Raw genomic sequence first — 60,948 nt, 5'->3', positions numbered from 1 at the left:
ATTTACCTGTTTCACCACAAGATGAGTGGAGATTAATGTTTTTTTTTTTTGAATTGTTCAGCGTTTGCCTCGAATCCTTGACCTCTAGATGGAAGATTATACCTCTTACCACTCCAACCAAGGGTTGTTGGCGAGTAGAGATTAATGTTGAATATGAATATAAACAAGGATAGAAAATGAAGAAGATACAAACTACAAATGAGATTTATGCAAGAAGGGGAAAACTGACCTGACATGAATCAATTCTCCGCAAACCAAAATCACGGTCAATTGAAAATTTTGTATATAACATTTAACCACATAGTATAAAATGGACAAAAGTTTTAGAGGAAAACTTATTTGACTTCATTTTATGAGAGTAGTGAAGATAGCTTGCTGGGAGAGAAACGTTGAGCATGGAAATGAATCGAGAAATGGGCGAAAATGAAGGGGAATGAGGAATCGAGAAGTGGGAGAGAAGAAGATGAAGGAGAATGAGGAAGATGGACCGAAACTGGGAGGGGAAGGGTTTTGGGAACAATGGACAGATGATTCGATTGACGGGCTCAATTAAAAGAATTGGTGTCAAATTGAACATACCAGATTAGATGAGAAACAATCCTATTCAATAAGGTGTCCTACTCAAATGTCCACGTGGTTGTCCAAGTAAGCACAATGGTGCATTTATTTTGTCCTAATCATCAAAACCCACTCTGTTTTGTTATATAGATATAGATTTAATTAATAATTTTGTCTCCCTTATTAAGCTGTATGTCGACTTATAGTTATTTATTGTAACTTAGGCAGTTAACGTGCTTATCACATTTTAATGATGTATCAATGTCTTGTAACGACTGACGTAGATTGTAATCGATTTCTCACACAAAGAATAAGACTAGCAAGATGAAAATTATTCTTGCAGCGGTATATAGGTCCCCAATCAAACGATCCACCAAGTATAAGGGCGTCGAGAATGAAAAAACTTGTTTAGTATAAGGACGTTTGCATTAAAAACGAGGAATCTGTTATAACAGCGTCCGTACTGTTATCCCGACGACCCTCTTTTATGACAATAGACTATTTCCGACGGTGCATAAAACAAACACCGTCGGACCTAAATTCCGACAGTAATTACAGTATTCCCGATGGTATTCTTGATCGGCCGTGGTGAATAGTTTTTCTTTTTTAATATAAAAATTTCAAAAGCACATGTTCAACTTCATTAAATTTCTCTTCATAAAAAAAAAAAAAAACTTCATTAAATTCACTTATGGGAATGGATTTATTTCCAAAATGATAAGTACTGTAATTTGTAGACAAGGGGAAAAAAGAGCCCTCTCAGATCTCTCTGCCCTATAAAATACCAGACAATGCAATCTACACCTGTGAAGTCCGCTGTCCGCCACGCGGAAAACTTAATCTTCCTCAGTTTTAGGAGGGCCCTTCCACTTAAAGTTGTCTGCATATGCCTTAACCTGCACCAACATAACTCTTGAAGTTCAAAAACAACAAAAACAAATCATAACAGGAATCAATGTGTCCATGGGAGCTTATCAGATTATCTACCATGTTCAAAATTTTCTTAAAAATCCAAACTTACCCAATATCTAATGTGCCTTAAACATATTGGGACAGTTTGGTTCAAAATTTTTTGGTGGTAAAAAGCAGAACTTAGTAAGGACTAAGGACAGTTTGATTCAACACCGGAATCATAAACTAAAGGACAAGCCTCCCTAAACTGTTAGCTTAAACACTGACTGACCACACCAAGAGAAGTGATAAGCCTCCCTAAACTGTAATGATGAGCATAAGTTCTAAAAAAAACTGATTGAGGAGAAAGTGAACCTTCAAAAGAGGCGTATGCCGCTTCTTAACCTGCAAAAAGTTCAGTTAATGTTAAAATATTTAGCATGAAAGTAGAGATATCACATGTACATCATAAGAATTATAGGAAAAAATAAAATTGAAGTGGGGTTATTTTCATGGGAACCCTATGCTTTTATCGACCATAAAAAATGTGGACTTAATTTCAAATTACAAAGTATCAAGTAGGTAGGAGCTATGTAAAACGGTTAACTTTTAGTATATTTCCGTGTTCGATACTCGGTCCCATGTACTTGTGCAGTTGTGCGGGATACTCATAGTCACTTCAACGGGTGTAATTGTTTTCGCATGTCTTGTCTACTTGCACAAAATCGTGTCATGACCATATAATGCAACTCCAGGTTGAAGTGTTTTATGTATAATGCACGTGGGCGTCTGTGCAGCTGTATCCTTGTTTAGTAGCCCCACACTGACTATGTAGAGATCGCGAATAAAAACATATGTAATAATACTCTACGACATTCTATCTCCATAAAACTTAAAATCTTAATTAGTTATTATCGAGTGATATATCTTACTTTAGTAGAAGTTTATCTTGTTCAAGGAATGAAATTTCGGTTTCGGTGGAAATTTCGGTCAGTCCAAAAGTGGAAACGTTTCGTGGAAACGTTTCGGTCAGTGTGGAAATCTTACAAATCTATAGAAATGACAGAAATATGTGTAATTATATATAACAAGACTCTTCAACCCTTATTAAACATAAAAAAGATGTTACTGCAATCACATAGTTAGGATGGGGGTAAATTGAATATTTTATTGACAATAAGACCCTAAATATAATATCTTTACTGTTAGTAGACCGCATATGAAAAAAAATTTAGCTGATCTGTAGTGAAATATGTTAGTTTGGGGAGTATTTGCAATTACACAATTAGTTTAGGGGGTAATTTAAGTAATTTTAAATTTGAACTGTTACATTAGGGGGTAAGTTACTAAACTAATATATTATGTATACTACAAAGTAAAACCCATGAAAGATTATAGACGCCTCAAATTACTGCGCTAGGCACCATCTCAAAGACGAAAGTTCGGTAGGATTTTGTTTATGAGGGGCGCCTACCGCTATAATATGGGGCGTATTTAAAACTTCCCAACATAAACCCTAAATGAATTAGGGTTTTTTCAGCAGCAAAAAGAAATCAGTTTCTTCCTTCTTCTTCTTGCCGCACCTACTTTCTCTCTCTAGGGTTCATCCCAAAACCTCAAACCTTCTCAAGTTGGACGAAAACTTCTTACGATTTTGTTTGTCAAGATGATAAATAACCAATTAGAAAAGAAATCAAGAAGAAAACTTGTAGAAATCAACCAAAATAGGAACAAGTAATGAAGAAGGTATGTTTATTTTTTCAATTAGATGGTGTCTGATAGTGTTTATTCGAATATTTCGAAACTTCAAACGAAATTTCGCCAGATTTCGACCGAAAATCTGCACGAAATTTTTGTAAGTGCCTTTTCGTTTCTGTAAGTTGAAAACCCGACATATTTCGGCAATTTCGACCGAAATATGTCGATTTTTCATTCCTTGCGTTTAACTATTAAGCATCTCTTTCTGATCTTTCTGGAGAGTAAGACAGTGCAAATGTAGGTGGAACTCTCAACAGTGATTAATTTTATTTCTTTGATCAGAACAATAGAAAACATAGGTAGATCTATCCTACTTGCGTTGTTGATATTCTTATGTCATTGATTTAAACCTCTGACCTTAACATGCTCGAAAAGAACCACGATTAAGCTTTAATCTCTTCTGTTCTTGCAATAACTGGCTTTTAATCTTCCATGGTCCTGAAGTTTAGTGGCTGTCATGTAAACAAGATCAAGGAATGAAAAATCGACATATTTCGGTCGAAATTGCCGAAATATGTCGGGTTTTCAACTTACAGAAACGAAAAGGCACTTACAAAAATTTCGTGCAGATTTTCGGTCGAAATCTGGCGAAATTTCGTTTGAAGTTTCGAAATATTCGAATAAACACTATCAGACACCATCTAATTGAAAAAATAAACATACCTTCTTCATTACTTGTTCCTATTTTGGTTGATTTCTACAAGTTTTCTTCTTGATTTCTTTTCTAATTGGTTATTTATCATCTTGACAAACAAAATCGTAAGAAGTTTTCGTCCAACTTGAGAAGGTTTGAGGTTTTGGGATGAACCCTAGAGAGAGAAAGTAGGTGCGGCAAGAAGAAGAAGGAAGAAACTGATTTCTTTTTGCTGCTGAAAAAACCCTAATTCATTTAGGGTTTATGTTGGGAAGTTTTAAATACGCCCCATATTATAGCGGTAGGCGCCCCTCATAAACAAAATCCTACCGAACTTTCGTCTTTGAGAGGGTGCCTAGCGCAGTAATTTGAGGCGTCTATAATCTTTCATGGGTTTTACTTTGTAGTATACATAATATATTAGTTTAGTAACTTACCCCCTAATGTAACAGTTCAAATTTAAAATTACTTAAATTACCCCCTAAACTAATTGTGTAATTGCAAATACTCCCCAAACTAACATATTTCACTACAGATCAGCTAAATTTTTTTTCATATGCGGTCTACTAACAGTAAAGATATTATATTTAGGGTCTTATTGTCAATAAAATATTCAATTTACCCCCATCCTAACTATGTGATTGCAGTAACATCTTTTTTATGTTTAATAAGGGTTGAAGAGTCTTGTTATATATAATTACACATATTTCTGTCATTTCTATAGATTTGTAAGATTTCCACACTGACCGAAACGTTTCCACGAAACGTTTCCACTTTTGGACTGACCGAAATTTCCACCGAAACCGAAATTTCATTCCTTGGTTAAACGCAATAATGCACAAAGTGAAGTATTGAGAAGCAATAACACTTTTAGAAACTAATGAGACATACCACATAATCCCATCCATGTTTCTCAGCAAAAAACTTTGCAGCTTCTTCGCTATCGAAAGTAAGTCCAGCTTCACCAACATTGGCATATGGGTCTCCAGTTGAGGTCCAACCCATCAATGGATTTTCCCACCTGCAGAAGAATGCCATAGATAAGTCGGACAGTCGGTAACTTAATTAACTAATAACAAAGATAATACTAGTAACTATGTTTATGAGTAGTGTTGCTTCCTTCGATGATGATATATCCGGGGTCTAAAAGGAGCCCTGCACAAATCTGGTATGATGCAAGATCCATGATTTTTATGAAAATGTATTTCATTTGACCACTAAACTGTCAGTTCTTCCATCTGTTAGTAAAGCTGTAAGAGAACTTCATATTTTGTGAATGACTATAATTAGTCTCTCTATTTGTTGACATATTTTTCTTAGTTTCACAAAGAAAGTTCCATATTTGTGATCCCAAATGTTCAGTCAACCCACAGTTCTATACTGGAGTATTTGCTTAACTTAATGAGGGTTACTTATTAGAGAGATTTGAAATAAAAAAAAAAACTTATTCTAGGACAGAGAAATAACATCATTAGTTCATAACTAGTTCATTTCAATGTGCGGCATATCAATTAAGTACCAACTTTATAATTTATGGGTTCGAGGCACGCCAACAATACAAAAAAAACATGAGTAACAGTTCAGGAACACATTTTCTGATGCGCATGCGTACAATAGAGAACCCTAAACCCCAATATCATGCCGATAATTTACAGACTAAAAAATACATTCAAACTGCCTTCTATAGACTATGAAAAAGAAAACAAATCGTTCACAGACAATAAGACATACTTCTGAGTAGACAAAAAATTAATTTTCCACTTTCCAACGTTTCCAGAACCTTGTTGAGTTGCAGTTCGAGCAGGTGAGTAAATTACAACCTGCCACGGAATGAAATGAAGTCAAATGGAACTCTATCTACTTCACAAAGAAAAAAAAGACACACTAAGGGCAAGTCCAATGTAGGGGCTCGGGCTCCCAATTTTGGGAGCCCCTGAAGCCCCGGGGCTTTTCTCAATTGCAACGTCAGACTTCCAAAAGTAGGGGCTCCCAAATCCAAATTATGTGTGTGTAATGTACGTGTGCGGACTTTTAATTTAAACTATGAATTATTAATTTCAAATATAAATTTAAATTCGATATTTTTTTTATTTAAACTATGAATTATTAATTTCAAATATAAAATTTAAATTCGATATTTTTTTTGAGTTAAACCAGAATTTCATTCATAAGTAGGAAATCAATCCAGAACATTCCATGGTTTGAGAATTTTAAACCAAGTAGAGAAATGGAGATCGAGCGAGTCTATCACACTGAAATTTGTAAAAACGATCACGAACTTTTCTTTCTTGCACTTGCAATCGGTTGGGTCGTGGACTATGGATTGGTAGTAAAAGGAATCGTCGATCTTCATCAATGGACGAATCGTAGTGCCATTCTATGCATGAAGAACTACCAAATCACCTTAAGAAACCACCACCTTTACCCACGTCCTCCTCCCTCAATGACAATGGTTAGTCGGATGATGAAGATGGTCATACCACTCTGGTATACTCCAAAAACTCTACTGGGATCGTTAAATAGATGTTAAATTAGGGCAAGAAACGAAAGAAGTTGAATCTTTTAAATTCGATATTATTCTAGAGAGAGATAGAGAATTCTAGAAAGAATTGAAAAAAATATATTTTAGAGAAAGAATTGAAAAAAAAAATTAACAATTAAATTTGTTTTAAGAAAAAAGATAAAAAAAATAAATAAAAGGTTAAATGGGGTGGGGGACCCAACCCAAATAACATGTTGGGAGTTCCCAACGGCTATAAATGGGGCTGGGAGCCCGGGAGGGTGGGGCTCCCAGCCCCACCATGGGGCTCCCGGTTGGAGCACTCCCGGGCTGGGTTGGGGCTCCCAAATTCAAATTTGGGAGCCCCAGCCCATGCACGTTGGAAATGCCATAAGTAATATTAGTATTACAACTCATGAATCATGATAACTTGACATGCATATATATATATATATATATAAATATATATATCATGATCATGAAGTAGAAAATGCGTAAAATCACCCAAAAATTAAGAGTCATCTGTTAATTTTAATGTGATCTTATATAAACTCAAAATTGATTTAATTAAGTAAGTAATTAGAGAGTTAAGTTGCTGGGAAGTTATTTTCTTAAGTTGATTAAGTTAGTGGGTTAATGGATGAGTTAGTGGGATCATGTTAGTAGAATTTGGGTATATAAATAGACCTTGTAGTTTATTTTCATCAAATCAAGTCAAGTAATTCAATTCAGTTTATCCATTCTTCATTCTTCTTTGTCTGTGTGAAATTAGTTTCCTTTATCATTCGCAAGTTAAAGTATTTTTAATTTCCAACATCATCCCCTTCGATACAATCATAATAACTATACAAGGTAAAATTTAGCTTTCTCAAGTGAATGTATGAAACTATGAATGAACATAATATGAATTCATTAGGTTCCAAATCATGAATTTTGAATCTATATTGTACCTAAAAACTAAAATCAATAAAGATAAAGTTGTACTAATTAGTGTTTTTCAACCTAATCTACTTATCAAGAAAAAAAAAAGATCAAAACCAACAAACAATTCTACAAATTGAGATACTCAGTGCTCATGATTCTGAAACATACAATTGTAACCCTAATTCTTCAATTCTCATAGATAATCTAGGAAGAAAGTATTAGACGTGATTACATCAATAAAAAGTGTACCTTTCTTCGGAGATGTTCTTGAGGAATACCCGAAACCATTCCAATCTCGCCTGGTCTGATCTCAACCAATGCATCTGAAGAAAAATATCTCCACGATGATGCAGAAAATAAAGCTGATCGAACAGATGAAATGCTTCGTCGTAGAGAGTTCGCCATCTCAAAACTGGTTCTTCTTCCTCTAAAATCAAAGATGATTGTTTTTATTGCGTTTTTACCTCGAGAAAGTTCGTTGCCTCGAGATGAACGATCTAATTATATTTTAGCATCTCGAGGACGCCCCAATGACAATGATACTATTTGCTTTTTGTTGCAAAGACAATGATATACTATTTCCTTTTTGTTTTTTTTTTTTTGTTAAGAGGTTACTATTTCCTTTTTGTTGCAAGACAATAAATGATATAGGAGTCTAGTGAAGATGATTTTTTTGTTTCAAATAAAATTGACTTTTTTTTTTGAAAGCAAATAAAATTCACTTAAATGTGCAATATGCAATTTGTTATGAACTAAAAAAATTGATTTGTTTGATTTCATCGTTTACGAGGGAGCCTATAACGCCGTAGTTGTTCGTTTGAACATAAAAACAAGGTTCTTGTTTGGTTAGTTGATAGAAGAAGAGTAACCACTGGGGTGTTAACCTTATCAGATCCGATAGTAGGTACTCCATTAACAGGGACGGAACCAAAATTATAGACCAAGAGGGGCCACTGTAATACGAATTCGATTGTTTTGTTTGACAATTTATTTACATTTTATACTTATACTTTACTTACAAAATGGTCTTTTGTATATAATTCGAAATTGTACCATCGGTTAAAATTATGTTTTTTTTTAACTTCATTTTACTTTCATCATTTGAGTCCGTCTTCTAGATAGAGAACTAAACTTTTGCTAAATGAGTCACAATTTTTTTGGCCAGTGTTTTGGGGAAATAAACAAAATTTCAGGGGCAATAAGTTTTGGGTGGAAACAAATTATTTTTGTTTCCTCCAAACATTACCCTTTCATTTTTTTATTCTTTCTTGTTGTCCTCTCACCTCAACTAGAACTCCGCGACCTCCACCGAATTCCGACAACTTCCACCATTAATGCTGGCGATCATCATCAACAGAGTCCTCTCTTCTTTCTTCTTTCTTCTTTCGTCTCTATCTTTTCTTCTCTCTTTCTCTCCCTCTCTCATTATCTCGCGAAATTTTTGTCGAAGGGGAACTTCCTTCGCCGAAAACTCGTCTGGATCTGGAAGAATCAGATTCAGACGAAGGAAACCCCAGCTTCGTCTGGAAACCATACGAAGGGTTCCGGCGAAGGGGAAACCCCTTCGTCGGAACTGTAACAAAAACAGAAGGGAGAGGGAAAGAAAGAAAGAGAGAGGCAAATAGAGGAGAGAGGAGAAGAGAGAAAGGGAGAAGATAGAAGAAACTTTTCCGGCCAACATCTTCATTCCGGCAACTTGAGGGGGAGTGTTTGGTTAGAGTTTTTTTGGTTTTTCCGTGTGTTTCCCGGAAACTTTTCTGCTTTCCCCAAAACGGTGCCCATTCTTTTTTATTTCCAATCCATGTGAATGGTGCATCTCTTTTTCAAACTCTAAAAAAGAAAAAATGCGACGATATGTAAGGGGTTTTCAACAAAAATAAATTGTATGCTTTTTAAATTCAAGTTCCACAGAAATTAGATGGTTTATACAGCATTTCTAAGCACCCCAGAGAAGTCTTAAAAATTAAGGCTACATTGTCAAAGTTATGTAGGCACAAGGGGTTGAACCCGGTCGCTCAAGTCATTAGGAAAGGGTCTCCCAAAAGGCCTACATGTCTTTGTTGTTATGTTTTCTTTAAACTAATATTGTAATCCTTGTGAATCAGGGTTACAATAATAGTCGATACGGCTAGGCCGAGGGGGGCCATGGCCCTCTTTACCCTAGTTGTAATTCCGTCCCTATCCATTAAGGACGACCTTGGTTCTTACTACTGCTTATTGGGAGCCTTCAATCTCTTGCGAAGATAGCATTGTCGCACGGTGTGTTCTGCCTCCAGTCTGACTTGTTCGTGGTTAATAAAAATCGAGATATTTGGAACCATGGCAAACCTAATAAACGCAAGGTGGATTGTCCAAGCACCTTGTCATGAAGTCCTCGTCAAGGCACGTTGCACATGGTCCCGCTCTGACTCCCACATACAACTTTTTTTTTTTTGTTAATTCAGCAAGGATGGTGAATATTGGTGAACGGAGAGAAGAAGATGAATCAAAAACTTGATAAATATCACCCATAACAATTGTCAGTTAACCAACTGTCAACCGTTCACCGTCACTTCGTTTGAAGAAAGAGAAAGGAGATGGAGTAAATAAGAGGAGGACGAGAGTAACCGAGGAGTCAAAGCTAAATTGACTGAAATTAGGTCTCGGGCCATTTCAGAATGTTGGACAAATATAGGGGGTAAGATTTCCCGTCGGTGGGGGCAGATTAGAATTAACCCAATTTTGTAACAGGCCAAAGACTGGGCTTTGTAAAATAGGCAAGTGCCTATATAACTTGGGTTATTTTACAATGGGGTGATTTTGCTTAAGAGCCATCCGATTTGGTATGGTGGTTAGACTGGGCTGGGCTGGGCTGGGCTGGGCTGGGCTGGGCTGGTCTGGGGGGATCTATACCGGAAACCATTACATCGTCGTCCTCAACTGCGAAATACAAACAATTTCCTAACCAGGATTTCAACAGCTGTAGAGAGAGAAAGTAGAGAGAGAAAGAAAGTAGAGAGAGAAAGAGGCATATAGCCATATGTAGACGAAGAATCGAATTTCAGGATTTGAAGAGAGAAGAAAAATCTTCATCTTGGAGGAGGAGGAACCTTCGTCTTCGTCCAAGGTGATTTCCAAACCGTTCTCCCTTTACTCTTTCTCTTCTTAAAAATCAAGTCAATTCGTCCCCTTTTTACGAACTTTTTATTTTTTATTTCTTATTATTCAGATGAGATGTTTACTGTAACTGATTTTCTAGGGTTTTATATCTGTGAGTACAGTTTCCTCAAGTATAACTTTTTGTCAATTTTAGGATTCAGACAATCGGTGCATTGTGTGGATAATTATAGTTCTTTGAATTCGTAATCGGCATGTAAACAATTAGGTTTTCCTATTACTTGATGAATTTTTAGATCAAAAGCAATTGTGCTCCGTTCTACCAGTTACTCAGTTTTCTAGTTAACACGGTGATAGTTATTTAGAATTGAAAAAAGAGGATATCTTAGTAGAAGTCTTAGAAGTGTAAGAATTAGGTCATCTTTAAGTAAAATTATGCATAAATATTCTGATACTGGTAACAAGTCTATATAATATCTTAGATCTACATAAACTGGAGAGAATTTAATTGCTTGGGAATGAGGTTGCTCTATATATTGAATGAAAATTCCGACGAGAGCCATGCGGCTCTTCTATATCGAAGACGAGGTTGCTCTTGAAATACTCTTTTTACCAGTACTCCTACATGAGGATAAGGAGCTGATATTTGCCTGGAATTTTGTATTTATGAAATGTTGGTCGATGCGTGCTTATCTAGCTAGATACTTGTTGAAGGTTCTAAAAAGATATGGAGGCACATTATAGAGCCATCTAGCTAGTGAAGGAATCTTGCAGATCAAAATGTGTTAGATTGTTAGAAAATGGACTAAAGGAAGTTAATGTACAACAACTTATAGATAGACTTTATTCTTTCAGTCTTCCATTGTTGACATAATTGATTTGCTTAGAGTTAGTGGTAGTGGATAAGATGTTTCGCAGAGGCCATTTTAGTTGTTATTTATTGTGTTTGGAGATAAACCCTTTATTTCATTAACAGTCCTTTGGTTTTAGGTAAATCTTTTTATCTTAACTAAATGAAATACATAAAATAATAACGAATGTCAGTTTTCAAATTAGATACTGAATAAAAGAAAATTAATGTTGATGGTGCTTGTTTAAATATATAGGGGAATCATAGTTTGATGAGTTTTCTTTCTCATGTGGTTGAGTATGTAGACTTACAATGTTGTAGAAAGATTGCAGTTTTTATGGGTGCACCTAAGCAGAAGTGGACAGCAGAAGAAGAAGCGGCCCTAAAAGCTGGAATTTTGAAACATGGGGCTGGGAAATGGCGGACGATAGTTAAAGATCCAGAATTCAGTGGCATTCTATCTTTGCGTTCAAATGTGGATCTCAAGGTATTGAATTTTGTAAAGGAGTATCTCATTTAATTGGTTATGTTACTATATTACTTCCATGCGAATCTTTAATTATCTTGAATTTATGATTCAGTACATATTGATGAAGCTAGGAATGAGTTTCTTTTGCTCGTGTCAATTGTAAATAATCCTGAAATTTTGGCCCCATGTGTTAATTTTTCACCTGTCTTTTTCCAATTTATGTTAATTTATGCATCTGTTTTTAACTCTGGATAGGATAAATGGAGAAACATGAGCGTGACAGCACATGGATTTGGGTCTAGGGATAGAGCGAGATTAGCACTCAAGAGAAACCCAACTATCGTTAAGCCTGATGGTGAACTTTTGGCTATTACTGGGGTGGTTCAAAGCGATGAAGAAATTGTTGATGCACAGCCATTAGCAGTTTCTACTGAAACCATGCAGATAGAGGGTCCAAGAAAGCCGATATCAAGGTCAGTAACATCTTATACTTTGATTCTATACCTGTGCAGAACAGCGCTCACGGTCTCCTCAAACTTTTCTTCAAATTACTGCCAAAATAGAACTAAGCGCCAGTCGTAACTCTCTCGTGATTCTCGATTCTCGTCTCTTCTTCAGATCAAAAGATGTCACTTCAAAAGTTACAAGCAAATGGAGTATTCCAACCTTTGAACTTAAGTGCACATCTTAAATTTTTTTTTTGAATAACTTGATTTAATTGAAAGGGGAAAGGAGAATGTAAACAGCCAAAGAGGCTAAGAAAAAAACATAATTTTTTTTACAAGGAAACGATAAAAGCCTCCCGAGAACCAACCATGCTAGCGAAAGAGATGGTCTTGGCCCAACCCAGATTTCTACTCCAGTGATAAATGAGACATTTAGCTAAGAAGAAAATCTTGTCGGGCGAGGTGGATTTATCTCTGAATATGACCTCATTTCTGCTCTTCCAAACTGGCCAGATGATGGCCTTAGGGATCAGGTTGAGAATGGACTTCTTTTGAGTGTTGCCCTTCATACCATTCCAAGCAAGAATTAGGTCTGAAATAGAGTTTGGGAAGACCCACAATATCCCTAAGCTTGACATGAACCTTTCCCACACTCTAGAAGTCACAGCACTGATTTTTATGTCTACATTGTTTAGTAATGGTTTCATCAGCTGTAAATTACTTTCTTGTTTTCAAGTCACAAAATTTTGAATTGAATTGCCGCAAACAACTATTGAGTAAATCATTAACATCATATTAACTGGACGCTTGCATTATACTTTCTCAAGTTCTACTCTGAAGTAGGTAATCTTGATTCAACAGAGAAGCACAGTAATTGCAGTATTCTACACCATTTCTTTGTAGGACAATACTTTCTTTTGTATTTCTACGTATTTTATTCTCAGTTTCTACCTTATGGCTGCAAATTGCTTTTTGGATGCTCGCATTGTGCTTTTGGTTGCAAATTGTTATGTTGTGTGTGTCGGTTTTGGTACTGTGACTTTCATGTATATTATCTATTACTATTAAAATCTATAACTATCCATTATATATTTGAGCGGAGTGTTGACACGTCAAATGGATTTCTTTTCATGGTTGTAGGCTGGACAGTCTTATATTCGAAGCTATAACCACTTTGAAGGAACGTAGTGGATCTAATAGAGCTTCTATTGCTATGTACATAGAGGTACTTCTTTTCCTACATATCTTAAAGCTTTAATTCGAGGGAGCAATTTTCTGCAGAAACTGAGAAGTTAAACTATATCCATATTGCAGTCCCTTCACTATAATTTTTAGATTTTGATATATGCTATTTGTCAAAAATGTTCTTTAGCAGCAGTTACAATTCATCAATTTTGAGTTCGCTAAATCTCATTAGGATACTTGCCATTCGTTAAAGTCAAAATTCCGGAGAACATGTAAATTGGTATTCTAAAGAGTAAACTAACAAGAACTTTACATATTTCTTCCTGTACAAGCATTGTTTCACGATTTTATTATCTCTTATGAAATAATATCAACCTTCTTGTTTTCCTCTTGACATTCTTGTGCAGGATCATTACAGTGCACCTTCAAATCTCAAAAGTATACTGACAGAAAAATTAAAACTTTTGACTGCTAGTGGAAAGTTGACGAAGGTAATAGGTCTATTATTCTCTGTCCAAGTAAATATTTGATTTCGGCGATCACTGGTCCTTTTTTCTCAGTTTTAATTTCCAAACCTGTATTTAGTCACTTCGAACTTGAAACTTCGGTAGACTAATAAGATTGTCATGGATCTGTTATTGATTCCTTACTCAGCTTACTTCTGTAGTACTGGGAATAACCAATCTGAAAAACTCTACTATGCCTTGTTTAACATATGTTGAATCAGAACTCGTCTAATATCAGATTGAAGAAGTGGTAAGAATTGCTGGAAAAACCCTTGAGCCGTGAGAATTATTTTTGCAGGTAAAGAGAAAGTACAGAATCCCAGCACCAAGCTCAGGGTTCTCAGAAGGAAGAAAAAACTCTGAGATGCTACTCCTGGAGAATGGGCCAAGGGACTCCCCCGTGAGAGAAAAAGATGAAGCCAAATATCTCACTAAGTCGCAGATTGATGCAGATTTAGCCAAGATGAGAAATATGACTGCCGAGGAGGCTGGTGTGGCAGCTGCTAGAGCAATTGCTGAGGCAGAAGTAGCCATTGCTGAAGCTGAACAAGCAGCAAGAGAGGCAGAGAAAGCGGAAGCTGATGCAGAAGAAGCAGAAGCTTTTGCTGAAGCAGCAAGAATGACTTTGAAATCCAGAAACTCATCAAGACTAGTAATTTTCTTTCAATACTCCAATTTTCTGATTTTGCTCCACTTGTCATTCGTATTTGCATTTTTTTCAATGTTAGATTATTTCAGTAGCCCTTGAGGTAAATAGTTCTTAGGTTTTTATGCGAATGGGTCATAGAAACATAACTGGTGTCAGTCTGGTTGTAATACTACATTTTTTGAGTTTCGGGTCACAGACTAACTTTCACCACCAAATAGTATGTAAGTGTGTCACCAACTTTCTGTTAAGCGACCTAAGCCTTAAATTTTCGAAATTAGAGATGACCTTAATACTACTAAATTGTTTATTTCAGATGTACCAACTAAGCGAACAAAATTATCACTTAGCAATTTTATTCGTAGTTGGCAAATCCAATCCCTAATGCTCGTTTCTGATGCATTAGGAAAACATATCCTCCCCTTTGCACGGAAAAAACAGTTCATCAGTGTTTAGGATCATTTGTAATCCCCAAAACTATAAGATCTATCTGATTAACTGTAACTATTGTTTGTTGATGCCAAACCTAACGTCCACCGACAGTTGTCCGTCATCCGAACTCAAAAAAGCGTAATGTTATGACCAGACTCATCATTTGGTATGTTTGCATGACCCATTCGCAGAATAACACGTAGTTCTTCATTTACCTTCTATTTCTGAAGTGAAAAGTCTCTCGACCGTTCCGTTGTTGATTTGGTTGTTAATCAAATCTTTTCTGAGTACTTACTTCATTAGTATCTACGCGTGCAGATGGTTCATGCATGACTGGAACCGCATTTTCTCTCTCCTTGTCAACTTTGGACTGCCGTTTCAGGGATGTCATTGGAGTCTATAAATATGGTAATTTTTTGTACAGTTGCAAGATTCATCTTATGCCATGAATCCCATGTTAGTAAACCTATCACACATCTCTTCTTTTGTATGGGAATTGATAGGGTCTGAAATGTTTTCATGCCCATCTAGAAATCAGAGAAAGATAAAGTAATCTTTGGAAGGTAATAACTATCTTGCTTGTCCCTCTATTGTAGAGATAAAAGATGAATGAAAAGCGTTTTTGTATGGGCCACTTCTTTACTTTCTTAAGTTAAAAGTTAGAGATTGTCCTGCTCCGATCTCAGAGACTCTTTGTCTCTCTCTCTCTCCCTAGCCGTGTTAATACTCTGAGACAACCACTTTTCGGTGAGGTACAAGTTTAGAGCAAGTTGCTTTCCTAAGTCGAAGTTCATATATCATCTTATACCATTTACTGCTAAGTCTAATATCATTTGTATTTTCATTAGTATAACATTTTAAGGAGAATCAGCGATAAAGTTAAACAACTTCCATCTTTTCCCATTTCGGTAAAGATTAGCGTGTGGTTGACAATTCAGACGAAAACTTTTTAAAGAGAATCAGAGAACCGGGTTATATATATAACGTGGCTTTTACATTTGATGTGTCTCTGCTTGCATCTTTTCAAGAGAAAAATTGTACACTAAGTTTTGCTATACAAACACTTTATTTATAGTGCATGAATGAGATGGCTCATTTTGTGCAAGGTGGAGGCTTTGCCCTTTGTATACACAATCCGATAGAGGAAACAAAAGAAAACAAGTCGCTCTTTTACCACCACTCTAAAAGGGTCTATCTAGAATGACAGTATAAAACCATCAACCTGAAATAACACTAGAAGGATCCTAACAAACAATGGTAGTAGACCAAGTCTCTCGTTGGCAAATTGGGTGACTAAAGAGAGGGTTCGAAAACATATTTATTCTGACTTAGAAGGAGAAATGCATTGGAGTACCGATGTGTCATGCACCTGAATGTACATAGGGTAATGTCCATCTCTTACCAAAAACTATGTCATTTATTGATATTATGAGGGTTTGAGCAGATCCAGTATTGTCCATGTTTCAACCGGCAAAGATCTAATCATTGTGACTTCTTGACAAAATGCCAAAAGGGTCACTGCATGGGATCTTGTAATTTCTTATTCCTACAACCTGGGGCGACAACTACCACCATTACTCTCTCACTACTCTCTCTGTTCAAACTCGCTCTGCTCAAACTCCCACTCTTTTTCTTCACTGTTTCGACAAAGGCAATCTTTTGGAACGTGGAGATAGAGAGAATTGGTGGTAGTGGTGTTTTTATTCTGGTCTCAAGGCGAAAATAAAAGGAGGTGGTGGGTGAAAACCCCGGCCAAGCTTTAACATTATTATCCCTTGTATAAGGCCAGTAGAAGCAAGCAATCTTTAATCCTGATTAGGGATTAATTAGATATAGTTGCTTTGACCATATTGGATTAGACTTTCTTGACTTTTCATAAGGTCAAATAGTTGAAGTTACAAAAATATAACCAAAAGTACAGAGTTCGTACAACATTGACTCTCAAATCAAAACGAATCAACACGGTCTAATTCCTTAATAAGTCCATTTTGGAGAGAGTAAGAGATGAGAGAGAAATAGAGAGGAGGATGAAGGGGCCATGGGCATATGACTTAACTACAAAGAGATAGGCTTTCTAACTTCTTTTTTTCATTATGTGGCGGGGTATAGAAATCCTTACAGGGAAATGCGTCAGATTCGCTAACTCTTCGAATTTTTCATATTTAAAAATATATATATATATTTAAGACGCTAAATACTATTCAGATATAACAAGATATAAGTTATTGTGAAAAATACAAGTGACCATCCATAAAGAGAGATGGTAAATTGGGAAATACATTAAAAAATCACTTACATTTTATTAAGCGACACATAAAATTGAATTTGTTAAAGTCTATTTTTCTTTTCTTTTTTTGTTGAAATAGTCAAATGTCATTTTAATTTATTTTTTTTTTGAGAAAAAAATGTCATTTTAATTAAGATTTTTGTGTTTAAGGTCCAAAAATAGGGGTGATAATTAATCATATATCCACTCCTAAATCAATAAATAAAATAAAACCAAAATAAACCGAAAATGTAAAATAAGTCCAAAAATTCACTATTTGGTGGGCCCAATGCATCAATCCTTTAATTTTCTCTCATTTTTGTCCTTTCATAGATATTTTTTAACCATTGGTAAACCAAAGGTTTATGTTGGTTGAGTTATTACAATTGTTCTTTTCATAAATTTTATGAAAGAATATTTATGGTGGATATTTAATGTTAATCTTTATTTCCAAAACTTATATTTTTCTAAAGTAACCTACCAAATCAATGGATATTTACCTAAAACTAGTTTCTCTTTCCCAAAAATGAGTTTCTCTTTCTGTAACTATATGTTCTTTGAATTCAAGAAAATATATTATTTCCAAAACTGATATTTGTCTAAATTAACCTACCAATTCAATGGATATTTACCTAAAACGAGATGCTCTCTCGCAAAAACGATTTTCTCTCTCTGTAACTCTATGTTCTTTGAACTTCAAGAAAGTATGAATTTGTGATTTGCTTTTTATTTCTACCTCGATCCAATTAGACATCTACAAATTCGTTTGTGAGGTTAAAAAGCAAACTATTTTGCTAGCATCTTACTGATTCTACTAGCATATTTTACATTCTACTAGCATCTGATGAATGAATTTGATAAAGTAGTTTAAAAAGCAAATGCTATTTCGCTAGCATCTTATTGATTCTAATAACAATTTTTACATTCTATTAACATTTGTTGAATGAATATGAATACAGTAGTTTAAAAAGCAAGAATATTTTGCTACCATCTTATGAATTTGTTACTATAGGTTAACAAATACTTTTTAGTAATTAAAATATATTATGTGAAATTGTTTTTGTTTCATTTTCAGTATTTTACTAGCATTTTCTTGATTCTGTTACCATCTGATATGAATTTGTTACAATAGGTCGATTCTAATAAAATTCTATGCTGGTAGAATCTTATCGAGTCTAACAACATTTTTAACATTTTATTGTAACGTTTGTTTTTTCTTACTCTTCACTACTGTAGATGATGAATGAAATCAAAACCTAGTTCGTATATTAGAAAGTGACGATGCTCTCTCTCTCTCTCTTCGGTTTGCTTTTGCCCAATTCTTATAGAAATATAAAACAAAGTATTCTGCTAAACGAAAAAATGCAACTATTTTTCCGGAAGGAAAGTTTGTTTTTGAGGAAATCATTTAATGAATCTCTAAATATTATGGTATATTTTATTTTAGGTTATTTTTTTTAACTTAGGATAGGTTAGGTAGTAAAAGAGAATGAGAGGATAGACATGTAATTTACTTTGAGTGGATTTATTTTCTATTTCAAATTTATCTTTGGTCTCTAGACTCATTGATCATGCGATTTTGGACTTAAAACACATCCCATGTTTTAATTATGTTGCAAGTATAGTCAATTTTAACATAAGAAATAGTCAAATGTTATTTTAATTATGTTTTAAGTATAGTCAATTTGCATTTGTGAGAATAAATTAACTTGGGATGTGTGGAGAATACATCTAAGTGGAGTATTTAAAATGTCTCTTCAAAATTAGTCTAACTATATATAATATTATTATGTCATGAATTCATGATAATGTAATGAATAAAGTAATTATCCTAAACCATTGTTCTGTTAAATCCTTCAAATATCATTTCCCTTTCTTTTATACTTACAACTTCTAAAAATATTAATAATAATAATAAATTAAGTTTATTTTATTTTTCTATGAGTAAGCCAAGTTATTGGTTAATTAAGATTGTTTGACTACCTCAAAACCCCTCCCCAAGATTCAACTTCTAGAGAAAGAAATGAATGAAGAGTGAAAATTTATCATTTATACAAACACCAAGCACTTGTTCAAAGTTGACATCTCTCTCTCTCTCTCTCTCTCTCTCTCTCTCTAAACCAAACTTAGATCCATTATAATACTATAGAAAACTTATCTTTATCAAAGAAATTGAGATAACTTTCATCCTTGATCAGATGCTCAAACCCTTTATTTGTGGTAGTGGAAATTTTCATGAAAGAGAAGAAGAAGATGATTCTCAATGGAGTTCTTCATCATCTTCATCACCAAGAAAGCACAACTTTAAGAAAACCAAGAAGAACAAAAACCCTTATTCAAATAGAGGCAGAGAAAAGTTTGAGACAGTTTTAGCAGAGCTTGATGAAAGAAGACAAAAGATTTATGAACAATACAATGGTTCAAATGATCAAATTGAGATGGTTAGATTTGTTTACTCAAATTCTAAAGGGTGGGTTCCAATTATTGTTAAGTTAAAAGATAATCAAAAACAAAAAAAGACAGTTGATGATCTTCACCATCATCATCTTGTTGGTAATAAAGAGATTTCAGCTCATTCAGATGAGTCAGATCATTCAGATGCAGTCATGGATGATCTTAGTTCATCATCATTATCAGTTAGTCAAGAATCTAATCAAAAGCCCAAACAAGATGTCTCAAATGAGATTATGAAATGGAAGACGAAAAGGTTGGATTTAATAGTTAGGTTATTGAGAAGATATGTTTACAAGTATTGGTTAGTAATGGTTATAATTTTGATTATGGTGTGTTTGGTGATTCATGGGAGGTCTTTTGCCATAATTTGCACTTCTGTTTTGTGGTACTTGATGCCATTAGTTAAGGGTAATGAAGAGGATTTGATCTATACAAGGAGATTATCATTCAAGAAGCATAAGAACAAGAAGAAAGATTTTATGAGGTCTAAAAGTCATGAGGGGAGAAAATGAAGATGACTATTAATGGATTTTCATGATCTTCACCCTTTATATATGTAAGAATTTGGGTAATTTACCTCTATCTTAACAAATGTTCAAGTAAATATTTGTAAATTAACGTTAAATATAACAGTCAAATGTATAGGGTAATTGTACAATATAGATTTTCGACTCGCACAGATACCTCTTTTGGAGTTTATTCTTTTGACATGTAAATCAATGCAAGATGTTTTTAACATTTCTTGTGTTCTCTTTTGTTTTGTCTTAATTTTATGCAATTCAATCTGTGGGAATTCTTTCTCTTGTTCTTATTCCTTCTTTAGGCAATTGAAGTTCACTAGAAGAAAAGAAATTGGGGATGACTAGACATAAACATATCTAAACGTCAAAAAGAGTTCTCATACAAGAGTGAAATGTTGATTATTTTTTTTTGTTGAGATGAAAAAAAATAGCAGTGATGTGGGGGCCTATAGAGGTAACCTCTTCGCCTATTAAACAGGGCAAAAGCCAACATCCCAAGGAACCATGAACTCCTAACAATATGGATATAGTCCTAAAAGATGAGAGGGAGACTCAAAAAAGATTGCAGAAAGAAATGGCTTAAGTTTGGAAAGGAGTTGCTACAAAATGAAACCAACTGTTTAAAACTTATGAGCAAACAAAAACTTCTAGGTTTTTAGCTCAAAATTGAGCAACCAACAGACTTTTTACCTCAGGAGTGTTCATAATGAAAATAAAATAATTAACCTAGTATTTCTACTACCAAAACTGCTAGATTTTTCAAATAATGGCAAGAACATAATTGCAGATTAAGGGAGACTAATCATTTTATGCACCGACGACTTCTTCGCCTTCAACAGCTGGAGTTTCTTCTGCTGGTCTGTCAACCTTAACACCTACATCCTCTGAGTAATCCCCATGCACCTGCAAAAACATTCAGAAAACCAATTCGATATAAGCAACTTTTAAAATGAAAACACTAGGCATAAATAATAACCGATTCTTTGGCTTCACTATTAAGCACCACTAGTAGATACTTAGTTGCAGAAACATTGAAATGGTGGATGTTGAGAAGCAAATTAGAACATTAAAAAGCTTCAAACTTACCTCCATGAGCTTCCCGAGGTCAAATTTGGGGGACTTCAAGATCTTAACTTTGCGGATAAACACATTTTGAAGTGGGTAAATGCCTGAGGTTGCCTTTTCAATCTCTTTTCCAATGACCTCTGGAATAAACTTCGCCACCAACTCTTTGAGATCACATGTAGATGCTTGGTTCACCATTATCTCAGTCATCTTACGCCTGATCTGAAAAATGCAGAAGACAGGATGGTGGTTATTGCAAAAAAAAGTTAAAGAAATGAACTTTTTAAGGTGAAGGAAGCCAAGTAGATGAAGTAAACGAAAAAAAAGGTGTACCTGTCTGATCTGGCTGGACTGAGCATAACAAGTACGTTTGACCTGATTAGGGCGTCTTTTGGTGAAACCAATACAGAACATCCGGATGGTGTAATTATCGGTAGTCTTAACATCCACATGAGCCTCGATCAATGTTTGCCACTTGCGGACCAGTGACCTGAGCTTGTCTGTTGTGAAATCCATTCCCTGAAAATTTCGATCAAAATGGAACAACGGGTCGGTTATAGGTGTATAAAACACTTCGACAAACAGACATTTACAAATTATTCTTCATACCCAGAAGTTGGTAAGGATGTTCTTTCCTTGTACATCCTCTGCACGGAGCCTAATCTTTCTGTAAGATTGGTCTTCATCATTCTGGAGATCAGCCAGGCAGACCTCAAACACTCTGTGCTTAAGACCCTCAGATGCAATCTAGAACAAGTAACGTTAAAAATGAGTAATCACGTCAAGCATTAGAAAGGAGAAGAACAATACAATTTGAGTTTCAAACATGTAAACATGATTTTACACAATGACGTTATTTATACATCCAAATACAACTTTGAATGCCTACATCTACATTCAAAGAACAACGACTCAGCTGCAAAACAACTTCATTCCAAACTAAGGCGGTAGTTTATCTAGAGACTAAAATTACATAGACACATTAAGGTCTCTATATTCATCCCATAGTTTCAAGCCACAAAATCTTTCCTCTGAACATTAAAGGACTTGTGCATAAATTTACTTCCAATTTTGAACCTCCAACTTTTGCTTTTATTAGAGCAAGAGCGTTTGACTCTACGAATCTAGATTCAAGGATTGGCATAGCTATCATATCACAAAGTGCTAGAACCCGACACCTTGTTCAATTTTACTTCATGACACATGCCCTTGCCAATATCATCTATAATTGTTTACATCTCAATATCTTCAGCCCAGCCTCGCCTGATCCGATCAGTACTTCCTCAATTCAATCATTACTTCGATGTCTATGTAAATGAAAGAGAAGGTTTCCTTCCCTAAAAACTTGAAATTACACCTAAACAGAACTTGTAATCAATGGAGACATGGATATTTACTTAATGCTTTTGGAAAAAAGGACTGGGTTATTGCTCGTGGATCTAAAACTGAAAAATACTCTGATGTGATGAAAATGTATATCATCTGCTCACCAGACACCAAATTAGGCGCTGTTTTTTCTCTCATTGTCTTCATCTGTCTCTGAAAGATCCGACTCAAATGGACCAAAATTCAACCTAAAACGGGCACTCAGATGTCACAGACCTCCATCAAATATCAATATATATATATACTGAATTTTCTAATCAATCTCCAATCATTTTTAATCAAAATCAAGGGCATACTACTACATCAGTACTAGGTTATTACTTCAAATGAAAATCAAATGACAAATTGAACAACTGAAACTCAAATCTAAGATAAAACCCTAACCTTGGTACCCTGAGTCCTGGAGACAAGGGTTTTACCAACGTTACGAACACTGAAGAGTGATGGTGCCTTGATATCATACCAATCCTTCTTAGCAAAAGGATCAACTCTGCAAAATCAAAACTTTATCAAAACCAACAAACAAAAAAAAAACTTCAAATTTAATATGAAATTACAGAGATAAACTAAATCAAACTAATAAACTTACGTCTTCTTCTTTCCTCCCTTTTTCCCTTTGGAAATCCTCTTGTTCTTCCTACAAATCAATAACCACAAAAAAAGGAAAATGCATAAGATAATGAAATCAATTTGTTAAGAGAAAGTGAAGAAATGGTGAAAACCCTAACCCTACGGCCATTGCTGCGAGACGGGGCGGAGATAAGGAGGTGGAAAGGAAGAGTTTTTTTCACAGTGAAAAATGGCCTCCTTTTTATCGCCTTCGTGTTACAGGGAGAAGTAGAACTATACTTCTAAACCCTAATTCATGAAATTTTGATGGGCCGATTTGGAGAGCTGGATTAGACACCAGTACCTGGGCTCTCCTTGACAAACAAATTAATTTTAGGGGCACATTCTAAATTAGTAAGGTTAAATTAATAAACAACCATATCAAAACTAAACATGTTTTAATCTCCCTATTAAGTAAAATTACAATTTATACAACAGGTTAAGTATACGACATTTTTGTCCCAAAGGTTTAGAATGCGAAAAAAAATGTCCGTATAAAAGAAATATTATGATGTGTTTGTGTGAAAGAATCATGAATCTTGTGAATCACAAACTCCTATGGACTCTTCAATCCTACTCCACGAATCCTTAGAATTTTGCTTGGTCCACTTGGCAACCAAAGAAACCCTAGGGTTCACCCAGTCTTATATGTAGTTTTTTGTTTGAAAAAAAATATTTTTTAACTGAATTTTGTATTTTTAAAACGATAATTTTTCGAAAAATACGCAGATTTTAAGCATCTTATTATCTCATTTTGAAAAATTATTATATAAAATTCATTTAAATATTCGAAATCGATTTTTGCAGTGTCGTAGAACCTAAAGTATTTTTTGTGGGAGGAGGAAGACTAAGATATGTCTGAGTGGTGAGAAAATGGGAGAAAAATTAAGATATGTATGATTGTTACCCTGGAAATTCCATTTAAATTTTTGAACCCCTAGTGTCGCCAAAGCAAGCCGCAGGCTTATGATATTTCTTTGCAATCGAACCTATAACATAACTTCGATATTTTACCAGTTTTTGATAGTCTACTTTGAGGATTTCCTAAGGTACAAAATAAATTTGGGATGAAAAATTTGGCCAAATCTCCCACCGCCATTTTCTTGGCGCTAATAAGAGCCAACTACAAATTGTCATTGTCGGCGACCTTTAATAAAAAAAAATCTTCAAATCTCTCTTACTCCTCCGTCCACCGCCTCCAACCACTTCTCTTTCTTCAATCCCTCTGTCTCTAACTTCTCTCCCTCTCTCACACACACAGTCAACTGAAAACCATGGGATTTAGTTTTGATTTTTGACTGAAACTACATGGGTTTTAGTCGGTTGTGTGTTTGAGAGGGAGAGAGAGAGAGGTAGAGAGACAAAGAGAAAAGGAGACAGAGAGAAATAGAGATATCCGTGAAAGAGAAAAAATATGCTAATCGATAGTCGGAGATGGGAGGATTGAAGGAAAAAGGAAGATACTTTGTTTCCAGAAAATTTGACAAAAATCACAACTTTCCTTTGAACCCCGAAATTTTTTCTGACATCATCTTTGACCAAAGAAAACATTATGACAACAGCAGGCCATTACAATCTTATTTGCGTTTATTCAACTTTACATAACCCACTGTAGCAATCAAACTTTCTAAGGCCAGTTACGCTTAAAATAAACTAAGAACCAACTTTTAGCTTGTTTTACGTGACACCCAAGATTTAGCAGTTAACGAAGTGCCCCCTCCCCTCAAAGGTCTCGACGCTTATTAAACTTAACGTGCACCTATAATTCAGGATCGACACACTCGCGAGTAATGTGAGACTATTAAATTTTAGTGTTCATTAAAATTTATATATTTTGTTTGAAAAAGTTGAAACTTGTTTTAAACAAGAAATATCATTTTCTTCAAAAAGCCACAATTTCACAGCTTCCGTATAATAGCTCTAAAAATCTCGTTCAACAAAATTTTTTTTTCTAAAAATCTAGGGTAAGGAAAAAAAACATTTGCCTGTTTTTGCTATAGACTAAGTTGACAAACTATACCATCGCAAAAACTTAGGCCTGTAAACGGTAGCTTATCAGATCGGATATAGGCATATCCGTATTCGAATCCGATAATATTAACGAATCCAAAACTTTAACAAAATTTCAAATTTGTTCTTTAAATTTTTAACCATTAGATCTGAACAATAAATCTCAACCATACATTTTATATATTATTATGAATAAATTTAAATTTTTATTAATTTTTTATATTACTTATCGGATACGGATATTTATCGGGTCGAATATGAGTGTATCCGTATCCGATATCCGATAATCAGATATCAGATAAGGAATATCTGAATCCGATATTTCGGATATTTTTTTGAAATTCAAATACGGATGCAGATCGGATGTCGAATATTTGGATATCCATTGACAGACTTAGCAAACAGTAACTCTAAATGTTAATTAGCTATTGGAGTGGTCAAGAAATGTGAGATGTTCCACATATTTGAAGTTTTGATGCATCAAAAACAAATATATATATATATATATATATATATTCCTTACACTTAATCCGTGTCAGCAAATCTTCCTCATTATCTTGTTTTTTGTTGAAATATCTTCCTCGTTATCTTACCCCATTCGAATAATAAAAAGAATTGATTCTGCTTAAACAAGAAAAAAATTTGAACAACATTTTTTTCCAAGCTTTCACCATTAATTAAACACCTTCAAATTATTTATTTAGTAGACACAACCAAACATCATTAGAGAGATAGAAAGAGAATGATTGAGAAAATCAAATTTTCTTGAAGGAAGTTAACCCTATGGATTGTCTCCTGTCATTCACCCAAACTTGAGCTTCATATTTGTTTGAAGATTTTGATTCATCTATTGCTATCAAAATTAGCTTAAAATTTGTAACTTCGTCAACAACTTGGGTCTCGCCACTAACTACTTGATCGAACTCCAACTTTTCTTGTGCACTTCTGTTGTATTTTTTTATGGCGTATTCGCCAGTTCTTTGGATGTTTGGGTCGTTTACATCTTTGATCGGCTGCCAACTGTCTACAGATCTCAGTTTGCGAGCTGAGACTTCAATTAAAACGTTCTGTAAGGAAATGAGAATGACAAAAAGAAGAAAAAAGTGATTAGACCTCATGATTTGCCTTTGATGACAGAAATGACAGAAACAATGCTTGTGCTTGTGGGGATGGATGTGAGTAAAACTCTAAGAGTTCATCCAATATATATATAAGGGCACACTGGTAAATTTGTAAAAAGATTTGGAATTAAAACCCCAGTATAAAATTATAAAAAACAAAATAATTTGGGGTAACATAATATTTTTACATAAATGTCTATTAATTATTACATTATTTTAGGAAATAAAAGAATATATACTATACAACCTCCACAATAGACATGTACGTAAACAGAAGGATTTTATGCTGCCACTCAGGCCAAGCAACATTTCTCCCATAATAAAACAGAAGAATTTTATGTTGATTGGGACAAATATTTTTTTCAATAAAAGATTTTATCTAAAGATTCTTCATAATTTATAATAAAAGATATTATGGTTGAAGATTTCATACTTATTTTTCTTTATATACTTACTATAAATACACTTGAAAAAATTTGACCCGTCTTAATTTGGAAAAGTTCTAAATCACGGAATGGTTCTAATTGTGGTTGAAGAATTTTTGGGATGCAACTGTATCTTCTCCCAAAAGTGTATGATTTTGGGAGATCTATGAAGAAATTTCGTCAAATTTAACTGATACAATTGTGCCCTAGACCACGAGATATATGCTAGTTTAGTACAAATAACAAATAATTTACTTTATTAGCTGCGAGGTAGCTTCCATAAAAACAAACTACTAAGATCATCTCCAATTGGAAAATGTTACACTCAGAATTTTTGTTAAAGTTCACCTCCATTAGATCCAATAGGAGAAATTATGTGATGTGAACTTCCACGATGTTACAAAATTAGATATCCTTAAGAATATACTCTATATTTAGAGAATCTCCATTGTAAAACTAAAAACCACTTTAGTTTTCTTATGGGCCAAAGTCTAAGTTGAGAATTTGTCTAATTTGTTGAAATTACATACTAACAATTTACTGATTTTGCATAAACCTCTAAGAGCATTTGCAATCAACACTATCTCAGAAACTTTGAGTGCCACATAAGATTGTTAGATTTTCTCCTTTTGAAAACCCCTTCCAATGCAACACTCAATTTGAATCTAGAGAAGTCGTCCCTAAACAACCTGGTTTTCATGTGTGCTCTAGAGAAGTCGGCCATTACGACCTTCTCATAGAACCGACATCAGTTCGCACACATATAGGTTATCCGTAATAAGATATTCTGCTATACCTCACGTTAGACTCAAGTTCTAAGTTTTCGGATTCATTAAAAGGTTAACGCTTAACCTCTCATTGCAGACAACACTGATGTCATCCTAGGAATGGGTAAGAGATAAATCTCTTTCAGTGTTCCGCTCGAGTCAGCATATAACTTCAGTTTTCTCGTTGAACCTACATCTTGGGATCTCCAGTCACATAGGTTGGGTTTCCGTTATGACTTTACTCATTTACTTTAGGCAAAAGTCCCATTCCCCTTGATGAAGCAATTACTAACTCTCTAGGTAACCCTTTTGTAAATGGATCCGCAAGGTTATCCTTAGATTTGACATAATCTACTGTTATGACTCCTTCTGAGAGTAACTGCTTTACGGTGTTATGTCGTCGACGAATATGTCGTGACTTACCGTTATACATTTTACTATGTGCTCTTGCAATAGCTGTCTGATTATCGCAATGTATTATTATTGCAGGCACCGGCTTAGTCCATATAGGAATGTCCTCCAGGAAGTGTCGCAGCCACTCTGCCTCTTCTCCTGCTTTATCCAGAGCAATGAATTCGGAATCCATTGTCGATCGAGCTATGCATGTTTGCTTTGAGGATTTCCATGATATGGCTGCCCCACCCAGTGTGAATATGTATCCATTGATTGACTTGGTATCATCAGTATCTGAGATCCAGCTGGCATCTGCATATCCCTCTAATACTTCTGGATATTTGGTATATAATAGCCCATACTCTTTTGTCTGTCTCAAATACCTTAGTACCCTAACTATCGCCGTCCAATGTTCTTTACTTGGATTGCTAGTCAACCTACTCAATTTGCTAACAGAATAGGCTATGTCTGGACGTGTACAATTCATCAAGTACATTAGATTTCCAATAATCTGTGAGTACCTTAACTGGTTTACTCCTTGACCACGATTTTTCATCAAATGCACGGCCGGATCTATCGGCGTCCGAGCTAAACTCATATCATTCTTGCTGAATTTTTCTAGAATTTTCTCAACGTAGTCATTCTGAGATAATTTTATCCCAGAAGAGCTTCTAGAGATTTTTATTCTGAGAATGACTTCAGCCCTACCTAAGTCTTTCATGTCGAAATTCTACGACAACATTTGCTTAGTTGTTTTTATGACATCTATATTATCTCCCATAATAAGCATGTCATCTACGTACAGACATAGGATTACACATCCTTTAGCAGTCACCTTAGTGTAGACGCACTTGTCACACTCATTTATTTTGAACCCATTTGATAACATTGCTTGATCAAAGTCCAAGTGCCACTGCTTAGGAGACTACTTTAAACCATAAAACGACTTTACTAACTTACACACTTTCTTCTCTTGGCCGGGTACCACAAACCCTTCTGGTTGAGTCATATAGATCTCTTCTTCCAGTTGTCTATTTAAGAAAGCTGTCTTTACATCCATCTGATGTATTTCTAGATTGTGGATAGATGCTATCGCAATTAGCAATCTTATTGACGTGATTCAAGTAACAAGAGAGTAAGTGTCGAAATAATTTAGACCTTCTCTCTGTCTGAATCCTTGAGCCACAAGTCTGGCTTTGTATTTGTCGATTGATCCATCTGTCTTCAATTTCTTTTTGAAGATCCATTTGCAACCTAATGGTTTGCAACCTATCGGGAGATCTACTAACTCCCATGTGTGGTTATTCATGATGGACTCAATCTCAATGTTTACTGCCTCTTTCCAAAAAGGAGCTTCTGGAGTTGACATAGCTTCTTTGTATGTCTGAGGCTCACTTTCTAACATATAAGTTAGAAAATCAGGACCAAAGGTTTTTTCTACCCTTGCCCTTTTACTCTTTTGAGGCTCTTCCGACTTGTTATGTACTAGATTTTTATCTCTTTCAGAGATTTCTGTATTTTCTTCATTTCTAACTTTCTTTAGAGATTTTTCCTCTGATATAGATTTACATGGAAATATGTTTTCAAAGAATTCGGCATCCCGTGATTCTAAGATTGTATATATATGTATATCTTCTATATCAGACTTGTGAACTACGAATCTATATGCACTACTATTTTTTGCATATCCAACGAAAATACAGTCTATTGTCCTTTGTCCTATTTTGACCCGTTTAGGTAAAGGCACCAGGACTTTGGCTAGACACCCCCACACTTTAATGAATTTAAAGGATGGTTTTCTGCCGTTCCACAACTCATAAGGTATCTTACCTGTTTTCTTGTGAGGTAACTTATTTAATAAGTAGTTGGCCGACAATATTGCCTCCCCCCACAAGTTCTGAGGTAATCCAGAACTGAGTAATAACGCATTCATCATCTCCTTCAGAGTTCGATTCTTTCGCTCTGCTACACCATTTTGTTGAGGTGTATAAGGAGCAGTAGTCTGATGAATGATGCCACTTTCGGCACAAATTTCAGCGAAAGGGGATTCATACTCTCCGCCTCTATCGCTTCTCAAAATCTTAATTTTCTGATTAAGTTGATTTTCAACTTCATTCTTATAGATTTTGAATTTCTCTACTGCTTCATCTTTACTTCTTAGCAAGTAAACGTGACAGTACCTTGTACTATCGTCTATGATTCTATGAAGGTGATAAAATACTTTTTACCTCCTCCAGTCTGAACCATTTTTAAATCACATATGTCAGTGTGAATTAACTCTAATGGTTCTGTATTTCTTTCCACAGAATGAATAGGAGTCTTTGTCAATTTAGACTCTTCACACGTTTGACATTTTTTCGAAGAATTAATATCAAACTTTGGGATTAAGTCCATGTGCATTAACTTTCTCAAAGAGTTATAATGAACATGACCTAGTCTCTCATGCCAAATATTACAAAAATCAATAATATAAGCTAATGCTTATTCTTTATTAATAATATTTGGAGTTACAGTTGCAACATTCATTTTAAAGAGCCCCCCACATAGTACCCTTTTCCCACATACATCCCATTTTTGGATAACACAAAATTATCGGAAACAAATACAAGTTTGAATCTGTTCTTGCTAAGGAGAGATCCAGACACGAGATTCTTTCGAATGTCTGGTGCATGCAAGACCTCATTTAGGGTTACTTCTTTTCCTGAAGTGAACTTCAGGATCACTTTCCCTTTTCCCTGAACTTGACTTGTTGCGGCGTTTCCCATAAACAGTGTCTCGCCTTGTTCAAGTTTGGTATAAGTGGAGAACATGGCTCTATCTGCACAAATGTGCCTCGTGGCCCTAGTTAGTGGCGTGGCTGAGATTTTGGGGGCCCGGTGCGAACTTTTAAATGGGGCCCTTCGTATGATGTAAGAACCGATTTTTTTACATACGATATATTAGTAAAATATCTAAACAGTTTATCAGAAGTAAATATTATCATAACAAAAATACATTAAGTAAAAATATTAATGCATGAATAATTACATAATACTATTAAGAATATTAATAATAATAGATGTAAGTAAATAAATCTATGAACACAATTTAACTGAACATTTGAAAAATATAATTATAGAATTAAAAAATATTCATATAACAAATAGGTATGACTTCGAACCCAATGCAACACGTAAAACCTATTCTTTTTGCATATGTATATTAGATGACAAAGAAAAATATACATTTATAAAAGGATATACGATCTTATTGTATTTTAGTAACTAAGAGAGAGAGAAGAGAAAGGGAGAAATAAAGAGAAGAACAAAGGATGGTAAAGACAATAGTTGAGAGAGAAAAGAAGTGAAAAATAGATACAAAGTTGGGTAAAGATATAAAGAAAAAACAAGTAGAGAAATAGATTGGAGAGACTTTTAGCATAGTTATAATATGAAGTGGGTCTGGGCCGGGTGCCTTTAGGTGTATGATATCCTGTAAAACAGTTGAAAAATAAAATTTTAAGTGGGAATGAGGGGTTTCGAACCCGAGATCTCTGCGCGTAGAGAGAACTTCTCGCCAACAGAGCCACAGACTATTTTTGTATAAAATATCAAGCCTTGTTTATATTATAATTCTCTTTAAACATTACTAAAAATGGGGCCCTCGAATGGAGAGGGGCCCGGTGCGACGGCACCGGTTGCACCCCTTCTCCCACGCCTCTGGCCAGTGTCAATCCACCATTCTTTTGAATCTCCGACTAGGTTAACTTTAGAAACAACCGCACATAGGTTCATATTCTGGAGGTTTTCGGCATGGGTAGGACCAACACCTTTTACTGTAACTTCACCAGTACTTGCCATCTATTTCTATCTTACACAGAAAATTAGTTCAGTATACCGAAGTAAAATTTAATTGTCTTAAGATTGTTGGTTTCGGTGTACCGATTCAACGAGTTGACTCAGCGAGTCTATAACCAAATTACTGGTGAAACTGGTTACTACTTTGATTTTATTTGTAAATCAATCAGAAACACTTTCTTTCCAAATTAATGGAGAAAAACTAAGGAATAGAACAACTCAATATCTTTCGTATTTCTAACCGATAATGTCTGTTATCCAGAACAGATGATTCGTAGTCGAATCTCACTATCGATTTAAGATCGGAAAGAGGAATTGTATTCCTTCTGTGTTTACTGATTTATTACTTAAAAATCAACACACTTCTGATTTTAAAAAACCATAATGTCTTTGATTAAGAAATCAGATAGACTAAAAACAAAAAGAAAAAATCGGAGGATAAGAAGAAGAAGAATAATTTTTAATCGAGGCGAGGTATTCCTCTTTCCTTAAGACAATTGACGCCCTGTATAGTACCAAACAGTTACCGGCGTTTGTCTCCCAGGATACAACGATTAACCTTTCGATTCAATGGTACTTCGAATCAGAAAGCAGTCGAACTTGAAAGTATACTAACCTCTGACTTATGCAAATGGACCAAACTTCTTGCTTATGAAACTCCTTAAAAACTCTGCTAAATCTTTCTCTTAGATACTCTAATATGATCTTCTAACAATGCTTGACACTCTGGAAAAAACGGATTGAAATTTGGAGTTCATTTGGGTCCTATAAATAGGTTTCGAATAGACACATTCATTAGAGACATTTATGTTGGGTTTAGGGACGCATCTGTTGAGTAAGTAAAGTGACGCATCACTTCATTCCCTACAGTTCGTGTCGGTTGAGATTTGGACCATCAGATCTCGCTCAAAAGCGCGGAGAAAAGGCCCTCCGTTAGATCACAAGAGGTATCCCGAAACTAGTCCGACATCTGAAGGAAAACAACCGTTGGATTGAGGTTCGGGAGATGTCCCGGTCCGTGCCCAACACGGGCTTAACCAGATCCGTTGGATCTTGCGCATTTGCGCGGAGAGAACGCCAGCCGTCTGATCTAGGCGTGTTCTCTTTGCGTAAATGGTCCCCAAACCAACTTTTCCTTATTGCGAGTTAGTCCCTAAATCAACCAAAAATCGATCAAACTTTAAACTTGAATATCTCATTCATCCGGAATCGGATTTGAGTGATTCTTGACTCTAAACTTAAGAGCTCGACGAGACGAACGCAATGGCGTGTTTCGTTTCTGACTTTGACGACTTTAACCGATCCAAAATCGGCTCCGATTCCAACATCCCCAAACAGTAACCCTAAATGTTAATTAGCTATTCGAGTGGTCAAAAAATGTGAGATGCTCCACAATTTTTAAGTTTTGATGCACCAAAAACGAAAATATATTCCTTACACTTAATCCTAATCCGTGTCATCAAAATCTTCCTCATTATCTTTTTTTTTTGTTGAAATATATTCCTCGTTATCTTAGCTCATTCGAATAATAAAAAGAATTGATTCTGCTTAAACAAGGAAAAAACTGAACAACATTTTATTCCAAACTTTCACCATTAATTAAAGACCTTCAAATTATTTATTTAGTAGACACAACCAAACATCTTTAGAGAGATAGAAAGAGAATGATTGAGAAAATCAAATTTTCTTGAAGGAAGTTAACCATAAGGATTGTGTCATGTAATTCACCAGAACTTGAGCTTCATATTTGTTTGAAGATTTTGATTCATCTATTGCTATCAAAATTAGCTTAAAAGTTGTAACTTCGTCAACAACTTGGGTCTCGCCACTAACTACTTGATCGAACTCCAACTTTTCTTGTGCGCTTCTGTTGTATATTTTTATGGAGTATGCGCTGATTCTTTGGATTTTTGGGTCGTTTACATCTTTGATCGGCTGCCAACTATCTACAGATCTCAGTTTGCGAGCTGAGACTTCAATTAAAACGTTCTGTAAGAAAATGAGAATGACAAAAAGAAGAAAAAAATGATTAGACCTCATGATTTGCCTTTGATGACAGAAATGACAGAAACAATGCTTGTGGTTGTGGGGATGGATGTGAGTAAAACTCTAGGAGTTCATCCAATATATAGATAAGTGAACACTGGTAAATTTGTAAAAAGATCTGGAATTAAAACCCCAATAGAAAATTATAAAAAAACAAAATAATTTGGGGAAACATAATATTTTTACATACATATCTATTAATTATTACATTATTTTATGAAATAAAAGAATATATACTATACAACCTCCACAATAGACATGTATGTAAACAGAGGGATTTTTATGCTGCCACTCGGGCCAAGCAACATTTCTCGCATAATAAAACAAAAGAATTTTATGTTGATTGGGACAAATATTTTTTTTCAATGAAAGATATTATCTAAAGATTCTTCATAATTTATAATAAAAGATATTATGGTTGAAGATTTCATACTTATTTTTCTTTATATACTTACTATAAATACACTTGAAAAAATTTGACCCGTCTTAATTTGGAAAAGTTCTAAATCACGGAATGGTTCTAATTGTGGTTGAAGAATTTTTGGGATGCAACTGTATCTTCTCCCAAAAGTGTATGATTTTGGGAGATCTATGAAGAAATTTCGTCAAATTTAACTGATACAACTGTGCCCTAGGCCACGAGATATATGCTAGTTTAGTACAAATAACAAATAATTTACTTTATTAGCTGCGAGGTAGCTTCCATAAAAACAAACTACTAAGATCATCTCCAATTGGAAAATGTTACACTCAGAATTTTTGTTAAAGTTCACCTCCATTAGATCCAATAGGAGAAATTATGTGATGTGAACTTCCACGATGTTACAAAATTAGATATCCTTAAGAATATACTCTATATTTAGAGAATCTCCATTGTAAAACTAAAAACCACTTTAGTTTTCTTATGGGCCAAAGTCTAAGTTGAGAATTTGTCTAATTTGTTGAAATTACATACTAACAATTTACTGATTTTGCATAAAACTCTAAGAGCATTTGCAATCAACACTTTATTTCACAAACTTTGAGTGCCACATAAGATTGTTAGATTTTTTCCTTTTGAAAACCCCTTCCAATGCAACACTCAATTTGAATCTCTAACAGTATGTGGAGGTAATTAAAAACTCTCCAATGCAACACTTTATTTTTAGAGTATCTTCTTGATATATCTCTAATTGTTCAACTCATTAGTATTTAATGTTAAACTAATAGAAATCAAGTTTATTTATTTCCAAAATAACTAATTATTTTTTCACAAAAATAAATATAACACATAAGTAAATAAAACAAATTAGAATTTTACATTAGAGACAAAAAAAAATTGAAGATCTCTTTTTTCAACACCTAAAAATAAAAATCTTAATTGAAACTTGACACACATGACAAATAGAGATTTTCTTAAGTTTTGCATTGGAGATGCTCTAAGTTTTGGTAACACAATTCTAACTCTCTAGATATACATGTTTGTATACAACATTTATATGGCTTAAGTGCTTAACTGAAATTATTGGGTCTTTTGTATGTGTGACATGATAATGGTTATTTGGAGAGAAAGAAGTCCATGAAATGTTAACTTCGTTGGCCGAAAAAACGGGCCAACTATGGAGAAGTTTGAAAGTACCGATGCAATGTGTCAAGTTGGATTATTGTCGGTAGGTTTCGAGAAGTTGAACCATAAATACAAAAGAAAAAAATGGGTGAGAGGTCAGAAAACAAAGCCTTATTAGTGCAAATAGTCCACTCATCCCACAAAATGAATCAAAAGCCCAAAAATGAATCTCAATGCACTAAATCCCATCTATAGGAAAAATAAATTTCCTTCTTCCAACTTTACCCCTCTATATATACAATTCTGTACACATTTTTCAGAATTATGGTACATTTTTCAGATAGTTTGTACAATTTTTAAAATGTATGTTTTAATTGTCTAATGATTTACACTATGTACATTTTTCAGAATGTTTAAGGAATGATAATACAATGTATTTTCTTCAAGCTTCTTTTATATTTTAACTATTATTGTCGCATTGCATTAGTTGTACCATACATTAAATACAGTGTATACTTCATTTGTATTTTATAATTTAACCATTACTGTAACATTGCATAAACTGGTACCTTACATCGCTCATCATTTTTGTCAAGCATTACTTATGATTCTCCATGCATTTTTCAGAGTTATTGTACATTATTCGCATAGTTTGTACAATATAACAGATACAATTACACACTTAAAAATGCATTGTATAAACTACCAGAAACAATATGCCAACATTGAATTAGAAATGGATTACATCTAAGACTCGTACAAAGTCAAGTTCGTAACCTAATTTTTCAGAGGCTAAGAGCCTAAAACAATAGATCAAAATGGATTACACATTTAAAAATGCATTGTACAAACTGTCAGATGCAACATACAAACTACCAAATGCATCATACAAACTACCAGATGCATTACACAAACTACCAGATGTATCAAATCTGCTGACTGAGGGTATTTTGGCCATTTTAGACAAATGACTAAAAATCTTTAGATCTAAGGATGGATTTTGAACCGAATTTTTCCTAACTTTTGGACTTCCAACCATGGCCCCGTTTACAATTTTACTGGACCTTTGGCCAAATTACAACTTTTTTTTCCAAATGCTAAAAATTTGTTTTTAAAACTATACCAAAATTGTTTATAATAACAATAAGGGTTCTTCAAAAGTATTTGACTAGTCACTGCCCCAAATTTACTTTTAATACTAGGGTATATCCAGTGTCCTAGACACTTGTATCAATCAAATGTTACGAAATTTATTGTTATATTTTATTGAGAGAGAGAGATTTTTATTAGTTATTATTTTTTTTTTGTCTTTTCTCTTAAATTAGTTATTATTTTATTGAGAGAGACATTTTTATTTCCTTCTTTAACTCTTGAAATTTATTTTATTTCTTTTTTTCTTAAATTAGTTATTTTATTTCTAAGAAGGAAAGGATTATTGTTTTTTAAATAGGTAACTTTATTTCTACGAAGGACTATATTTTAAATTTTGAGAAGGGCTTCTAGACAATATATCCTTTATTAAAAAAGGATGTTTGTCCCAGTCATCGTTTTCCCTTTTGTTTTATTATATAGATTTTCCTTAAGTTGTACTAAGAACCGTAATTTGGCCAAGGTAGCGGCTTTGGGGAATAAAGAAAATTTTCCGGGGAATAAATTCTCGAGGGAATCCAGATTTTCTTGAAAGTTCTTCGGGGAATAAATTTTTACGGGGAATACAGAATACATTTTTTTTGAAAGTTCTCCTCCACCTCATCTGTTCTCTTTACCACTTCATCTTCTCACCACCTCATCATCTTCTCCGGCGAAGGTCGACGACCGGCCGATTTTCTGGCAGGCGACCTTCAAACATAAAAAAAATATTTTGTTTTCTCATCTCTCTCTCTCTAATTTTTTTTTTAAATTTTCTCTCTCTCTCTCTAGAACAAATCTAGAGAGAGAGAAGGCATGTTCTCATGAACAGATCAGAGGTTTGTTCGTGAGAACAGATCTGATTTGTTCGTGAGAACAGATATGGTATGTTCACGGACAGACCTTCTCTCTCTAGATCTGTTCTAGAGAGAGAGAAAATTTTAAAAAAAAATTAGAGAGAGAGAGAGGGAGAAATTTAATTTTTTGTTTTGAGTTAATTCCTATATGGCCCCCTACTTTGTGATCAACTTCCTTTATGGCCCCCTTTTTTCGTAAATTCAAATATGACCCCCTTATTTTCAACTAAATGGCATTACTACCCTTCTTAATTTTAAATTTAAAACATTAAAAAAAATTATTTCCACCTCACCCCTCTCTCTCTCCACCTCATCTCTCCCTACAACTCACCCCTCACTCTCTCCAACTCACCTTTCTCTCTCTCTCCAACTCACCATTCTCTTCTCCGGTAAGGTCGCCGGTCGGAAAATTTTCCGGCCGGCGACCTTCAAACTTCAAAAAAAAAAAAAAAATTTCACTCATGTCTCTCACTCTCTCTAAAAATTCCGGTGAAGGGGGTTTCCCTTCGCCGGAATCTGGTTTGTTGAAGAACATACCAGACCGGTCTGTTCTTCAACAGACCGGAACTGGTCTGTTGAAGAACAGACCAGAACGGGTCTGTTGAAGAACAGATCAGAACGGGTCTGTTGAAGAACAGACCAGATTCCGGCGAAGGGAAACCCCCTTCGCCGGAATTTTTAGAGAGAGAGAGAGATGAGTGAATTTTTTTTTTTTAAGTTTGAAGGTCGCCGATCAGAAAATTTTCCGGCCGGCGACCTTCATCGGAGAAGAGGGTGGTGACTTAGAGAGAGAGGGGTGAGTTGGAGAGATAGGTGACGTGAAGAGAGATGAGTGGTGGAGAAGGAAGTGAGGTGGAATTTAGGTTTTGTTTTTTATTTTATTTTGAAAATACATTAATAAGAGGGGTAGTTATGACATTTGCCTGAAAATAGGGGGCCATATTTGAATTTACGAAAAAAAGAGGGTCATAAAGGAAGCTGGTCACAAAGTAGGGAGCCATATAGAAATTAACTCTTTTTTTTTTAATGTTTGAAGGTCGCCGGCCGAAAAATTAGCCGGTCGGCGACCTTCGCTGGAGAAGATGATGAGAGGGCGTGAAGATGAGGTGGTAGAGAGAGGTGATGAGATGGTGGAGCCTTCTAAAATTTGTTTTATTTTGAACTCCCAAAATTAGAAGCCCCTTAGCGATAAAAAGAAACATAAAAGTCAATCTTATTTGACTAATTTTAAGAAAGGTCTTTATTCCCCGGAGAATTTTCTTTATTCTCCAAAGCCGCGACCTTTGGCCAAAGGTCCAGTAAAATTGTAAGGGTGCGGCTAAAAGCACCCGCCCAAACTGTTGTTGGCACCCAGCCAAAGCACAGATAGGGTCATAGCTCATAGGGAGGTGTCCCATACTACCATAGTCCCATGTGCAATCCGGGTGCCAACAGCACTTTGGGAGGGTGTTGTTAGCCCCTCCCAAATTGTAAACCGGCAAAATGCTGAGCTAATCCGTAACTAAATACTCCTGATTGGTTAGCGGATGCCTCCGAAATATTGAATACCAAACCATTGACCACCCTTAATCAGATTCAACCATTTCATTGGAATATCTCCAACCGAGACACATAATAGTTAATGCTATTCACAGATCAGCAACAATACATATAACAATTCAATCACATTCTTACGACGAAACAAGAAAACAACTGATAGGGACATGTAGCTGAAAGTTCCCTGAATCTCTACTACAATCAGGAAGGTTCAAAAAAGGAAGAAACCCCAGAAGGAAATGACGGAGGACACTGGTCATGAACAACCATAAAGACGAGCAAATCTTATCAGTAATCGGAAATTTGAAGCATTTGACATCTTAAAAGTACGCGAAGAGATAAAATCTTAAGTTATCAGTTTTTGGATTTGGAATGCTTGATAAGCCAGTCGATAACCGAATCAATGTTGGTAGAGTTCTTGCATGAAATCATATAGCAGCATACCTCTCTATCAGTTATTAACCTCAGCTCCCTGCATACATAGCATAAACCAATATGTAAATTACACTATAAGGACACAGGGTCGTGGCCGTGATAATCGAAAACTCTTTTTCATCAAAATGGAGTACTTCAAGAACAAGGAACAAAAGGGAAAAACAGTGAAACGGCAAAATAGTCGTTACACTGGTTATTTGACATTCGAGAAAGAGTTATAACAGTAGAAATGGTCCTGATAATGATCGTAACAGTCACATGAAAAACATGATTTATTAAACAATAGAAGCATGCGAGTCAGCGAGTGTGAGACTTTTATTCAAATAACGGCTAAACCCAAAACTAAGTAATCATAAACAAAACAAGAAAGCCGGGAGGAGACTACTTTCTATCTGATTGATAAAATACAAGTTTCATTAGTAGTTACTTACATTTGATCAGTTAAAGCCTGTTTCGACAGAGCTTCAGGCTTGTCGACCTTGTTACCCAGTACCAACAATGGGATGCCACTCAAAGAGGGCTTGCTCAAGAGGTCATGAAGCTCTCTACTTGAGATTGAAACGTTATCATGATCAGCAGCATCAACAACATACCTATAAGAAATAAGATAAAATCAGACATAACAAAACTTTGAAGAACTAATCCACATTAAGAGCATTTTATAGAAATGTAGGTGTTTCTTTTATTTCATTGTCTATATCTGAATTGCTTGACTCAAATGGACCCAAAATCAGCGCAAATTAGTCATTCAAACGAGTCAGACAAAACTAACATTTTGAAATTTGACTAAAAAATTAGGTTTGGTCGTGTGATTTAAAAAAAGTGAAATTTAAACCTGCTTTTAGAATAATAAATTAAAAGGCAGATGCATTACACGATAGCGGAAACTGCACGACAGTATCTTTCCCACATGCTGCGGAACCTGGGCTGACCTCCAAGATCCCATAACTTTATTGTGACGTTCCCTTTGGTCACCTTCCTCATATTAAATCCTATCTGTAAGTCACAAAATGAAATACCAATCATTATTTCAGGCAGATTTTTTTAGATTAAACGTTTCCCGTCATACAAGAGAAATATCATAAGATATTAAAACATGGAATTGTCATGAGGCCCATTAGCTTAAGGAAAATATTAAAAGTACATCTTGTTTCCCAAGTACAGAGAGTTACATACCGTAGGGATCATGTCTTCGCTGTATCCACCTGTCTATAAATGAACAGGAGAGAAACAAAAGAGTATTAGTATCAGAACTCCATAGCTAGAAGGTTTAAGCAAAATTTACTTACTGCAACCACATTGACAAGTGAAGTTTTTCCAGCATTCTGTAGTCCTATCAAAGAAAGCTCCATTTCTTGCTTGAAAAAGAGGCTGCAAAAGAAAGCAAATCCGTGAGTTGCACATAATAACTTTGCAACTTGAAGCAGTAGCTGGAAGCCTGGAACAACTCTGTAGATCTCAAAACTTCTAGTCAGAGTTCACATAAACGGCTTATATCAAACTGAGTAAAGGGGGAAGTTCTGCAGTCCATCTAATACCTGATAAAAACTTGAAACTCGCAGAAATATCAAATTGAGGGGAAAACACGCTATGATCGATGATGATTTTAGGAGTAAGATATTGGTTGACGAGTTCTAACATATATTATGAGCAAATCGAACATGTATGTAACTTATTTGACAATATCTAAGCTGTTAACCTATTACTTCAACCTTTTATAATGCACTTTGCATGTTGGTATGGGGGTATAGGATACTGTGACATGGTTGTTGGTTAATTATCACGTGGTTAAGTGTTGTACGACTCTCACTTAGGTGATGTTTGTTCTTTTGTTAAATCTGAATCTGAGATAAATAATGCGTAATTTCCTTGTATAGTTTGAGTGCTTGCATGTGTTCAGTTCTCTAATCAATTCAGGCCTTAAAACAAGTCTTCTTCTTTTCAAATTGACACATGTTTTGAAAGTTGAAAACATATGCATTGAATATGAAGACTTGTTTCAAGATCTTAAGATAAAAACATGCAAAATAACTAAAACTACATAAATAATCGTTTCAGATTTCAAATTCAGATCTACAAAAAATCAAACGACACCTTAACATGTATAACTAAGATACTCTTACGAGGAAGAAAGCAGAGCCATCACCATAACTGATAACTATTTTGATAGCTCAACCAATAGAAGGCCATTAGTTTAACTCATTATTTTCTCTTGAACTTTATCTATCATGGAGAAAATACTATGTGAAATACTTTGTTTCTATCCACAACATTAAACTTCGCCTAATGTAAACTAGCTCGAATTTCCAATTCTTTTCGATACCTAAGAGATAAAGTATTTTTAGGAACAAGAAATCATAATGACTTTCATCTCTATTCCAAGCACCCTCCGTGTTCTCAAATTCCCAAGTCACTAAGGAGGTATTTTTAGCAAACTCTTTAATGTCTTTAACGTTTTCTATCAGAGACAACCTCGTGTCTAGCTGTTACGCTTCGAAATGGGTGGTGACCCGTGATTATGTGAGTAGGGCTTCCCTAGAGGAAAAAAAGAAAACAAAACCAGATTGAAAGCCAACATAGAGGACCATAATGGTAAGCTGGCAAGGACATTGTTTACTGCGAAGGTTGGTGAACGACTGTGTTTTCCCAAGATGATGGTCTGTAAAATTTTCCCTCAGATATGTATATCAGAAAAGTAACTACAATTCCTAGATGAACTGAAAATTCTGACAGTGACATTACTATAAATATATCAAAACACAACACAAGAAGACAACGTGCTAGGTCGAACATCACAATATCGCGTAATAGTCTAAAATTTCCCCTCAGATATGTATATCCCTTCCCGCCCGCGGAAAATCATAAAAAAAGGCATTGCTTTCTTTTATATACCCTAAGATCCCCATCAATTCAGGGAGATCCAACGAAAAACTAAGACTCATTACTTAATTGTCTCAAAATAACAAGAGCAAGTCTCTGCCATAATGATTCCCTGAAGATTGTTCAGGGAAAAATTGACTATACACGTTTTTATCTGCATCATAATCTTGATCATAGCATCAGATTCATCCCCAAATTTAGAAAAATTAGTAGCTAACTCTAAAATCTTCCCTACCCCAACATTCAATTCAATTGGAAAATACCTAACAGAAATCAAACTTCAAATCAATCAACGCAAAATACTCATACTAAAAACCCTCAATTATCCACCGGTGGTATGGGAACCAAGACGAAGATAACCAATGTTCACAAACCTAATGAAAAGATGAAAATGGGGAACCAAAAATCCAGAGAAAAAATAGATTAATCCTAGAGAGAGAGAGAGAATTTACCTCCGGAGCCAATTGAGAAAAGCATCCCACAACCCCATTTTTAGAACTTAAGAAATGTCGATGAAGAAATTGGAGATCAAGCAAAAAGGTAATGGGATCTGCCGGAGAGAGAGAGAGAGAAGGTAGAGAGAGAGAGGAGAGATCAGGAGGAGGCTCTTCTTCTTCTGCTTCTTCTTCTTCTTCTTCTCTGCTCTCTCATGAATTGAATTGACCAGCAGATGATGATGAAGAAGATTGATCCTTTTTTCTTTTTCCAGCTACAAATGAATCATAAAAAGTATATTTTTGGAAATAATTCAAATTAAAGAAATGCCCTTGTTTTTCATATTAAATTACGGAAATACAATCACACTCTTGCTTGCTGTCACAGATCTATTTGTCCACAATTTTGCTGGACCACCAATCACTAAATTGAAAGATACTCTGCCTACAAAATCTATGTTGAATTTCACATAGACCGGTTAAAAACACCCGAAAAATTACTGTTAGCACCCGACGAAGGAGATTGACTGCGATCTATTTCTATTGACCCTAGACATCCATTGGCACCTCGTTATAAAGGTGTGGAATCAATCCGTCTGAAATCCAAAACAGGCGTTCGAATACGGACCAATCCTTCAACTATAAATTTTTGGTCTAATAAGATACTAATATATCATTCGTATGTAATTTTAGTTTAAATTATTTTTGGAGAACATTGCTTTACATAAGTCTAGATTTAGTCGAACATTAATATCTAGCCTCCCATGCAAGAAACTTCTGAATTTGCCACGGTTTATAAGAATAAAATGCAATAAGTTTAAATAATTGAAAATATTTGATTTAAAAGTTAATTTCGTTTTGGTCCCAATTTGTGACAAACTCACTGTTTTTTTCTCATAAGTGTCCGGCCGATTAATTGTGTCCCTAAAGGGCAAAAAAATATATCATTTTTTTGAACTATCTTTGGGGGCCAAAATAAAATTATTTTCAATTTTTTTTGAAACGTAAACGCACCTCATCTCTCATTCACTCTTCCATTTCACCACTTCTCTCCTCCACTTCATCTAACTCGCCACCTCATCATCTTCTCTGACGAAAGTTGTCGGTGGTCAGATTTTTCGGCAACCTTCAAACTAAAAAAAAAAAATTTTCTTTTTCTCTCTCTCCTACTTTCCCCTCTCTCTTCTTTTCCTTCATCTTTTTTTCTCTTCAGTCTTCTCTTCTCTTCCCAATCTCTCCTTATTTCTCTCCGGCGAAAGGAGGAGCACCTCGCTGACCAGAGATCTGGAAACCAAGACCTCCAAGGTTTGGGAAACACCAGATCTCGAAGGTCTGGTTTTCCCAAACCTTCGTCAGTCTGAGAAGTGTGGATCTGGAGTGCTAGATCCTGATCCGGACGACTCTTAAAGGTATGGTTTTCCATACCTTGAAAGTCTAGGTTTAGTATCTCCAGCGAAGGGGCTTCGCCCCTCTGCCGGAGTAAGGGCGGAGAGAGATTGAGCAAGGAGAGTAGAGAGAGAAAAAAGAACAGTCGAGAGAAAAATATGAAGAAGAGAGAGAAATGAGGATAATTTTTTTTTTAAGGTCGTCGAAAAACTTGGTCGGCGCCCTTCGTCAGAAAAGATGATAAGGTGACGAGAGAGATGAAGTGGAGGAGAGAGGTGATGAAATAAAAGAGTGAGGGGGAGATCAAGTAGCGTTTATGTTTTTAAATTTTTTTGGAATTAATTCCCCTTTGGCCTTTAGAGGTAGTTCTGGAAAAAATTAATTTTTTTTAGTTCTTGAGAGTCGAAACGAACTGGTTATGGGAGCCAAAACAGTGAATTGGTCATAAATTGAGTGTCAAAACGGAATTAACTCTTAAAGAAACTCGGAAACTTATCATCTCTCCTACATTGGTTTTCTTTTGCAAATCCATGGGTACCTGTTACTTGAATAGATCCGTTACCATTTAAACTCCATATGTATTTTTCCACTGGTAATATAAACCTTTGGCTTCCTTCAATTCAAATCCTCGTGATGTAGTATCAAATCTTGGTAGCAATCATAACTTATTTAACATATTAGAGCTAGTCCAAGGCTGAACGGTCACGGACCCTTATTTTCACTTTTTCATTCAAATTTAAGGACCTCAAAATCAACTCCAAGGGTGAGCGGTCTCGAACCTTTAAATTTGAAATTGAATTTATCACTTTTTTACCCTTCCAACCACCATACTAAATTTTGAGTTTTTGAATTAATGTGTTGGATTATTTTAAGTTTAAGTTTTTTTAAGTTTTTAAATTAATGAGTAATTTTTATTTTGTTTTTTAAAAAAAAAGAAAAAAAAAATAATCCCACCGTGGGATCTGACTCCCCAACAGTCTGTTGGGGAGTATCAGCGGGTCCCTAATAAGGGCCGGCTGAACGTTTGGGTTGGGGCTTAGTCCCAATCCTCCCTTACTCCAAAGAGAAAGACCGGGGGGGGGTTGGGCCCTTAATTTGAATTAAGGGCCACATCTCCCTTGGACTTGCTCCTACAAAGTAGTGTGCACAAACAAACCATGCATTATTTAACATATTACAAATCATTTGTCGATTACTTGCATGTTTTGCTTATGTGTATCTTTAACTTATAAAATTAAAATTAATATTTTACACTTATAAAATTATTGACAGGATGGAACATGAAAAGAAAAAAGTCTCTTTTGCTTGAAGAATATTTGTAAATGTTCACATTAGCCTTGAAGTTTATCAAGACTGTTCCCTTGTCTTGTAAAAATCTCCAAAATTGTGATTTTGCCTCTTGCCAAATATTTCTTCTATCTTTCAAATGATTATTTTCAGTTATTTATGTCAACACAAAAAAAAAATATTTATTTATGGAGGGGTTGTTTGGTAGAAAATAAAAAGATGAAAGGAAAATGGAGGCCACAATAGTACTACTACTACAGCTAAGCTGGAAAAAAGCCAATAATTTTCATATAAAAAGAAGTAGTAACAATCCAACCACTAGTCAGTTTCTCTTTCTATAATAAAACCCATTTTGAATTTTTTTATACTTGTAAAAGCAATCAAGGGTTTGGCCCTTTTGGGTCATACATGATTTCAATGTGGGGAATTTAGACTCTATGAAGGGTTTAGATGAACTTCATTTATAGATTGGATTACTTGGGTAAGTCAATTATGTAGATTGCAACAAAATAATGTCCAGAGCCTTTGATTTTATGAAGATCAGGTTTTCAGGTAAAGCAATTCAATTCAATTCTCTTCTCTGGAGTTCACTGTTATTTTTTTTGTGGAAGATGATTCAGTAGTTAATTCAAAAAATTAGAATCTGGTTATTTAACTTTAGTTTGGGTGTTCTTGAGTTTGTTCATATGAGTTGATAATTGGGTTTTAAGATTGTTTCAAAATTAGATTTTTATGGATCTTAGACATGAGATTTAGGATTTTGTTATGGTGGTTGGCATTGATAATTAAATGGGTATGTGTAATTTTGATAATTTGTTTTGTTTTTCATTATTGGAGCCTATGAGTCTGTCTCTACATATTCCTGAAGCTTAAACTCATTATGTATCTTCTGGGTGTGCTTCAATTTGTTTCAAATAGTTGATTAGGGTTTCTCCTTCTTCTGTTTTAATGGGGAATGTTTTGGATTTACCATGTGTGTTAGGTGTTTGCTCAGGTGATTGTTATAGAGTTTGCTGAATCCTTATTGTTCAAAGTTTAAAATCAAGAAAAAATAGTTGGGTTTGTCTGTGGTTATTTGAATGTTTGACAAAAATATGTCACTTTGGTAGTATTTTGTTTTATTTTTGAGTCATATCTGAAATCTTCCTCGAGCGTTGTATTGGATCTTAGTTAGATTTTAGAATGTTTGTTTTTGTCTGACTCGTGATGTTTAACTTGTTTGAGTGATTGTTTTGAGCTGTTTCGGGTCTGATTGAGTCAGACGTACCCAATTCAGACAATGAGAAAATAAACAAGCACCACATTACAGTAGCTATTTGTATAGTCAATTTCAAAATTAGTTCAGATAATAGAATCAAATCCAATATCCAGATGTGTTTTTGGATATTATAAATGCTGCCAGTATAATAATCACGGATCAAACTTGGACGATCTTATTCATCTCTCTCTCTCTTGATTGCAGCATTACTTGGGGGTAGAAAGAGGGTCGAAAACATAACAATGGGGAACAAATACAGGAAACTGCCCGCTCTCCATGGTGATGCTGGAAGCAGATGTTCATTCCCTATTATCGTGTGGTGCCTAGTGGGATTTGTTCTAATGCTCCATTTTTACTACTCTTCTAACAGAGATGGAGTTGGAAGAGACATCCAGGTGAGATTCAATCACAATTCACTAACCAATGAATTAGAAAAGATTGAGGAGGAGAGTTTCTACGTCCCACCACCAAGGGGGAAACGATCCCCTCGTGCTATTAAGCGGAAACCAAAGTCAAGGCGACACGCCACTATTATGGAAGAGTTCCTTGATGAGAATTCTCAACTTCGGCATTTGTTTTTCCCTGATCGGACAATGGCTATTGACCCAACAAAGGAAGATGACAGTGATGGCTTATATTTTTACCCAGGGAGAATGTGGTTGGACACAAATGGGGATCCGGTTGAAGCTCATGGAGGAGGAATTTTATATGTAGAAGGCTTGAAAACGTATTATTGGTATGGCGAGAACAAAAATGGGACCACTTACCATGCTCACAAAAAAGCATCTGCACGGGTAAGTTCAAATTAAAAATGGTTTAAATCTTGGAGGGTAGTGGAATTTTAAAGCGAAAAGTATATTGAAAGACCTTGTTATTTATCTCAGGTCGACGTAATTGGAGTAAGTTGCTACTCTTCCAAGGACTTATGGACATGGAAGAACGAGGGTATTGTACTTGCAGGTGAACAGAAGAACGAAACTCACGACCTTTACAAACTTAACGTGCTAGAAAGACCCAAGGTAATTTACAATGATAAAACAAGAAAATATGTTATGTGGATGCATATCGATGATCGCAATTACACCAAAGCCTCTGTCGGTTTAGCCATTAGTGAAAAGCCCAACGGGCCTTTTGTGTACCTTTACAGCAAACGGCCTCACGGGGTTGACAGCAGAGACATGACTATTTTCAAGGATGACAATGGTACGGCATATTTAATATATTCTTCAGAAAACAATTATGAACTTCATGTTGGGCCACTCACCGAAGATTATCTCGATGTTACACCCGAAATGAGTAGAATTCTCGTGGGGCAGCATAGAGAAGCTCCGGCATTGTTCAAGTATGAAGGAACGTATTATATGATCACATCGGGTTGTTCAGGGTGGGCTCCTAATCAGGCTCTTACCCATGCAGCAGAATCAATCATGGGACCATGGGAGACACTAGGAAATCCTTGTGTAGGAGGGAACAGAGTACTCAGACATACAACATTCTTGGCGCAGAGCACATTTGTATTGCCGTTGCAGGGAATCTCCGGTTTGTTCATTTTCATGGCAGATAGATGGAACCCGACAGAGTTGAAAGAGTCGAGGTATGTTTGGTTGCCGTTGACAGTAGGAGGAGTGGTGGATAAACCGTTGGAACAGTATTTTAGGTTATCTTTGTGGTCTAGAGTGTCAATTTACTGGCATAGAAAATGGAAGCTACCCTTTGTTGGGATTATTGATCAAAATTGATCACAAGTGTTTTATTTTTTTGGGTTTTGTATCATAATATGTGACCCTTGATTATTTCATGTCTGGTTTCTGTTAATGTAGTTGACATAGCTCTTTTGTTAAAGGCACCACTAGAATTACAAACTTGTCAAAGAAAATTTGGAAAGACCGACGGGAGACGGAGCCCGGAATTCCGATAATGTCCTTAAAATTTCCTAGGGTGGAAGGAGTATAGCGACGATAAAATTGTCGGAGATAAGGGCACCATCTGGTTTACAAAACCAACCCTCCAACTTTTCTTTCGAACATACATAGTGCAAAGATTATTTTCTTTCTAGTCGTGGGTGAGATTCTATTAACCTTTATGCTTTTGGTGTTGTCGAAAGGGTTTCATGGTTTAGATTTCGGTAATATGGATTAATATAAAAACTATTTTGCACCAATATTTTTCTTACTTGCACATAACTCGTTCGGTATCTCTTGAGTTTAGCAACTTAGTAAGTGTTCCTTTTGTTTCGTAACAATACACACTGTCGACTTTTTCTTATAATCCATCCGAAGGAGCTGGTTCTCCCAACAAACATAAAGGGTTCAATATCCGCTAGATATCAACAAGGTCAACTTTTTAGAACACGTTGGAAACCATCTATTATATTAAAACAGCTCGGTCGGTTATCCAGGGGATAAGTCTGACCGTCCTTTTTATTTTAGAGATTTGGTTGGAAACACATCCGACGGATAAAATCTTTTTATGTAAATAGACTAAAAAAAGGATACTAATGTCAACAAATAATTGCTTTTGAATATTCCGTTATAGTCTCTTGAAAAAACGATACTCCACGAATCATACATCAAAATTTAAAAATCTCTCTTTTGGCCACGTCAAAAAAAAAAACTACCCTAAAAATCTCAACCATTTAAGATTTAGTTTCATTTTCTAACTACTTGCCCTACACTAAAACCAACCGCGCCCTACGGGCGCGGTAGATCCCACGTGGCTAACGCTGTTGTGTTAAATCACACGTGTGGGTCTATTTGGTCATGATGTGTGGGTCTATTTGGTCATGATGTTTATGCTTACACAGTTACTAGCAATTGTGCGTGTTTGTGTCTTTAATGCTCTGAATGTTGCACAGACATCTCATGCTTATGGGATATGACGCTTCTTACAAAAGTAGCTGAAGCAAAAAGGTAAAACCAATGTCAATAGAATGGTCATTCATCTATTATATTAAAACAGCTCAGTCAGTTATTTTGGAGATAAGTCTGGCCGTCTATTTTCATTGGAAATTTGACAGAGATCACATCCCACGACTGGTATGAAATCGTATTATTCAGTCTCCATGTTCATGTCCTCCATTCCATTCATCTAAGAAAATCTTATTATTAGTTTGTTATACATTTTGCAGATAGGACATCCTCATATTCTCCCATGGTTTATCTTCCATCAATAAATTAAATTTATGTAATTTAGATTCATTTGGGTTGTGTTTGATAGCAAGTCGGGAAATGGAAAAATAATAGAGTAAAATTTTCTTCGAGAATTATTTTCACAATGAAACATTTTCTCCAAAAATATTTTCCACATTTCTAATGTTTGGTTCGCTAAGAGAAACAATTTGGAATTTTCAAACTCTCCATTTTTGGTTGATGAAGAAAAATTATATATTGCTTCCTAATTTTTTTCGTTTTGTAATATTCGGTTTAGTAACGAAAAAAAATCCAACTAGTTTAACGCAAAAATCATCATATTTGGGTTTTAATGTCAACAAGTTTCAACAACAATGGCATACAAATTTAACAACAATAGCATTCAAATTCTCCATACCTGGTTACTCTTCCTCTTGACATTGGACCAATAGTGGAAGATATCAATACTAAGAAAGTGATGGCTACAATTGAGGACAACAATATCTGGGGCAAATGAACTAGTCAATTTAGTGAGAACCTACTGTATAGCTCTAACATCTTCTGTCTTCTCTTTCAAAATTGATTAAAAAGGTTTTATTTCTTGCTGAAAAGATTAGGAAATAGGATGAAAACCAGGAAGTCCACTTAGTTTGTAAAAGCTTCTCCATGTGTTCGAGTTTTTGTGGAAGAGAATATATTTCATCTCTCTCATTCTGGTCTCTCTCAATATCGAGGGTTCATTTTTCAAGTTCTTCACAGACAACTTGAAGGAATCTGGTTCAAAGCCAACAGACTCAACTTGATCAATTAATTTATTTCTTCTTTTAGACGGTAAATCTCTTCCCGAAGAGCATTTTTTTGATCTAAACGAAGTTCAACTACTTGTTTGAATTAATCTTTTGCCTCCTTCAAGCCAAGAGAGTTCCATTTCTTGAAGGATCAGATAAAAGAGTAAAATTGAAACTAAATCAGATTTAGATGATGCAAAAAATTCTCTTTAATCTCTTTGTTTTAAAAAAGAAATGAAGATGAGGCTTCAAGTGTGAAATTTGAAGCAGCTCTTCGGTTGTTGTTTCTCTCTCTCTCTCTCTACTTTATCTAGAGAGAGAAAGAGTAGAGAGGTTGTTGCTTGAAGGAGAAGTTTTTCTTCCGTTGGAGAAGGGTAAATAATTCCACCTCTTTTGGGGAAATTTTAGAAAAAAAAGTCACGTGACACTAAATTTCCCTTTCTCTAAATTGACTACCAAACACAAGGAAAATATGATATTTTGAGAAAAAAATTCTACTTTCTCCGGAAAAAGTGTCTATCAAACACAACCTAAATTGACTACCAAACACAAGGAAAATATGATATTTTGAGAAAAAATTCTACTTTCTCCGGGAAAAGTGCCTATCAAACACAACCTTGGTGACTTCTCTTTTCCCTCGTTCATGTGATTTGGAGAAGGTTTCATTTCATGACAATTCTCAAAAAATTTATTTGATCATGCTCTTTGTCACTCTCTGTGGTTCAAATGTAAATGTGTAATATGATAATTTAATCAATTTTTTATTTAAAGGTTTGGATCAAATTTGTAATATGATAGTTACACATAGTAAATTTCATATTTGATTTAATCTCCCATTTCCCCCTCTGTATCTGTGTGCATTGTTGTTTATGTAATTTACTATAACTTTTTCTTCAAATCTACAATAGTTAGTCTCTCATTTCAATTAGGGTTGTTTGAGTTTTTTAGATTTTGTTTTCTTAATTTTGACATTATTTTTTTCATTTTCAGGTTTAGATCGAACGACATTTTCCATGGTGAGATACCAGTGCTCCACATTACGTCTGACTTCTATGTCATGTAATCTTTTTCAATTGGAATTCTTACATGCAGATTTAGTATGTGAATATGTCTAAATGTTTTTGGAAAAAATATTGTGAAGAGTAGTTCCTAATTCTTTTCTGCATAAATGTTGATGAGTTTAATGTATTTGTTTTTTATGGGAATAATGTATTTGTTTGTGTTGTTGAAGAGTTTAATAATGTGAAGTTTGATAGTTCTTTTTCTTTTCTTTTTCTCTTTTGGTGTTTTCTTATTGTTTTTCATTAAACTTCAAAATTTAGACAAACTTAAAAAAAAATCCCTAGCATTTAGAACGAAAAAAGGTGAAATCTCATCAAAGTGGCCGAATTAACACAAACCAAATGTGTGAAAATGAGAACCACTGTGGATGCACTTCTTGAGTAAGCTCGACCCAACGTGATGTGAACTCACAAAATAGATTTCACATTACACACATACTCGGAGAATGCTCGAAAGCACTTTACTCGTAAAATTGAGATGTAATCAACCACAACGGCGGGATCTACCTTCTGGTGACATGCGTTTAGCTGTCATCTAAAATTCCCGTATATATAAAAGCATACATGTAACCTTTTCATATAACCATATTATACAAGAATATTTTAGTACAATAAAGCAATGTTTTAGTACATGTTATAGTTCGGCATCAATCTTGGCTAAAATTTCATTCAATCAAATAGTATATCGAAATAAATATGAAAACAAAAAATAAAAATAATATCAAACTTGATTGATTGTTCAAAAATAATATCAATAGTATATCGAATTCTCAATATTGATTAATTTTTTTTTTTAGAAATTGACTACGATGTACGATAGTCATCACATTGATATTGATACATCAAAAATGTGATAATCACGATAAGATGAATAAAGTGTTTTTAGAGTTTTGCATTGGAGATGCTATTAGGTTGCCGTTTGGATATATAGGTGGTAGTATATAGGGTCCAACTGGGGTCGTTCCTTTCTACTCCAATTAGGATTACTTAGAAATCCTAATAACTAACCAAATTCGTTATTCCTTTCTACTCCAATTAGGATTATGTGTCGGCTAAAGATGGGAATTAGAAACTCAACTGGTTTTAGGAAAAAAATCTCCAACTTGTATAAATAGAAGACCCCCATGCTACTACTACTAACTACTACCTGGTCTCTACTGATCTTCCACAACTTTTAAGTTCTTCTTCTTCTTCAAAGATCATCACTACCATCCATCAATATTAAGATGTCTTCTTCTCTTTTCAAATCACCTTTTTTCTTCTCATCTTTCATTATTTTTCTCTTGTTTTCATCTTCATCATCCTCTGCTCAACTACTACAACAAACTTGCTCGACCTATTCTTTTGGCGATAAAACCCCCCATGTTTACAACTTCTGCAATGATCTTCCTGTTCTCAACTCTTTCATCCATTGGAATTTCAACCAATCAACAAGAATTGTTGATATAGCTTATCGACACGCAAATATAACTGCTTCAACGTGGGTTGCATGGGCAATCAATCCTACTTCTTCAACTGGTATGGTTGGAGCCCAAGCTTTTGTTGCTTTTCAAGGTCCCAATGGTTCAATGCATGCCTACTCTTCCCCATTGAATAGTTACACAACCCAACTCCAACAGGGACCTCTTAGTTTCCCTGTTCATGATATATCTGCAACCTACGCAAATAACGAGATCACTATATTTGCAACATTCGAACTTCCAGACGATAACATTACAACTATGAATCAGTTATGGCAAGATGGACCTCTTCTTGACGGAATAACTCCTGGGATGCACCGTACTTCAGGACCCAATGTTGGGTCTTTTGGTTCTCTTAATCTTCTCTCAGGATACATATCAAAACCAACAAAAGGAGGAGCAAATCCAAGAATTAAACTCAAGAATGTACATGGGATGTTAAATGCCGTGAGTTGGGGAATACTAATGCCGTTGGGTGTGATGATTGCAAGGAACTTGAAGAGAGTCGACTCCGCAGGGCCGGCATGGTTTTACTTGCACATAGCATGTCAGACGACTGCTTATGCAGTTGGTGTTGGTGGGTGGGCAACTGGTCTAGTGTTGGGTAAGAAATCTTCGGGCATTCAATACAACGCTCACAGGAATATCGGCAATGCTCTCTTTGCTCTCGCTACACTACAGGTCCTTGCAATGTGTCTAAGGCCAAAACCAGACCACAAGTACAGATGTTACTGGAATGTCTATCATCAATTGATGGGTTATGTCGTGATTGTGTTGAGTGTTTTGAACGTTTTAAAGGGTTTTGATATATTACATCCAGACAAGAAGTGGGTGAATATCTACCGAGGAGTAATTAATACCTTGAGTGTCATATTCGTTGCTCTAGATTTTATCTATGTTGTGGTAATTATGTACAGGGAGGACAGGGAGGACGAGAACACCACGACTGCCACTGAGCTATCAACACCTGATGTCATGGTCTAGATTTCACAATTATTTACTGGAGTTTTGATGTAACAAGCCTGTTGGAATTTATGTTTTCTTTTTTGGATTGAATTGGTCTAATATGTCTCCAAACATTCTGTTTTGATCAATCAAAAGTGAACTTTTGAATTGAAATCTTCTTGTACTTTTTTCCATTCTTGTCAATCTAGCTGATATTCTTTATATAATAAATTTAAGCCAAATTGAATACTTTATACGTAAAACCCGAAGTAGCATAACACATTAAAGAGAAGAAAATCGATGAATATGTCCATAAACATTTTGAACTCAATATACTTCAAATTATAATTTGAATCATCTGTTATTTATGTGAGATTAAATCTACTCAATATTTGATTTATATATAGTTCAGTCATGCCATATACTTTGATAATCATTTATGACTATATCATTTTATATTGTATCATTATTACACCAAAACTGATGAATCACATAAACAATTATAAGAATGACACTCAATTGATGGAGATGCTGAAGAATTTATAAGAAGGTTTTATGAACAGCTAAAGTTGCAAAGTCGTACTCAATTGTTGCAGTATCAAGAGACCCAATTTCAAGAAATGCTGCTTGCTAGAGGAACTCGTTAGACATCGATAGATAGATGGATTGATCGACTTTCTAATTATAATAATTGTTGTTTTCATCATTACAATTGTAAGAGAGATCAACTCTCTAAGCATTTCGTCGAACACCTTGAGGATGGAGAAGTCAAGCTTAACTGATTTACCGGTCGTACGGTTATACGCACCCTTGTGCTTAAAGTAAAGCGCCCACATTATCAATAAGAGGCAGCCAGGAGGGTCTGCGAATAGCGTTATATTTGATTAGTATTAACTGTTAGTTAGTATTAGTTAGTGGTAGTTAAGATCGATTATCTCTCTCTCTCTCTAAATCTCTTCTATATAAAGAGATCATTGTAATTGAAACAAACTAATTAAGTTGAGAAGTAATCGAATTTGTTCTTCAAGAAACTTAGTTTTTCATGGTATCAGAGCCATAAGGAAACCCTAGAAATCGATTTTCAAGAAAGATTGAAATCAAGAAACAACAAAGGGAGCTGATCTTCTGTCATCAAGGAATCAGAGATACAGTCTTCTTCTTCAACCATTAAAGAAATCAAACTTCAACCATTGAAAGATGAATCCAAATCAAAACCAGGTAACCTATAATCCAAATCTTACAAATTTAATATCGGCTAGATTAGATGGAACAAACTTTCTGGTTTGGAAAGATCAGGTAGAGAATGCCCTGATTGGAAACGACCTAGTGTGCTACATTGATGGCACCATGAATGAACCCTCTCAGTTAGTTGTAGAGGAAGGAAGAGAGGTGGTAAATCCAGCCTATCTTCAATGGAGGAAAACAGATAGTTTCGTTAAGTCTTGCATAAAAGCAACCATTACCCATTCAATTGCTTCTGACATTTTAGGTTTAAAAACCTCAAGAGAGATTTGGTGTTATTTGGAAATGGTTTTTCTTCAAGAATTTGAAGCCCAAAAATCTTCTCTAAGAAATAAACTTCAAAATTTAAAGAAAGGGTCTTCTTCTATTGCTGAATTCTTGAGCAAGATTAAAAATTTGGCTGACTCTCTTGTAGCAGTTAATGACAAAGTGAGTGATTCTGAGTTAACTAGGATAGCTCTTCAAGGCCTAGGGAGAGAATACTCCCAATTTGTTGTTACTATTCAGAATAGAGATGGTGTCTTTAGTTTTGGAGAATTAAGAAGTAGATTAATTCACCATGAACAATGGTTGAAGGAGCAAGAAACACATGAGGACCTAAGTGAATCATATCTTGTTAAGAAATTTCAAAACAGAAGTAGCACTAGATCATCACCTATGAGGTTTGCAAACCAGACCCAAAGTTTTGAAAATGGTCAAAAACCATCTTTTAGGGCGAATATGAGGGCTCCTTCTCAGCCAAGAAGTGCTTTTTTTGATTTTACCACAGTTCCTTGTGGGATATGTTACAAGTGGGGGCACACTGCTAGACAATGCAGGTTAAGATTTAAAGATTTCTCCTCTGAGAATTCAAGGTCAGCAACTAGAAACTTTGCTAATCTTCATCTTCAAGAGATTGATGAAGAAGAAGAGGAAGAGGAAGATAGCTCAAATCTACAAGAAGAAGAAGAGGAACAAGCCCATTTTGTGGCTGAACAGGAGATTGAGTCCTTGAAAGATGAGAAGAGTTACTTGTCCTTGAGTACAAAAGATAAAAATTGGATAGCTGATACAGGAGCAACCAGCCACATGACACATACTCAAGAGAATTTACAATCTATTACTCCCTATCAAGGTACTAATGGTGTTATGATTGGGGATGGCAAGTGTTTAAACATAGTTAGTACAGGCCAAGCAAACTTAGCTACTGGTCCAAACACTTTCCACCTTAAGAAAGTACTTCATGTTCCACAAATACAGAAGAATCTCTTATCCATCTCAAAGTTCACTAAAGAGAACTTCTGTAGTGTGGAATTCCTTCCTTGGGGATTTCTTATTAGAGATTTATGGTCCAAAGATGTCTTAGGAGAAGGACCAATGGTGAATAATCTATATAGCATTGATTTTCAAATGGATCCTTATGTTTCACCAAAGGAAGATAATGAAATAGCTTGTTTAGCAAGAGGGACAGCTGAGACTTGGCATAACAGACTGGGACATGCTTCTCAAGAGCTAATTTTGCTCTTAGAGAGAGAAAATAGAATCAAGATTACATCTAAGAACTTTAAAGATGTGTGCTCATCTTGTCAATTAGGGAAGAGCCAGAGACTTCCTTTTCACACATCTAGTAGCTCATCATCAGTTCCTCTTCAACTAATACACTGTGACATTTGGGGACCAGCCCCAGTCACTACAAAGACAGGAGTGAGATACTACATTCTCTTCCTTGATGACTACAGTCGATTCTTTTGGATATATCCTATGAAGGTTATGTCAGAAAGCTTAAAGTGTTTTGAGCATTTTCAAACACAAAATGAAAGGCTCTTTTCACTACCAATAAAGTATTTTCAAAGTGATGGAGCACCAGAACTTAGCAAAGGAGAGTTCCATGCTCATCTCACTAAGTGTGGAATTGTTTTCAGAAGCTCCTGTCCATACACTCCTGAACAAAATGGTAGGGCTGAAAGGAAGAATAGACAAATTACTTCTGTGGGTAATACATTACTGTTTCAAGCCTCCATGCCCAAAGAATTTTGGTTTCATGCCTATGCAGCTGCCACTTATATCATAAACAGAACCCCAAGTAAGCTTCTTTCCTATAAAACTCCTTATGAACTACTCTTTGACAAAATACCTGCTTATGATATGATCAAGGTATTTGGATCACTTTGCTATCCATACTTAGGAAATATTAAGAGTGATAAGTTGAGTCCCAAATCATCTAAATGTGTATTCATTGGGTATAGTCCTACACATAAAGGATATAAATGTCTTGACATTGAGACAGGAAGGGAATATGTCTCAAGACATGTTATTTTTGATGAATTCACATTTCCTTATGCTACAATGAAGAAATCACCTAAGTCAGACACCACTACCACCTCTACTTATCAAATTTTTGAGCTTCCTTCACTTCCCTCAAATGTGAATATAACAAGTCCATCTTATCACTCCACATACTCCCTAGATGATCAAGTATTTCCATCCTCTCCTTCTACTTCAGAATCTCATGCTCCTTCTCTTCATTCTTCACATAATCCCACTTTACCTGATCCTCCTCAAGAAGAAGTTCTTAGTGAATTCAACCCTAACCCTATAGAATTCAATTCTCATCCTATGCAGACAAGGCTTAAAAGTGGCATTATTAAACCCAAATCCATTCCAGATCATGTGGCTCATTTTTCTGTTCCTCATGCTCTTGCTTCTGTTCATAAGGGTTCACTCCATTCTATTCCAGAACCTAAAAGTTATAAGAGTGCTATTAAAGATTCGAATTGGAAGAAAGCAATGGAAGATGAATTTCAGGCCTTATTGAGAAATAAAACTTGGTCTCTCATACCCAAAACTTCAAACATGAATATACTTGGTTGTAAGTGGGTCTTCAAGGTTAAGTACAACTCAAATGGGACTGTTGAGAGATACAAGGCTAGGCTTGTAGCTCAGGGCTATTCCCAACAAGAAGGAATTGACTATGTGGAAACCTTTAGCCCAGTGGTGAAAATTCAAACCATTAGGGTGATATTAACTTTGGCAATTTCTCATCAATGGCCAATTCAACAGCTTGATGTGTCAAATGCCTTTCTCCATGGGCATCTTTCTGAAACTGTTTACATGAAACAGCCACCAGGCTTTACTGATCCTCAATCTCCAACCTATGTGTGCCATCTTCATAAGGCTCTGTATGGCCTGAAACAAGCTCCAAGAGCTTGGTTCACAAGGTTTTCCACTTATCTTCAAAATTGGGGCTTTACTAGGAGTACTTCTGATACTTCAATGTTTGTGTTCATCTCTTCTGGCCAAATGATGATTCTTCTTCTCTATGTGGATGATATCATCCTTACTGGTACTTCAACTTCTCTTTTGGACCAGTTATTTGCTGCCTTGGCTGATGAATTTGCTATGAAGAGACTTGGCAACATAAATTACTTTTTGGGTATTGAAGTTCAGAGAACTCCATCCTCTTTGCTCCTTACTCAAACTAAGTACACTCTTGAATTATTAGACAAGTCTGGTCTTTCTGATTCCAAGCCAAGCCTGGTTCCTATTTCATCAGGAAAGAGACTCTCCAAAATTGATGGTGATCTTATAGATAATCCTATTTTTTATAGAAGTATGGTTGGTGGATTACAATATGCCACCATGACCAGACCTGATTTGACCTTTAGTGTCAATTACTTGTCTCAATTCATGCATGAACCCAGGACTGCTCACTTGATTCTTCTTAAGAAAGTGTTGAGGTACTTGAAAGGGACTATTGGAGCAGGAATTACACTTAACTCAGGAGATGTGTCTATTCTACAAGGTTTTTCTGATTCTGACTGGGCAGGATGTCCGGATACTAGGAGGTCAACAAGTGGCTATTGTGTGTTCTTGGGTTCGTCCTTGGTGTCCTGGTCCTCTAAGAAGCAAGCTACTGTGTCTAGGTCCTCAACTGAGGCAGAGTATCGTGCTCTTTCAATGGCAACTTCAGAGTTATTATGGTTATCCTACTTGTTAGATGAACTTGGGGTCTCGATTGTTACTCCTCTTAGTCTGTCATGTGATAATTTGGGTGCAAAGTTTTTGGCTTCCAATCCGGTCTTCCATGCTAGGACTAAACATATCGAGATAGACTACCATTTTATCCGAGACTTGGTGATGAATTCTACTTTGAGTATTAAGTTCGTCTCGTCTGAAGAGAATCTGGCTGATATATTTACGAAGGGACTCGTCTTGTCGCAGTTTGATTTCATTCGAAGCAAACTCATGCTGCTTTCCTCTTCCGATCATGAGTTTGAGGGGGGCTGTAAGAGAGATCAACTCTCTAAGCATTTCGTCGAACACCTTGAGGATGGAGAAGTCAAGCTTAACTGATTTACCGGTCGTACGGTTATACGCACCCTTGTGCTTAAAGTAAAGCGCCCACATTATCAATAAGAGGCAGCCAGGAGGGTCTGCGAATAGCGTTATATTTGATTAGTATTAACTGTTAGTTAGTATTAGTTAGTGGTAGTTAAGATCGATTATCTCTCTCTCTCTCTAAATCTCTTCTATATAAAGAGATCATTGTAATTGAAACAAACTAATTAAGTTGAGAAGTAATCGAATTTGTTCTTCAAGAAACTTAGTTTTTCAACAATAATGTTTGTGAAATTGTTATGGCTGATTTTTGTAGATCCATGAGTTTATCATATTATGGTCACACTTATTGATTGGTATTAAGCTATTGATCTTGTTTAGTGCTTTCTTTCACAAGAAAACTTGGAGTAATGTTTGAATTTAGTTTTTGAAACGTAAGTTGAGGGGGCAAAGTGAAATTGGGACATCAAAGTGAGCTTCCATCATAGATAGAGGGCTTGATTGGGATTTGTTGGAGTATAAAGTGGACGGGTGGGTGTGGGTGGATGATGATTTGGCTGTCAAATGATATTTTTTTCCCTTTCAAATTTAGGTTATAAGTTTTGCTAACACGTGTAAACTCGATCCAACGTGACGTTAGACGACGGGAGTGTAGACACACCAAGGTATACGCACTGGAAGAATGCTGAAAACACTTTAGCCGTAAAATCGAGAGCCGACCTACCACAACGGCGTTAGCCAAGAGGGATCTACCGCGCCCTGGTGGGAACCTAATTAGCTTAAAGGGAAGACGGTTAAAGTGTGTTTTCTAAGGTTTTGAAAGAGATAAAGTGAGTTGGTTCTCCATCCAAGCAATTTTTTTAAAATGTTAGGATAGTCAAAGGGATGCAAGAGAAGTTGGGAGACTTGAGAATGCTTTTGGTAATTGCTCGGTGTAGAAAATGAAGTTGGTGAAGTACTGAAGTGATAAAGATATCTTCGGAAACAAAGTAAAAAATGCTATGTTTTCACATAAAAAATGAAAAATTTCATACATGGGTTGGATATTGATTTTGTGGTGGATCTTATGTGAGATGAAAGTCTTAACTTGATGTAATGTCTAGAAACACTTTATTAAGAAATTGAGTTGCCCTAATAAACAAACACCACTGAGTCGTAGGGATAATGCTAGATAGAAACAAGCTATTATTAAAGCGAAGTTGGGTAAATAGCTACCAACTCCACGACAGTCCAATAACAATAAGAATCTTTTCAAAAAAAAAAAAAACAATAAGAATCACTTTTATTGACCACTCGAAAAGAAAGAGAAAATGCAAGAGTTATTGTCAAACAATTCAATAAGTTCCAGCAAGGTTTAGCTTATTTCCCAAATAGCCCCCAACTTTGTGACCGGTTTTCTGTCTTGCTCCCTACTTTATAAAAAATATTCAGATTGTCCTCTTTTTCAGTTACCGTTATAACTCCGT

At 35.3% G+C, this 60,948-nt stretch overlaps 6 protein-coding genes and 1 pseudogene across 9 annotated transcripts; 4 read left to right on the top strand and 3 right to left on the bottom strand.

Annotated features, from left to right (window-relative positions):
* Positions 1-1,144: 1,144 nt before the first annotated feature.
* Positions 1,145-7,789, bottom strand: LOC147551789 (NADH dehydrogenase [ubiquinone] iron-sulfur protein 4, mitochondrial-like). Of its 2 annotated transcripts, none has more exons than XR_015238273.1 (5): positions 7,515-7,789; positions 5,573-5,661; positions 4,603-4,862; positions 1,825-2,577; positions 1,145-1,454 (listed from the first exon to the last, which is right to left on the bottom strand). XR_015238273.1 is itself a non-coding variant. In XM_086671051.1 (5 exons), exons 1-5 carry the CDS (start codon positions 7,668-7,670, stop codon positions 1,395-1,397), a joined length of 465 nt encoding a protein of 154 aa, XP_086527177.1. In that variant the 5' UTR covers positions 7,671-7,789; the 3' UTR covers positions 1,145-1,394. The 2 variants fall into 2 exon arrangements, 1 of the variants encoding a protein (XP_086527177.1); XM_086671051.1 differs by having other exon boundaries at positions 1,825-1,854; positions 4,733-4,862.
* A 2,275-nt stretch (positions 7,790-10,064) lies between these two features.
* Positions 10,065-15,522, top strand: TRB1 (telomere repeat binding factor 1). Of its 3 annotated transcripts, none has more exons than XM_086670096.1 (7): positions 10,065-10,371; positions 11,544-11,698; positions 11,936-12,153; positions 13,267-13,351; positions 13,719-13,802; positions 14,116-14,469; positions 15,214-15,522. In XM_086670096.1, the coding sequence occupies exons 2-7, from the start codon at positions 11,549-11,551 to the stop codon at positions 15,226-15,228; spliced, it is 906 nt and encodes a 301-aa protein (XP_086526222.1). In that variant the 5' UTR covers positions 10,065-10,371; positions 11,544-11,548; the 3' UTR covers positions 15,229-15,522. The 3 variants fall into 3 exon arrangements, with proteins under 3 accessions (XP_086526222.1, XP_086526224.1, XP_086526223.1); XM_086670098.1 differs by having other exon boundaries at positions 10,078-10,371; positions 11,537-11,698; XM_086670097.1 differs by having other exon boundaries at positions 10,082-10,371; positions 11,533-11,698.
* A 3,718-nt stretch (positions 15,523-19,240) lies between these two features.
* Positions 19,241-20,353, top strand: LOC147551787 (uncharacterized). The gene has a single exon (XM_086671097.1). It carries the CDS (start codon positions 19,360-19,362, stop codon positions 20,125-20,127), a length of 768 nt encoding a protein of 255 aa, XP_086527223.1. The 5' UTR covers positions 19,241-19,359; the 3' UTR covers positions 20,128-20,353.
* Positions 20,354-20,698: 345 nt separating this feature from the next.
* Positions 20,699-23,483, bottom strand: LOC147551786 (small ribosomal subunit protein eS1-like). Its single transcript, XM_086666205.1, has 7 exons — positions 23,316-23,483; positions 23,177-23,224; positions 22,972-23,077; positions 21,811-21,948; positions 21,535-21,720; positions 21,223-21,423; positions 20,699-21,039 (listed from the first exon to the last, which is right to left on the bottom strand). The coding sequence occupies exons 1-7, from the start codon at positions 23,324-23,326 to the stop codon at positions 20,944-20,946; spliced, it is 786 nt and encodes a 261-aa protein (XP_086522331.1). The 5' UTR covers positions 23,327-23,483; the 3' UTR covers positions 20,699-20,943.
* A 15,397-nt stretch (positions 23,484-38,880) lies between these two features.
* Positions 38,881-45,198, bottom strand: LOC147551785 (ADP-ribosylation factor-like protein 8a). The gene is made up of 8 exons (XM_086667745.1): positions 45,131-45,198; positions 44,542-44,679; positions 42,629-43,340; positions 40,586-40,667; positions 40,473-40,505; positions 40,171-40,292; positions 39,728-39,889; positions 38,881-39,333 (listed from the first exon to the last, which is right to left on the bottom strand). The coding sequence occupies exons 3-8, from the start codon at positions 42,664-42,666 to the stop codon at positions 39,216-39,218; spliced, it is 555 nt and encodes a 184-aa protein (XP_086523871.1). The 5' UTR covers positions 42,667-43,340; positions 44,542-44,679; positions 45,131-45,198; the 3' UTR covers positions 38,881-39,215.
* Positions 45,199-45,465: 267 nt separating this feature from the next.
* Positions 45,466-48,383, top strand: LOC147551784 (uncharacterized). Its single transcript, XM_086671315.1, has 3 exons — positions 45,466-45,835; positions 46,746-47,335; positions 47,426-48,383. Exons 1-3 carry the CDS (start codon positions 45,796-45,798, stop codon positions 48,278-48,280), a joined length of 1,485 nt encoding a protein of 494 aa, XP_086527441.1. The 5' UTR covers positions 45,466-45,795; the 3' UTR covers positions 48,281-48,383.
* Positions 48,384-53,038: 4,655 nt separating this feature from the next.
* Positions 53,039-53,962, top strand: LOC147551783 (cytochrome b561 and DOMON domain-containing protein At5g47530 pseudogene; annotated as a pseudogene).
* Positions 53,963-60,948: the final 6,986 nt, after the last annotated feature.

Source organism: Eschscholzia californica, unplaced genomic scaffold (assembly GCF_041429995.1).
Source record: "Eschscholzia californica isolate CP2 unplaced genomic scaffold, dmEscCali1.0.p SCAF_3, whole genome shotgun sequence".
Classification (NCBI taxonomy): domain Eukaryota; kingdom Viridiplantae; phylum Streptophyta; class Magnoliopsida; order Ranunculales; family Papaveraceae; genus Eschscholzia; species Eschscholzia californica.
Note: the sequence above shows the minus strand (reverse complement) of the source record. Positions and strands in the feature narration are given on the sequence as shown.

Bases quoted from the DNA above. Each gene is read 5' to 3' on its own strand.
- LOC147551789 (XM_086671051.1), bottom strand. From the start codon at position 7,670: ATGGCGAACTCTCTACGACGAAGCATTTCATCTGTTCGATCAGCTTTA. The intron at 5,662-7,514 runs GTACACTTTTTA...ATTCCGTGGCAG, and splicing joins AAGAACATCTCCGAAGAAAG to GTTGTAATTTACTCACCTGC. The intron at 1,855-4,732 runs GTATGTCTCATT...AACTTTTTGCAG, and splicing joins AACATGGATGGGATTATGTG to GTTAAGAAGCGGCATACGCC.
- TRB1 (XM_086670096.1), top strand. From the start codon at position 11,549: ATGGGTGCACCTAAGCAGAAGTGGACAGCAGAAGAAGAAGCGGCCCTA. The intron at 12,154-13,266 runs GTCAGTAACATC...TCATGGTTGTAG, and splicing joins CCAAGAAAGCCGATATCAAG to GCTGGACAGTCTTATATTCG. The intron at 13,352-13,718 runs GTACTTCTTTTC...ATTCTTGTGCAG, and splicing joins CTATTGCTATGTACATAGAG to GATCATTACAGTGCACCTTC.
- LOC147551787 (XM_086671097.1), top strand. From the start codon at position 19,360: ATGCTCAAACCCTTTATTTGTGGTAGTGGAAATTTTCATGAAAGAGAA.
- LOC147551786 (XM_086666205.1), bottom strand. The intron at 23,078-23,176 runs GTAAGTTTATTA...TTGATTTTGCAG, and splicing joins AAGGGAGGAAAGAAGAAGAC to AGTTGATCCTTTTGCTAAGA. The intron at 21,721-21,810 runs GTATGAAGAATA...CGAAATTTTCAG, and splicing joins ACATCCTTACCAACTTCTGG to GGAATGGATTTCACAACAGA.
- LOC147551785 (XM_086667745.1), bottom strand. From the start codon at position 42,666: ATGGGGTTGTGGGATGCTTTTCTCAATTGGCTCCGGAG. The intron at 39,890-40,170 runs GTAATGCATCTG...TATTTCTTATAG, and splicing joins CGTGCAGTTTCCGCTATCGT to GTATGTTGTTGATGCTGCTG. The intron at 39,334-39,727 runs GTAAGTAACTAC...CTATGTATGCAG, and splicing joins CAGGCTTTAACTGATCAAAT to GGAGCTGAGGTTAATAACTG.
- LOC147551784 (XM_086671315.1), top strand. From the start codon at position 45,796: ATGTCCAGAGCCTTTGATTTTATGAAGATCAGGTTTTCAG. The intron at 45,836-46,745 runs GTAAAGCAATTC...TCTTGATTGCAG, and splicing joins TATGAAGATCAGGTTTTCAG to CATTACTTGGGGGTAGAAAG. The intron at 47,336-47,425 runs GTAAGTTCAAAT...TATTTATCTCAG, and splicing joins ACAAAAAAGCATCTGCACGG to GTCGACGTAATTGGAGTAAG.